We start from the raw sequence: 61,916 nt of genomic DNA, 5'->3' as shown, positions 1-61,916 counted from the left end.
ATGGCAACCCGATTTTTTTTTTTTTTTTTTTTTTTTTTGTGTTTTGGATCACAATGTGGTACTTTTGTTTTCAATAGTGCATTTCAAATACATTTTTTTTTATGGTTGGAGAAGGTAATTGGAGCTGTGAAATCAAACGTGCATGAACTGTTGAATGTAAAACAAATCTGCGTTGTATGTTTGTACCCCAAGCACAATAGCATAAATAAATAAGAAGAAAATGATGAGTGCTTAAACTGAAAACAGTGGGGCTGAGAATGGAGAAGGGATGGGTTCAAGAGACCTAGGAGATGGAACCTAGAGCTATTATCTCTATGGAGCACGTAGATACATCCCATGGCTCTCTCTCTGTCTGTATCTATATAAACTGGAGCATAGTGGAGGAGGATTCCAGGTGATAAAATGCAGAATGACTGGGAGGTTTCTGATTTCAGTGACTTGGTAGATACATGGCGATGCCATAGGAACCATAGAAAATAATCATGGATGCTCCTTTGCTAAGTGTTAGGTCACCATTTGAAGAAGCCACCATGGCCCAGAAAGACAGCTTGTTGTCTTTTAGGCTAAGAACACAGTTTTGGCATAGATTCTTGCACAGGATTGTTCTGATCCCTATTTATTTAAGAGACTCCCAGGTATTTATGGCTCTCACTTTCTTTGACTATTTAATGACAAGTTAAAGTAGCAGTACGGTGTTGTGGTTACATGTATGGGTTCTGGAGCCAGTCTGCCTGGACAGCAACCCTGGCCTCATCTTGCAGTGCCCTGGGCTACATAACTGATAGACATGCTTCCTCCCTGACTCTCTCCCATCTATAAAATGGCCATAACAATTAGACCTGCCTCCTAGGTGTGTTGTGAGAATTAAATGAGTTAATTGATATTAATTCACTTAGAATGCAGCCTGCCTGGCAGGCAGTATCAGGCAGTTATCTGCTAGTATCATGCCAAGGAGACCTCCATGGGACACATCCTCGAAGAGTCCCTGATGCTGCTCGATGACACCTTTCCCCACTGTAAACACGCAGAGCCCTAGCTTTGTGCCAGGCACTGAGACATGAGTATGTGTGTGTATTACCTCATTCAGTTTTCACAACAGAGTTGTGACAACTCTGTTGCCAGAACTGTGATCTCAGAGTTACAGATAAGGACATAGAGACTAGAGATATTAAGCAACTTGCCTGAGATTACAGCTAACAGGTAGAAACAACAGGGATTTCGATTATTGAGGACTTGAAACAAAAGATCCAATTTGGCAGGTTGCAAAAATATGCTGACAGTATGATCTGGCAAAGACTATTTTAAATGGCAATTTCCTAAACTTTTAACTGAACTATAGAAGCTGCTTAGAAGAGATTGCATGTTGAGTGCCCACCTTACATATTTCCACATCATCACATTCATGCCTTGCAGGAACTTGGTAAATAGCAAGCACCTTCTTTCATTTTACCTTTCAAACAGGTTCCTGCACAAACTGCTGATGGTTCACATGACTGTGTTGCCATCTTTCATGAAGCTTTCTCAGATGCACAATTGGTTCCATGTAAGTACGAAGTATTACTAATCCCACTGTCCTTTTTAATTGCAAGCTGGTCCACTCAAGGAGACTTTAAATCCACTGCCATTGAGTTGATTCTGACTCATAGCAGCCCCCATAGGGTTTTCAAGGCTGTACATCTTTACAGAAGTGGATGGTGTCATCTTCCTCCCATGGAGCAGCTGGTCGGCTTACACTACCAGCCTTCTGGTTAGTAGCCAAATGCCTTACCCATGATGCCACTGGAGTTTAGGAGCAAGTTATGATGTAGGGTGTTTTTCCGAGTGCTGAAGTCTGAGTACTTTACACCATCCCAGGCCATTGGATATAATCTCAGAGAAGACTCATAGTTCTTAGGACCAATTTCAACTAAAAAGCCTTCCACTGACAGCTTTTCAAGATTGAGGAAGTTGAATTGTCTAAGCTTTGAGTTTGCTGCTGAAAACAAACGCATATTCCCACTCTAAGACCTTTCTTGGAGAAAGAGATCTGGCTGTCATCCAAGTCAGATGGGCCACTTTAGCTCAGCTAGATATTTGAAAATCTACACTTTAAAAGCAGATAAAATAGATGAACTGGGCCAATCTAGCAACACACTCTTGCTTTGTTAAAAAGACTCACTCCAGAGATGCTTTTTATTGACAACTTCTTTTGTGCCTTTAAGATGAGGAGCCGTAGGTGAATACTCAACTACTCACCACAAAATTGGCTGTTGGAGCCCATCCAGAGATGTCTTGGAAGACAGGCATAACCTTGAGAATATGATGGGGCACAGTTCTACTCTGTGCACATGGGGTCACCATGAGTAGGAATCAATTCATCGGAAACTAACAACAACCACCTCTAGGATTATTTACAAAATCCAGTTTAAACAAAACTTGTCAAGGGTTCATATTTTGCGTGAAACATTGTTAGTCAGTGTTATTTTAAAATCCTTGATTAACATAGCTTAGGTGCAGATCTCAAAAAAATTAAATTAAAATAAAAACCCCACGTCCACATTGGGGAAAAAAAAAGTGCTCTTTTGAAACTATAGGAATTACAAGCAAATGAGAACTTCATGAAATGATTGGTTTGGGAAGGAATGCATTTGCATGGACTCAGGTGTGGTTCCAATATTTCTTTCCCTAAAACCAAACTCACTGCTGTCGAGTTGATTTCGATTCACAGCGACCGCTCCTTGGGTTTCTGAGGCGGTATCACTATGAAGTAGATTACCTAGTCTTCCTTCCAAAGAGTGGCTGGTGGGTTTGAACCACTGCTAGCCTTCTGGTTAGCAGTCAAATGCCTTAGGCACTACACCACCAGAACTCCCAACCTTGATAAATGCATGATGTAGTCTCATGAATCCAAAGGAACTTGGCGGGTTCATAGGAAAGACTCAGAAAGCTGATAGAGCCATGACAGAAGTGTAGCCTTGTCTCATTGGACTGCTAACCAGAAGGCTGGCGGTTCAAATCCAACAACCACTCCTCAGAAGGAAGGTTGGGCAATCTACTTCTGTAGTGATACTGCCTCGGAAACCCAAGGAGGGATCTGAATTGATGGCAGTGAGTTTGGTTTTGCTTTTGGTTGCTCTGTGCTGGATAATTTGCCAAGTGCTTTACTTACATCATCTCATTTCATCCTTGCATGAAATGTGTGCAGCTAGAATTATCTGTCTTCATTTTGCCCATAAGAAAACAGAGGTGCTAAAAGGCGAAGTCAATCGTCCAGTGACACAATTAATCAATAATTTTTGACTCAAATGTGTATTTGCTCGGTGTCATACGTCATGCTTTGAAGTATTACACTTGATGCTTGACCTCTACTGATCCCCCAGGCCGGGTAGGTGAGTCATTTGAAATCAGTATCTCTCTGTTCCCCAGCAGGTATAATGGGGGCAATAGTATTTCTCAGGATTGTGACAAAGGCCAAGACAGGTTCTGGATGAAAAGGTGCTTTTTGAGGACCTTGTTTGATATTGCGGAAAGAGTGACCAGACAAGCGTGCTACCTGCTGTGAAAGATTAGAGGAAGTACACCACCTTGTATTGTGCTTACGTGTGCACACACCTCACCTTCTTTCATGAGGTCAGGAACACATCTCGTTACTTTGATATACTTCACAGCATCTAGCAGGTTAATGGGTGCTTAGTAAGTAGTTATTGAATGAATGAATAACAGTGTTCATAGCTAATATTTATTGAGCTCTGAGGCATTGTTCTAAACATCCTACGTGGAATACATTGTTACAACAGCCTTTATGGTAGATTCAAAATCTTCCTACTTTACAGGTAAGGAAAATAAGGTAACAAGATGTTATGGTGGTTCAGGGGCAGAGTTCTCACCTACCATGTGGGAGGCCCAGGTTTGATTCCACCACCCATCCGTCAGTAGAGGCCTGTGTGTTGTTATCATGCTGAACCAGTTTCAGCAGAGCTTGCAAACTCTGTGCGACAGACTGGGAAGAATGGCCTGACTACCTACTTCTGCAAAGCCACTGGAAAAAAACCTATGAATCACAATGATCCACAACTGATCTTGGGGATGACGTAGGACCAGACAGACATTGCTTTGTTCATTTGTGCAGGGGGTCACGGTGGATCAGGGATTGACTTGATGGCAGCTAACAATAGCAACAATAAGGATACATGATTAGAAAGTGGGAGAGTTAATGAAACGGGTTAAGAGCCTAGATCTTCTGGCTCAGAAGCTTCAGTCAACCACCATGCCTTACTAAACAGAAAAGTCACTGCTGCCAAGTTGGAGCAAACTCATAGCGACCCCTCCTTGGGTTTCCTAGGCACTCTGGAAGCAAGTTGCCCAATCTTCCTTCCAAGTAGTGGCTTCTGGGCTTGAACCATCAGCCTTCTGAAGCCAAATGCCTTAGGTGCTACACTACCAGAGCTCCTCATGTTGTTGTTTGCCGTCGAGTCGGCCCCGACTCATAGTGACCCCTCCTTGGGTTTCTGAGGCGGTATCACTATGGAAGTAAATTGCCCAACGTTATTACTATATAAATTCCTGCCCCATCATCTCTCCCACTCTCATTGCACTGCCTAAGCCCTCCGCTTCTTTGTTTTTCTCCATAGCACTTATTATAACTTCATAACTGGCATACTTTATACTTGCTTGATGATGGTTATTTTCCTTCTTTTTTTTTTTTTTTTAAGCTCCTTTTTTGGTTTGTCCCTCCCCTGCTACTAAAATGTAAATTTCTAAAGGGCAGGGATTTCTGTTCTTTTTGCACTGTTGTCTCTCTGGCAGAGTTATTTCCTGGCGTGTCTATGAATGATTGATTAATGTGGGAAAATGCCTGACACATTGTTGTTGTCAGGTGATATCAAGTTGGTTCTGAATCATAATGACCCTACGTACAGCAGAAACACTGCCTGGTCCTATGCCATCCTCAAAATTGTTGTTGCTACGTTTGAGCCCACTGTTGCAGCCAACTTGTCAATCCATCTCATTGAGGACCTTCCTCTTTTTCACTGACCCTCTACTTTACCAACCACGATATCCTTCCCCAGGGACTGGTCCCTCCTGAAAACAGGTCCTAAGTATGTGAGACAGTCTGTCTAGCCTTGCTTCAAGAAGCATTCTGGTTGTACTTCTTCAAAGAGAGATTTGTTCATTCTTCTGATGTTCCATGGTATATTCAATATACCATGCCTGACACATAGTAGGCATCGGTGGATATTCACTGAGTGAGAGAATGATGGAATCACGGGCATATCAATAAGCCCATGTGACCTGATAGCTGCTCAGAATCCATCTTGCTACAATCCTGCTGCAGTGGGGATTCTGAATCCAATTTAGTAGGATGATGAGTATATAAAACAAATTGTTCTGGTATAAAGAGTGAATGAGAAGTCAAGAAGTATGGATCTGAGAGGAGGAAAGACATAGGGTAGTAGCTGGAAGGAATATCAGTGATAGGGGCCTGTATCTGGGGGTGGGAAAGTTTGCAAAACTAAGAGGAAGGAGCAAGTGGAAAGAACAATCTGAGTGGTGGTGACTGATGGCTTAACAAAGGGGAAGAGTTTTGGTTAAGAGCTCCAGTGGCGGGGCCAGCCTTGCAAATGTGGAGGGCTGCTGCTGCTTCTGAAACATGGTGATAGGGGGTGACGTTGGGTAATTATGCAGAGAGATATGAAGAAAAGAGACATTGTGAGAGTGCCTATTGTGTGACCTATTGCCCAGGATAATAGCTTGGTGAAGGTGTCTACAGATGGTGTAGAAGAAAATTCTGATTAAAAAAACCCATGATGTCAGACAGAGTGATGGTTTGCCACGACTGAAACAAGGATGTGGGGACTGAACTTTACCTCAATGAAGACATTCATTTCTTATAGGCAATCAGTAACAACGACAGAAAATCAAGACTGGGCTATAATTAGTGTGAAATTGCTCTCTGTGAAACTGTTCGTAACAAAAGATTGTGGATGAGGAAGTAGCTCTGGTTTAGGCTGTTTTCAAGGACTACTTTAATAGGAACAAAGTGATTGCTTCATGCCTTGATGTTCCTATGGGATCCACTAAAAATTCATGCCAGTAGATATAGCCTTTCCTCCCTAAGTCACGTGGTCAGCAAGTTTCTCAGACCAGGAAGACAATTGTGATTCCTGGTTACCTGTTGTAATCAATTCCTTCCCTTACTAAGATCTCTGGCTACACTGTTCTAATGGATGTGAGACCTGCTTCTAATTTATTCCATGCCACGTGCTTATGCTCCTTTCTCAATATTCTCTAAGACATTAATCTTCCCTCCTTCTTCTCTTACTTTTATTTCTGTTTCCCAGAAATCCTCCTCAGGAAATCACTCCCTACTAGGTACCTATTGCTGAATAAGTCAACACTTAGTGACTTGAAACAATAAACATTTATTATCTCACAGTTTCTGCCTGTTAGGAGTTTGGGAGCATCTTATCTGAAGCCTAACTCAGAGTCTCTCACAAGGCTGCACTTAACGTCTTGTCTGGGGCTGCGGTCTTACCTGCAGGGTCTATTTGGAGGAGATCCACTACCCAGCTCTGCTTCTTCATAGAGAAGCCCATAGTATGGCAGCAGGCTTTCCTCAGGTAGAATCAAGCAAGAAGGAAGTCAGTCTTTTGTCATTTCACTTTTGCCACATTCTGTTTGTTAGAAGCAAATCACTGGATCTAGCTTACACTCGGAAGGGATTGCACAAAAGCATGAATACCAGGTGTTGGGGATCATTGGGGGCCATCTTAGAAGCTGCCTACCAAGTGTATTCACCTTGATTGGTTCTTTTCCTGTTCTAAATATTTATGTTCTGGCAAGCAGTGAGTAAAGGATAAAACCATTTGCTGTAGCATCTATTCTGAGTCATGGTGCCTCAACGTGTGTCACAGTCGAACCCGGCTCTGCAGGGTTTTCAATGGCTGATTTTTCAGAAGTGGGTCACCAGGCCTTTCTTGTGAGGGGACCAGGAGTGGACTGAAATCTCTAGCCTTTCAGTCAGCAGCCAAGCTTGATAACTGTTTCCACCACTTATGGACCCCATCATCTTATAGCAGGGGTTCTTAATTTGAGGACACCTAACAGGTCTATGGGAGCTCTGGTAGTGTAGTGGCTAAGGCACTTGACTGCTAACCAGAAGGCTGGCGGTTCAAACCCACCAGCCACTCCTCAGAAGGAAGATGGGGCAATCTACTTCAGTAGTGATACTGCCTCGGAAACCCAAGGAGGGGTCGCTATGAGTTGTGTCTGACTTGACGGCAAATAACAACAACAACAACAACAACAGGTCTATGAACTTGGCAAAAAAATGGCATCTTTACTAACTTTTCATTGCAATTTAGCCCTTCCTGCTGCTATAATTGTAGGCAACAAACCATAGGAGTATTGCAATACCTGTGACTTTGTCACCAACAGAAACCACAGGCATTTTCATATCACATTACAGTGACTCCAGATATTTCAAAATATTATTTGTGTTCATAACTACTCACCACTACTTCAAAAGTATGGTCATTTTCAGACTTGTTGCTAGATCTCATTATTTGATATGCTAGTAAAAAAGCACTATTATCACTTTATCAAAATACATTTTGAATATTTTAATAATTTTATTGCACTGTATTTATTTTTTTTATAATCTTATGAATTTTATTTTGAGAAAGATACATAGACTTCATCAGATAGTTAAAAATGTCTATGGCACAAAGTAAGTCAGGAGCCCCTGTTGTTTTAAAGCTTTGTAGAATTCCTGGCTAGAGTCACCTTAAGAAGAGAAGATGCAGCAATAAGGCATTGTCTTTGTTAGCTGGGGCTACTCTAACAGAAATACCTCAAGTGAGTGGCTGCAAAAGGCAGAAATTTATTTGCACCCAGTTAAGGAAGCTAGAAAGTAGCTCTGGTGATACAGTGGTTGAGGCATTTGGTTGCTAACCAAAAGATCAGTGGTTCAAACCCAGTACCCACTCTATGGAAGAAGGATGGGGCAAGGCAGGCTGCTTCTATAAAGATTTACAGCCCTGGAAACCCAATGAGGGCTGCTATGAATTGGAATCGACTCAATAGCAGTTAGTTTGATGTTTTTGGAAGGAGGCTACACATCGAGATTCAGGGCCTTGGCTCTGCGGGAAGTCTCTCTCTCTGTTGGCTACGGGGAAAATCCTTGTCTCAGCTTCTCCGGCCCTGGCATTCCTTGTTTCCTTCTCAATCTCACATGACATCTAGCTTCCTTCATTTATGCTTGCTTCTGTGGCTAATCTGTCCTTTTTACGAAACAGAAGTGATTAGATTTAGGACTTACCCTACACTGATACGGCTGCATCAACATAACACAGAGAATCCTATGCCCAGATGAGTTTACAGGTATATATCACTTAAGGTCCATTCTGGACATGCCTGACTGCATGTATGTCTGTGGTCCCCAAGTTATAGCAGAGTTCAGAAATCCTCAGTGGACAATGGGATATAGCGGATTTTGCTAAGTTCAGAAATCTGATCTGTCTCTCACTAGCTGCTTGGGTTTGTATACGTCTGGCCCTGGGGCAGCAGGGAGAGTAGGTGCTGGCATCCATCCACGACTGCTTGCCCCATCGTGCTTGTCTGGGCCAGAGACTACTTGCCACTGGAGCCACCGAGTGGGATGCCCTGTGAAGCCACTACCCCCACTAAGCGCCAGTGCCCGTCCGGAAAGACTACCGGGAGAGGAGGTAAAAGATGAGTGGATGGGGTTGGAAGAGTTTAAAGCCCATTAGGGGTATGGGGAAGGCAGGCAGGAAGAGAAGGAAGGTGCAGGGGGCAGGGGCCAGGCATGGCTCTCAAAGACCCGGCAGTGACCACCCAGGACCAGCAGTTTTGGAATCAAAGTTTTCACGCAATCCCTCAGCACAGAGCCAGTATAGGTCCCGGCTGACTGGTGACTCGCCTGCATGCTTGTCTCCTGGATATAACATGCTATTTGCACGTCAAAATCTCATAACACAGAACGTATTGTGGACATTGGTGATGCATACCTGTGCATTCACAGGTATGTTGTTGGTGTGAGTCATTGAGTTTATTCCAACTCATAGCGACCATATAGGACAGAGCAGAACTTCCCCATAAAGTTTCCAATGCTGCAATCTTTACAGGAGCGGACTTCCACATCTTTCGCTTGTGGAGCTGTTGGTAGGTTTGATCAGTCGACCACTTGGTTAGTAGCTGACCCCTTTAACCTCTCCACCTGTGGGCTCCTTATCCACAGGTATAAGGGTCAGAATTTCACCACACAGTTTAGGGGGCACATGTCAGTTCATAGCAGGCTGTTTTCAGCATTTCATTTCTTGCTTGCTCATCCCCAGTGGAAGATGTGAGGATATAACTCAACTCTGGAAGCATCTGACCTTCTGCACTCATTTCAGGCTCAATAAACCGCGGGAGGTCGTCAGTTTCTCTGTCTGACTTGATCACTTCCACATTGAGCAGGCCCCACTAGACGTTAATGGCTGAAACTTCTCTGCAAGGCTTAGCTGATGACAGATTTCCCTCTCTTCTTTCCTTGCAAGCTGGCGCCTAGATGACTTTCCACATCAGTGAAATAGCTTTAAACCCGACATTCTGGGCTTGGGACCTTTTCTCATTTAATCAGCACCAATTCCGTCCTCTGTCTTTGAATCTCCTACATCCAGGGCACAGGGCTGCTATCAGTCCACTCACCCCTAACTCTACCTCTTGCCCTCCCAGTATTCCTTCCTCTGTCGGCGGTCTCTCCAGCTGTGGCAGGTGATGATGCCAGGAGACTGGAGACTTCCAGCATCCAAGCTTTGCAGACCCTGCCAAGGCCAGCTATCAGCTTTCACCATTTGACAGAAAGAGAATGGAAACGAAAGCCAGCCAGCAGCAAAGGCATGCTGAGTGGAAGTCTCTGATCTTGTCATTCTTTGACCACAAAACTCTCTGGCCCAGAACTCTCTTCTGCTAAGAATACCCTGAAGACAAAACTTTTCAGTCTCTGAGAACATTTTACTGCATGAACCTCCGCTTTCTAGTTGGAGTGAAATAAGAGTAAGAACGAACATTTTACAGTTTGTGAAATGCTTTCCTGAAATTCATTATTTTTCAAATTGTAACGAAAATATACACAACCAAACAAATGTCAGTTCAACAACTTCTTCTTTTATTCTACATATATTCTTCTTCAATTATTCTGCATATAATTGACATTGATTCCATTCTTCAAGTGGTGTAACAGTTCTTTTTAATTCTTTTAAATTTATGTTATAATTTGGGTGAAAGTTTACAGAACAAATTCATTTTCCATACAGCAGTTCATACACATTTTTTTCATGACATTGATTGCAATTCCCCATAATGTAACAGCTATCTCCTCACTTCCTCCCTGTAGTTATGTTTTCCCTGTGTCCTTCTTTCCTATGCATTCCTGGCCCCTGAACTATTTCCCTATGCAAACACTGCCCTTCTGTTCTCCCATGATTGATAGTTCTAAGGAGTGTATTTACCTGATGTAAATGTTCACACTATATTCCTATTATTTGGCTGGAAGCCACAGGAGTGAGTTCAATTCCAGAGCTGAAGGGTAACTAGAGGCCATAGTTCCAGGGATGTCACCAAACTCTATCAGACCAGTAAACCTGGTCTTTTTTTTTTTTTAAATGATTTTGAGTTTTGTTCCACATTGTTGTCCTACTCTATCAAGGATCTCCTGCATTGATCCCTTTCCAGGTGGTTGACAGTGGTAGCCAGGCACCATCTAGTTCTTCTGGTCTCATGGTCATATAGGCTGAGGTTTACATGGTCCCCTAGTCCGTTGGACTAACTGTTTCCATGCACTTTTGTTTTCTTCATTCTTCTTTGCTCTGGATGAGGAGAGTCTCATTTGTTGCATCTAGATGGCCACTTGTAAACTTGTAAGACCCCACATGCTACTCACCAAAGTAGAAAATAGAATAATGTTTTTGTGTAGTATATTATGCTAATTGAGCTTGATGTCCCCTGTGACCATGGTCCCAAGCCCACAGGTCCAACTATTCATTCCATCAGGGTGGTTGACTATACCTAAGAAATTATCATAACTTTGCCCCTGTTAGTTCTAGTTATATGGCCATTCTTACAGCACATACAAATACGTATGTAGAAATATCGTCTGCCAAGCTTATATACAGTCATGGGTATATTCCCTTTTGCCTAGACATACCTGATCATTCAAGGAGCTCTGGTAGCATAGTGGCTAAGGCACTTGCCTGCTAACCAGAAGGCTGGCGGTTCAAACCCACCAGCCACTCCTCGGAAGGAAGGTTGGGCAATCCTACTTCCGTAGTGATACTGCCTCGGAAACCCAAGGAGGGGTCGCTATGAGTCGGAGCCGACTCGATGGCACATAACAACAACAACAACAACCTGATCATTCAGCCTGTCTACCCATCTATTTACTCCTAGATTAATGTTTGTTACCACTGATAACGCAGTATTGTATATGTAAAGGGTTTTCTTTGTTGTCTGAACCTCTTGTTGTGCAACCATTCTTGCTGCCCTTTTCCAAAGTATTCTACCACTGTTAGCATAAATCCAATGTTCTTTAAGCAAAACCGTCCCCTTCTCTCCTCCCTCCCACCCCTAGTGACCACCACTGATAAGCTTTAGTTTCTCTATAACTTCATATAAAGTGGGATCACACAATACTGTCCTCTTGTGACTGGTTTCTTCTGCTCAGGGTCAAGTTTTCAGGTGTTATGCATGTTGTTACATGCAACAGGATTTCTCTTTATAGCTAAGCACCGATGTACTATATGGACATACCACATTTCGTTTGTCCATTGTCTGTTGATGGACACTTTGATTGCTTCCACGTTGTGTCTCTTGTGAAAAGTGCTCCAATGATCACTGGTGTACAGGTTGGCACTGACTTTTAAAAAGATGACTTTTCTCTACTCGGGATGATGATCACATGGTTTTTCTTCTTTATATTGTTTGAATTATATAAAGCATTTTGCTTTCCCTCTTAAACTTTGCCTGTATTCCTGAAATAAATCAACCTTTGCCCCAGTGCTATATTATATTATTACATTGAGATTTAATTTATTAACACTTATTTAGAATTTTTGCATTGAACTTTATAAATGAGGTTGGTTTAGGACTTTACTTTTTCCTCCGGTCTTGTTTGGTTTTGTTAGGAGAAATCAAGCACAGAGTCCTGACACTATTTAGGTTTATTTCAAGACATTTTATTGTTTGTTATTGTTCTTGTTATGTGCCGTCGAGTCGTACCCTACTCATAGCGACCCCTCCTTGGATTTCCGAGGCAGTATCACTACGGAAATAGTATCATTTAGGATCAAAGAATGGCTGAATTTTTTTAAATATATGTCTGTGCTCTGAAGTGGTTTAAATAATAAAGAAGTTATAAATTATTAGAAGCTTGATAAAATTTGATCATAAAATGAACTGAGCATGGAGTTTTGAGGTAAGTAGCTATTTGCTACTTGTTCAATGTCTTCTATTGTTACTAACATACTAATTTTTATTGTGTCAGGAGCTAATATGTCTACTATTGTCTATTTTATCTAAATTTTCAAACATATTGCATGAACTGCTTTCTGAGTTATGATATCCTTTATTCCTCAGAGCAATCCTGGTCAACACATTTTTAGCTCCTGTTTGACAAGTGAGATATCTGAGCTCAGAAAGGTTCAAGACGAGCTTTATGAAAATACCAGAACTGGGAGCCAACCTAGTACTTGTGACTCCAGAAGCAATGCCATTTCCACTGCCCTGTACTTCCTGCTCTGGTGGTGTAGTGCTTAAGGCATTTGACTGCTAACCAGAAGTCTGGCAGTTCAAACTCAGCAGCCACTCCTCAAAAGGAAGATGGGGCAATCAACTTCCATAGTGATACCACCTTAGAAACCCAGGGAGGGGTCGACTAGACGGCAACGAGTTTGGTTTGGGTTTTTGGTTTGCGCTTCCTGTAGCAGCCCTGGTGGAGCAGTACTTAAGAGCTTGATTGCTAACTAAAAGGGGCAGTTCAAACTCAACAGCCACTCTGTGGGAGAACTATGCAACAGTCTGCTTCTGTAAAGATTACAGCCTTGGAAACCTTAGGGAGCAATTCCACACAGTCTGTAGGATCATTACGGGATGGAATTATGAGATGGAATTGACCTGATGGCAGTGGGTTTGGTTTGGGTTTTGTACTTCCTGCCATGAAGAAAGGTAAGCATGTAAACATCTGAAACTGGTGGCTCTGGGCTGTTTTTGGTCTGCAGCTGGGTTTTGTTTTGTTTTTTTGTTCTCAAGCAAAGTTTTTTTTTTTTAAATCACTATTGTTGTTGTTGTTGTTATGTGCCGTCAAGTCAAACCTGACTCATAGCGACCCCTCCTTGGGTTTCCGAGGCAGTATCACTATGGAAGTAGGATTGCCCAACCTTCCTTCCGAGGAGTGGCTGGTGGGTTTGAACCGCCAGCCGTCATTAGTTCCCAACATTTAAACAATGGAAAATTTCACATCAAAATCTAGGTCTGGTTTTTTTTTTTCTCTTTTGGATGAATTCTAAGACGTGGGTGGTGCAAAGTTAACCTGCTCCGTGCTAACCAGAAGGATACAGGTTTCAGTGTACTCAGAGGTGTCTTGGAAGAAAGTCCTGGCTATCTCTTCCAAAAAACCTGCCATTGAAATTCCTTTGGAGCACAGTTCTACTCTGACACCCATGGGGTAACTGTGAGTTAGAATCAACTCAGAGGTGCCTTGGAAGAAAGTCCTGGCTATCTCTTCCAAAAAACCAGCCACTGAAATTCCTTTGGAGCACAGTTCTACTCTGACACCCATGGGGTAACTGTGAGTTGGAATCAACTTGATAGCACTTTTTTTTTTTTTTTTTTAATGTATAGGGCATACATTACCATAAGGCAACAATTAGATAGAGTTGAGTGGTGATGGGCATCAATTTTCTAGATTGCTGCAGACTCCACTACTCTCTATTGCTCTTCAACATTAAGACTGAGCACCAGTTTTCATTTGTCATTATTTTTGTGCTGTCATTTTTCTTATAGCAGACTCCAGAGAGGAAAGAAAAAAACCATTCTTGAACTCAGTTCTCTCTCAAAAATGGAGAAAATGAAATATGGACCTAGAAAGCCTTACATTTATTATTAGCTTGCTTTCTCTGGGTCCTGTTAGGAATTTGAATTTGTGATTCCTGGGAAAGACAATTGTCCCCATATCTGGCTGCCCATTGGAATCCTTTTGGAAGCTTTTAAAAGAATAAATGTCTTGGGACTGCATCAGACTCACTGAGTTAGAATGTTCAGGAGTGGGACCCAAAAATCTGTACTTTCAAGATTATTTATCACTATTATTCAGTCAGCATTTTTGAGAACTCTCTTTCCTTTTCTGCCTCAAGCTTCTTCATCTGAAAAATAAAAATAAAGGAAGAGGTAGCCCATTGCCATTGAGTCAATTCCAACTCATGATGACGCCACATGTCACAGAGAACTGCTCCATAGGGGTTCTTGGCTTTAATCTTTTTTTTTATATATATATAATTTTTATTGTGATTTGGGTGAAAGTTTACAGAGCAAATGCATTTTCCATACAGCAGCTCACATATACTTTGTCTCATGACAGTGATTGCAGCTTCCCATAATGCAACACCAGCTCCCCCCGATAGTTACCTCTTCCCTGTGTCCTTCTATTCCACACTTGGCTTTAATCTTAATGGAAGCGGGTCACCAGAACTTTCTACTGTGGTACCTCTGAGTGGATTAGTACTCAAATACAGACCGTTTGTACCACTCAGGCAAAATCAGGCCATGGATACTAGTTTCATGATTCTAGACATTGTTCTTATATATGGACTCAATTTCATAGAACTGACTTATTTTTCTTCTAAGAAATTTTTCTTTTTAAAAATGTGATCATGATGGCCTAGGTTGGGATAATTTTTTTTTTTTTTTTTTTTTAGCCTCAAAGCAAACATGAAAAATTGGGACTAGCTCGAACTTGACTTGCTACCACTTTTCTTACATTAAAGAGGAGTTGGTTATAATATCCAACACTGTGTCCTTGGAGCTAAGTATTGAAGGGACTCAGGACTACAATTCCTTTCAGGCTTTATAGGATCATAATATTGGGTCAGGCATGCTCCCACACACTTTTCATACATTATCTCCTTTAATTTTCACAACAACCCTCTGTAGTAGGTATTTATTTCTGTACTTTACATATGGGAAATTGAAGCTCCAATATGTTGAGTCACTTTGTTTATTCATCTAGCTACTGTTTACGGGGCAGCTATCATGGGCCAGTTGATAGAGCACATAAGTGATGGAGCTGGGGTTTGAATCTGATTTTCTGATTCTCAAACCCATGTTTTTCGCCAACTCTATGGGACCTTTCTGCTTTCCAGGGCTTGCTCCCATCTCTCTTTTGGTTCCCAAGTTGGCTGTCTTTCCAACTTTGGTTCTCATAATATTTCTTTCTTAATATTGATCTCATTATTTTATTCAACAAATATCTTGTCCAGTGCAGGCTTCCTCATTAATTATCATTTATTATGGGGTGGGGTAGAAGGGGAGAGTAGGACTCAAGGCACCCATCACTCTGGATGATGGGAGCATCTGCCAGAAACAGTCACGAGGAGGCTGATGGGCTAGGACAGGTGTGCTGGACATATATCTATCATGTCAGCGTTTACCTCCTGAAGGCAAGTTAGGTGGGACCATCATACAATAAATATGGCAGTAATTAGTCATGAAATAATTGCATGTATCTTGGAAACAAACTCTACTGAGTGAACAAACAAAGGTAGGAAATACTAGACTATAACATTCCATTTTTGCAGTTACTTTCAAAGCATTTTCATATATATAATTATACTTTGTGCACAAACGAATCCAGGAGCATAAGCAGAGATTCTGTACTTACAGTGGGTGAGACGTTGTTGATAATTACCACAAATCATGCTCTTCTTAGCCTCCAAGAGCCCCTTGACTCCCTGATTAAAGCACTATAAACAAACTACATAGATAACAGCACAAATACTGAAAATAAGTTGAGCAGATGAGTTATATATATGAGTCATAGATGAGGTGGCTGCTGGGTAGGAGAAAGGTGTTGTGTTTGAAAATGAAAATTTGGCCTGCTCTTGATTGGTGGATGAGTATGAGGATTCTGAGATTATCATAGATGTGGTGAAACAAATGTAAAAGTTGGAGACAGGAAAACGCAAAGCAGTGGAGAAAACAAGACTGGCAGCTTGAAAAGGTATTTAGTTATTTGCCAAAGGGAAGAGAAAGCTGGAACATAATTGCCCTAGATTATACTTTACAATATGATCCTTCGGAGAAAGCTGCATATAATGTAGCTTCTGCGTATGAGGATAAACTGGTATCATTTTAATGGGTTTCTGATAGAATTCCAAAATGTAAAAGTAACAGGGCTGTGCTTCTATCAAGTAATTCTACTCACCGTCCATTTTTCATTTTAATGTGCTTTAGAGTACCTTGCTCATCACTCTTTCTCTTTTTTTTTTCTCATGATCATGCTGAGTGTATTTCTCCAAAAGACAACCACTAACAACCCCAAAGCCATTGTTCTGAGTTCTTACTCCTGTGAGTGCTGCAGGCAATACTCTTCTTAGGATTCTATGTCATCTTTCTTATCCTTTCATTTACTTTCTTGGCTGCCCAAAGTTTCCCATTTTTCTCTTCTGTCAGACCATTCTGAGTGGTAATTTTTCATCCTGTCTATTTCCTTATCCCAGTGGCCCATTCATTTTCTTCAGGCTCCTTTTCCTTCCTCCTCCAGGCTCCCTTCATGACAGCCCTTTCTCTAGTGAACTTTTGAAGCATTCAGTAGTTGACAGCTGATGATGGTGATTGGGCTAGAATGAGAAGATGAGTTGATTTAATAGATATTACAGGGTTTTAGATCACTCAGGGCTCTTAGTTGCAAAAGATGGAAACTCAACTCAAATTAGCTGAAGGAAAAGAGAATGTATGTGCTCACTTACCAGAGAAGGCTATTGGGGTGAAGCAGAATGAGGGCAATTGCTGTCACAACCAGGACCTCACAACCACAATGCAATGCCACTGGGACACTCTGTCACCTTTTTTTTTTTTTTTCTGGTTTGTTTCATTCGGCAGACAGATTTTTGTTCTATGTTCTTATAAATATGGTTACTGACATAGAGCTCCAGATTCATATCCTCCGGTTGCATCACTGGGGGATATGGGAGGTATGGACTGCACAAGGTGACACTGTCAGAGGGGTGACACTAAAATGACTGTCTATGAAATTTTTGTGCAGTGTTTCATCAGAAACTTACTATTTAAAAAATTTTTTATTGTGACATGTGTGAAAGCTTACAGAGCAAATTCCTTTTCCATACAGTAGTTCACACACATTTTGTCTCATGACATTGACTGCAGTTCCCCACCAGGTAACAGCTCTCCTCCCACTTCCTCTCCATAGTTACCTCTGCCTGTGTCCTTCCCTCCCATGCACTGCCACCCCCCACCAGCTGTCTCCCTGTGCAAACACTCCCCTTCTGTTCTCCCATGATTGATTGCTCTAGGAAGTGCATCTACCTGGTGTAAATGTTCATTCCATATGCTTGTCTATAGTTTGACTGGAAGCCACATGAGTGCTTTCAGTTCTAGACCTGAAGGGTAACTAGGGACCATAGTCTCAGGGGTCTCACCAGGCTCCATCAGACCAGCAAACCTTGTCTTTTTTCATGATTTTGAGTTTTGTTCTACATTGTTTTCCCACTCTATCCACTATCTCCTGCACCAATCCCCTTCTGAGAGGTTGTCAGTGGTAGCTGGGCACGATCTAGTTCTGATCGCATGGTCATGTAGGCTGAGGATTGCATGGTCTGCTAGTCCCTTGGACATTGTTTCCACGAGTCTTTGGTTTTCTTCATTCTTCTTTGCTCTGGATGAGGAGAGGCCCGTTGTTGCATATAGATGGCCACTTGCAAGCTTTTAAGACTCCAGTTGCTACTCACCAAAGTAGGATGTAGAACAATGTTTTTGTGTAGTATGTTATGCCAATTGAGCTTTATAACCCCTGCAACCATGGTCCTGAGCCCACAGGTCCAACTGCTCTCTCCCTTAGGGTAGCTGGCTGTGGCCAAGAAGTCACCACAACCCTCTTTTTTTTTTTTTTTTCATTGTTCTCCCACTCTATTCAGGATCTCCCATGTAAATCCCCCTCTTAGTGGTTGACAGTGTTAGCAGAGCACTATCTAGTTCTGGTTTCATAGTCATACAGGCTGAGGATTACAGGGTGTACCAGTTGCTTGGACTAACTGTTTCCATGGTCTTTGGTTTTCTTTATTCTTCTCTGTTCTGGACAAGAAGAGACATGTTGTTGCATCTAGATGGCCGCTTGCAAGCTTTTAAGATCCCAGTAGCTACTTGCCAAAGTAGGATGTAGAACAATGTCTTTGTGTAGTGTTATGCCAATTGAGCTTGATGTCTCCTTTTGGGGCATTCTTTTTGTGTGTGTGTGTGTGATTTGGGTGAAGATTTATAGAGCAAATTCACTTTCCATACAGAACTTCACATATACTTTGTCTCATGACATTGACCACAGTTTACCACAATGCAACAGCTCCCCTCCCACTTCCTCCCCATAGTTACCTCTTCCCAGTGTCCATCCCTTCATGCATTCCTGCCCCCCTGTGCATAAGCAGCCCTTCTTTCTCCCATGATTGTTCTCTCCAAGGAGTGTATCTACCTCAGGTAAATGTTCAACTCATATGCCTGTCTTTTGCTTGGCTGGAAGCCACAAGCGTGGGTTCAATTCCAAACCTGACGGGCAGCTAGGGGCCATAGTCTCAGTGGTTCCACTAGGCTCTATCAGACCAGCAAAACTGGGTCTCCCTCCCCCCATTTTTTTTTCCTGCAATATGATTTTGAGTTTTGTCCACATTGTTCTCCCTCTCTATCCAGGATCTCCTACATAGATCCCCTTCCAAGTAACGACCTTGTCTCTTGTCAGCTCTACTGGACATTCTTACAGTATATACAAATATACTTGTAGAAACATCATCTGCCAACCCTATACATGGTCTTAGGCACACTCTAAATGATCAGAAATTTACTATTTTTTATTAAAAACATCCCTGTAGTTAGCTATTAACAACAAAAACATTTTTTGTAAGCCCAGCTTACGTGTATCAGTATACTTACAAGGCTAAAAGTCTATGCTAATTTGCTTTCTGAACCTTGGCTAAGGCACTTGACTGCTAACCAGAAGACTGTGGTTCAAACCCACCAGCCACTCCTCAGAAGAAAGATGGGGCAATCTACTTCCGTAGTGATACTGCCTCAGAAACCCAAGGAGGGGTCTCTATGAGTTGGGTCCAACTCAATAACAACAACAATACACTCTGGTAGCATAGTGTCTAAGGCACTTGACTGCTAACCAGAAGGCTGGCGGTTCAAACCTACCAGCCACTCCTCAGAAGGAAGGTTGGGAAATCCACTTCTGTAGTGACACTGCCTCAGAAACCCAAGGAGGGGTCACTATGAGTCGGGTCCAACTCGATGGCACATAACAACAATAACAGTACACTTTGGTCAGAGCTATCATTATTACCCAATTACACTACATTTCAAATCACATGGTTTTGTTTGTATGTGCTATTGTAATTTAAAAGAGCACTTTTAATTTTGGTAGTGGTTTATGTCACTACTATTGTCATTACATTCATTGATATACAGCAATTATAATTTATGAGTAACATTAGTACGGAAAACATTACTAAAGATTCTATATGGTCTGGCATGGGAGAATGTCCATTGGGGGGGGTGACACCATGAGTTACTGCACTAGGTGACGTCAACCTTAGTGACACCACTGATATCCTCCAGAAGAGAGAAGGCTTCTAACCCTGAAGGCTTCTGATTGGTTCTTCTTGATCATCTGTCCTCTCCATGGACCAACCTCTAAGTCTTAACTAGACCTGAATCATGAGGGTGGGTTGGGAAGGACTAGGATATGGCACTATGATTGACAACTCCACCAAAATCATGGAATAGGAGGAGAGTGCTTTGCCAAAAATAAATAAACAAATAAATAAAGATGCTAAGGCAACAAAAGCAGCATATTAACACTGCAAAATAAAAAATATTTTTTACATCATTTTTTCCTGCAAAAGTTCATAAGGTAGAAGTTCCTGCCTCCCATGTTTCCCTGAATTATAATTTTAAAAAATATTTTGAAGAGAATTATAAAGAGGACCCCCAACTCGGTTTTCTTAATTAACAACATGGTGTTATATTATTATTCAATGTCCACAATAACCCTCCTCCCTGAATCCACACTGCTTGATTCTGGGCATGGCAATGTGAGTTGTTTTGGCCAATGAAACAATAACAAACATGAGGCAAAGCAGAGTCTTGAAACATACTTGTACTTTGGGGCTTACACTCATGTGCTGCTCTTGAGAATTCTGTTTAGCTTGGGTAACCTACTAGATTAGGAATGGTACATGACCTAGTTACATCCATTGTCCCTGCCAACAGCCAACCAAATGCCAGGCATCTGAGTGAGGCTGACCACAGATACAGGAGTGAGAGCAGATGACACCACTTGGAGCACAGAGGAGCCATCCTGCTGAGTCAAATGCACATTGCCGTTTGCTGTTTTATGCCACTAGGTTTTGTGATGATTGTTACACAGCTAAAGCTAGCTGATACAAACACTATGTGCTCTCAGCCTGACATGAGAGATTCTTTTAGCTCTTCAATAGTGGCCAGTCCAGACTCTTCATTGGATGTCTTCTTACTAGTTCCCCTCCACCTGAGCAAGGGAGTTTGCATTTATTTCTGACATCCCCTTTGGTTATGGCACACAGTTCTTAAATTTCCTTTTACCTCATTTCTCCCAAAAGTCAAGAAAAAAACTATCTATTTATGGCATTTTACACCTGGAAGGAAGCTAATGGTGAGAAGAGAATTCTTAAAGGTACTATTAAACTGAGTAGGAAATGCATTTAGAATTTCTTCTTGTTATGTTGTTGTTATGTACCGTCAAGTCAGATCCGAGTCATAGTGACCCCTCCTTGGGTTTCCGAGGCAGTATCACTACGGAAGTAGATTGCCCCATCTTCCTTCCGAGGAGTGGCTGGTGGGTTTGAACCGCCAGCCTTCTGGTTAGCAGTCAAGTGCCTTAGGCACTGTGCTACCAGAGCTTCTTAGTGGGAATAAATTTTCAGGTAAGTCCTATATATTTAAGTTTGATGCTTTTTAATTTTTTTTTCCTTTTTACATTTTGTTTTCAATTTTTGTTTAGTTTTCTTCTTGTTTAGAGTAGGACAGACAGTGATCTGAGGATGGGCCATAGGGATCACCAACATTTAATAGGTGGAGACAGGAGAGAGGATAGAGAGGTAAGAGGAGAATAAGGAGAGGGTGGAGTCACAGAAGCCAAGAGCTTAAAAAAGGAGAGTAGTTCAATAGATCTAATGCAGACAAGAATTCTGGTGAGGTAAGGATGAAAATATTCACTGGCTGTGACACTTAGGAAGTCAGGAATGACCCAGGCATAGTGATGTCCATACTGAAGAAGAGAGGAATCTGACTGCAGTCACCTGTGGACAGAAAGGCATGTGAGAAAGCCAAAGACAATGTGCACAGATGCCTCATTCCAGAGGCGTATGACAGAGATTGCATGGCACTTAGGGAGGGCACAGTGTAACGGCAGGCAGGATTGAGAGTTGAGCATTTTTATAGCCTGGAAAAGGAGCTCTGCTGGCACAACAGTTAAGCACTTGGCTGCTAACTGAAGTTTAGTAGTTCAAACCCACTCATTGGCTCTGCAGCAGAAAGACCTGGAGATCAGCTCCATAAACATGCACATTTACTATAAAGATTGTTGTTACTGTTAGGTGCAGCTGAGTTGGTTTCAACTCATAGTGACCCTACGTACAACAGAATGAAGTGCTGCCTGGTGATCCTATGACATCCTCTCAACTACTGCTCTGTTTGAGTTCATGTTTGTAGTCACTGTGTCAATCCATCTCATTGAGGGTCGTCTTCTTTTTCGCTGACTCTCTACTTTGCCAAGCATGATGTCCTTCTCCGAGGACTGGTTCCTTCTGATAACATGTCAAAAATAAGTGAGATGAAATCTCACCAGCCTCCCTTCTAAGGAGTACTGTGTCTTCTTTGTTCACTCCAAGACAGACTTGTTTGCTCTGGAAGTCCATGGGATAGTCAATATTCTTTGCCAACACAGTAGTTCCAAGGCATCAACTCTTCTTTGGTCTTCCTTATTCATTGTCCAGCTTTCACATTCGTATGAGGTGATTGAAAATACCATGGATTGAGTAAGGCTCACCTTAGTCCTCAAAGTGACATCTTTGCTTTTGAACACTTGAAAGATGCCTTTTCCGGCAGATTTGTCCAATGCACTATGTCATTTGATTTCTTGACTGTTGCTTCCATGGACATTGATTGTGTATCCAAGTAAAATGAAATCCTTGGCAACTTATGTCTTTTTTCCCTTTATCATGTTGTTGCTTATTGGTTCAGTGGTGAGAATTTTTGTTTTCTTTATGTTGAGGTGTAATCCATACTGAAGGCTATAGTCAATTGAGGTATTTTAACAAATGAATACATCTCTGTATCTCTCTTTCTCTACTTCTATTTCTAGCTCTATCACTTTATCTCTATTTGTATCTCTGTTGCCTCCTTTCTTCTAGCCTACATTTCTGTGCCGTCAACTTGATTTCAACTCATAGCGACCCCATGTGACAGAGTAGAACTGCCTCCATAGGGTTTTCTAGGCTGTAATCTTTACACTTTCTTATGTTGTGGTGTCCACCACTCATCTGTCAGTTTGTCATACTGTGGTGGCTTGTGTGTTGCTCTGAGGCTGGAGCTATGCCACCAGTATTTCAAATCCCAGCAGGGTCACCCATGGTGGACAGGTTTCAGTGGAGCTTCCAGACTAAGATAGACTTGGAAGAAGGAAAGGACCATCCACTTCTCAAAGAATTGCCAGGGAAAACATGATAAATAGCATTGAAACATTGTCTTATATTCTTCTGGTTACCTAGTGCCGCTCTGACAAGAAATATAGCACACATGGGATGGCCTTAAAAAACAGGAGTTTATCCTTACAATTTGGAGGCTTTAAGTCCAAGTTCAAAGTGCCAGGCCCTAGGGGCTGGGTGAAAGCCCCTCAACCTTGGGGTCCAGCTCTACCTCCTGCTCCCAGCCCACTGGAGCTAAAGGCATTTCTTCACTCAGACAGCTGCTGGCTGCTGAGGCTGAGAAGCCCCAAGGTTGACAAGTAAAAAGGCACAGTCCCGATGTTACCAAACCACACGGCAAGCCATTAACTTAAGTCCATTCTAAGTTCCAAGATCAGCAGAACATAGCAGGCTGCTGAGCAATGACATGGCTACATGCAGGGTCCAAGCGTGCCATAGGCTAGAGACTATTCCCAAGGCTTCTCCTTAAATACAGGAAGCAGACCACATCCCAAAGGCAGCTAGCTACTCAGCAGCTTGCGATAGATCCCACCACGGAGCTGATTGCCAGTCTCCTCATGGGGATTAACTACCACCAGCTGTCCAGCCACTCAACCAGGCCCAGCCAAGCTGACACACAAACCGAACTGCCACATATATATTACTAGAAGACATTACGAATAGCCTTGAAACATTATTTCATATAGTGCTGGAAGATGAGTGGAGGTGGGTGGACACTCAAAATACTACTGGAGAAGTGCTGCCTCCTCAAAATGGAGTTGACCTTAATGATGTAGTTGGAGTAAAGCTTTTGGGACCTCCATCTGCTGATGGGGCATGACTCAAAATGGAAGAAACAGCTGCAAACATTGATTAATAATCAGAATGTGGAATGTGTGAAGTAGGAACGTAGGAAAATTGGAAGTCGTCAAAATGAAATGGAATGCATAAAGATCAATATCCTAGGCATTAGTGAGCTGAAATGGACTGGTTTGGGCCATTTTGAATCAGAAAATTGTATGATCTACTATACTGGGAATGACACATTAAAGAATAGCTTGGTATTCATCATCAAAAAGAATGTTTCAAGATCCACCCTGAAGCATAATCCTGTCAGTGATAGGATAATATCCATACACCTACAAGGAAGACCAATTAATAGTCTCTAGCCTATGGTATGCTTGGACCCTGCATGTAGCCATGTCATTGCTCAGCAGCCTGCTATGTTCTGCTGATCTTGGAACTTAGAATGGACTTAAGTTAATGGCCTGCCATGTGGTTTGGTAACATCGGGACTGTGCCTTTTTACATGTCAACCTTGGGGCTTCTCAGCCTCAGCAGCCAGCAGCTGTCTGAGTGAAGAAATGCCTCTAGCTCCAGTGGTCTGGGAGCAGGAGGTAGAGCTGGACCCCAAGGTTGAGGGGCTTTCACCCAGCCCCTAGGGCCTGGCACTTTGAACTTGGACTTAAAGCCTCCCAATTGTAAGAATAAACTCCTGTTTTTTAAGGCCATCCCATGTGTGCTATATTTCTTGTCAGAGCGGCACTAGGTAACCAGAAGAATATAAGACAATATTATTCAAATTTATGCACCAACCACAAAAGCCAAAGAAGGAAATTGAATATTTTTACCTTTTGCAGTCTGGAATTGAACAAACATGCCTTTAAGTTGTATTTATTATTACTGGTAATTGAATTGTGAATGTTAGAAACAAAGAAGAATCACTGGTAGTTGGAAAATAGGGCCTTGGTGACAGTAATGACAGATAGAATTTTGTAACACCAATGACTTATTCATTGCAAATACCTTTTTTCAACAATACAAATGGTGCCTATACACTTGGATTTCACCAGAGAGAATACTGACTACAGGAATCAAACTGATTACATCTGTGGAAAGAGGCAATGGAAAGGCTCAATAGCTTCAGCCAAAACAAGGCCAGGAGTTGACTGTAGAACAGACCATCAGCTGCTCATATGCAAGTTCAAAGCTGAAGCTGAAGATAATGTAAACAAGTCCACAAGAACAAATACATGACCTTGATTATATCCCACTTGCATTTAGAGATCATCTGAAGAATAAATTTGATGCCTTGAATACCTAATCCACTGAAACTAGAGGAATTGTGGGATGACATCAAGAACATTATACATGTCCTCAGCTTATATGACTGAGACCAGAAGACCTACAATGTGCCTGACTACCATGGTCAACCACTCCGAGGAGGATCTAAGTAGGATATCCTAGATAGAGGGGTAGAACAATGTGGAACAAAAGTCAAAAGCAGTTGAAAAAAAAAAAAGGGGGGGGACCAGGTTTGCTGGTCTGTCAGAATCTGATGAAACCACTGAGACTATGCCCTTAACTGCCCTTCAGGCCTGGAATTGAAATCCACTCCTGTGGCTTCCAGCCAAACAAAAGAGAGGCATATGAGGTCAACATTTACACTAGGTAGATACACTCCTTGGAGAGAACAATCATGGGAGAATAGAAGGGCTGGGTATGCACAGGGAGACAGCTCAGGGGGCAGGAGTCCGTGGAGGGAAGGACACAGGGAAGAGGTAACTATGGGGAGGAAGAGGGAGGGGAGCTGTTGCATTGTGGTAAATTGTAGTCATCGTTATGAGATAAAGTGTATGTGAACTGCTGTATGGAAAGTGAATTTGCTCTGTAAACTTTCACCCAAATCACAATTAAAAAAAAAAAAAAATCATACATGAAGAAAGCAAAAGGACTTTAGAAACACAGGAAAGGAAGAAAAGACCAAAGTGGATGTCCGAAGAGACTTGGAAACTTGCTCTTGAATGAAGAATAGCTAAAGCAAATGGAAGAAATGACAAGATAAAGGAACTGAAGATTTCAAAAAGCTGCTCTAGAAAAAGAAGACAAAATCATTTATGATAATGAAATGTTCAAAAATATTTAGAAAATCAAAAGGGAAGAACATGCATGGCATGTCTCAAGCAGAAAGAACTGAAGAAAAAATTTAAGCCTCAAGTTGCAATATTGAAAGACTCTATAGGAAAAATATTGAGTGATGCAGGAAACATCAAAAGAAGATGGAAGGAATACTCAGAGTCACTGTACAAAAAATAATTGATCAATGTTCAATTATTTCAGCAGTTGGCATATGATCAAAAACCAATGGTACTGAAGGAGGAAGTTGAAGCTGCACTGAAGGAATGGTGAAAAATAAGGCTCCAGGAATTGATGGTACACCCATTGAGATGTTTCAACAAGCAGATGCTGTGCTTGAGGCACTCACTTATCTACGCCCAGTAACTTGGAAGACAAGCTACGTGGTCAACTGACTAGATCCATATTTGTACCCATTCCAAGGAAAGATGATCCAATAAAATGTGGAAATTATTGAACAATATCATTAATATCACACACAAGTAAAATTTTACTGAAGATTTTAAAATGCTTGCAGCCGTATATTGATAGGGAACATCCAGAAATGCAAGCTGGATTCAGAAGATGACGTGGAACAAGGGATATTATTGCTGATGTCAGATGGCTCTTGGCTGAAAGCAAAGAATGCCAGAAAGAAGTTTACTTTGTTTTATTGACTATGCAAAAGCTATCAGCTGTATAGATCATAACAAATTATGGAACACCCTTCTCTCCTATCCTCTGTAATCTATCTGTTGAATAAAATCACATGTATTCTTCAAGGCCTACTTCAAATCTGTGCCTTGAAACCTCAAGTTATAATTGCAGAGATTATATACTATTAGCACCTAGCACAGTGCCCAGTGATTAATGTTTGCCATGGTAAAAATCCTCCTGTGTTTTCATGAATTTTATTCTTTAGGTATGTTTATGGAGGTCATCAGCTGTGACCAAATCCCAAGAAGTTTGTGGAAAGTCCTTTCTTCCCCAGTCTCATCGAGAAAAGCTTGTAAATGCTGAAATTCCGTGAAACTTTTAAGTTAACAAAAATTGCAATAGGTCCCTCAAGTAATCAACCTTGACCATGTGATAATCCTCTTATCTTGTTAAAAATGACTTTCAAATTAAGTCCTCATGTTATCTTCATTTAATACAGTGACTATTCTCAAGAAAGTCATGCTATTATTTTAAATACATTTGTGGAGTTTTCCAGATTGCAAAATACGTGTACAAATCACCTCGTTTAACGCCATCATGATCCCAGGGCTTGGAAATGCAAAGGATAACTTTCATATGCCATTTATATTGTCAAGCAAATCTGGGAGTCTTTTTCAGCAGACAATCTAAACAAATTCTGGTGGCTTAGGGAGAAAATTTAGGTTTTTACCTATAGCTATTACCCTCCAAACAGCATGAGGAAAACGACACTCTTATTCTCTAGAAAGCAAGATTGCTTATCAAGAATTATGATGGGGATTTGCAATCCCAAATGAATATTCTCCTGTACTTTCCAGTTATTTAAATGCTGAGGGGCTCCATTCCAAACTGGTTAATGTTATCACTTGAATCTGGGGCCTTCCACCATGTTGTTGTCATAACAATCTCTGGGGCAATTGATGCTAGTTCTCTCTCTAGTGCTGCTATTAAGAGAAATACTAGAAGTTAGTTTTAACAAACCAATTTATTTTCTCAGTTAAGAGGCTGTAAGTCTGAGATCAGGGTGCAAGCTTTCTGTTGACTCTGGGGAAGGTCTTTGTCTCGTTTCTGTTCCTTGGCTTCTTGGTGATCTTCACATGGCATGGCTTCTATCTTCCCCCAACTGTTTGCTTGCTTAAGTTCTCTCTCAAGAGACTGACTTAAAACATATCCCACACTACCTCAATAACGTAACAAAGAAAACCCATTCCCAAATAGGATTATAACCACTACAGGGGTTAGGATTTACACCACTTATTTTTTTTGGGACACAATTCAATCCTTAACAGGATTTTACTACAGGAAACTCATCTTCTATCTTGTTTTCTGTATGTAGAGACAGTCTGCTTGATGGCCCAGGAATGGCAGGGTAGTTAATGTCCCATGTGGCAAAACTTTGATCACTGGAAGATATAAGCTGGCAATTATTCTCCCAACCTTGTTAGTTTTTCTACTTTCCTTGTGTATAAGGCAGTATAGCAAGCTTTTAAAAACCACAAGTTTGTACTCCACTGTTAAAGACCACTATCCACAGACCTTGGCTCTGTAATATTTTATTTGCATCTTCCACTATCAGTGATGTCGGGGGTACAACGTGTTTAGTCCCAACTCAGAGTCACACATTGGGTTATGGTCCTGGGACTACAGGTAAATCAAGTAGGTAAGAAGAATCAACACGTAGGTTTACAGTATGTTGTGCTAAGTTTTTCATAAAAGTATGAATGTTTGGAAAGAGAGAAGATAGGGTAAATAGAAGGCTAGTGGTTCAAACCCACCAGCCACTCCTCGGAAGGAGGACAGGGCAATCCACTAGATACAATGCCTCGGAATCCCCAAGAGGGGTTGCTTTGAGTCAGATCAACTCTATAGCAGTGAGCTTGCTTGAGCTTGAGGGGAAATGAAAGCGCTTACTTCTTTGGAGAAGCTGTTTCAATTCTCTTAACTTACAGAGGTCACTGGAGTCGATGAGTGACGCAAATAGATCTAGACAACGTACAGCAGCTGCTTCCTCACCTAGCTTGTTCAGAGACACAAGGGCATAAACCCACAGGCATGTCATAGTTTGTGTATACTTCAGTTCAGGGGTATAGATCTATGCCCCAAGACTTTCTCAGCATGAGCCATTTGTTGGTTTTATTGTAATCTTAAGAGATTCTAACACATAACAAAGATGAGATATTTATCAAAGTTCCAGAGTCACGTGATCTTCAGTCAACAAAGAAAATGTCATACACTAATCTTCAATTTTTTAGTCAAAGATCTCTTGAAAAATTCACTCTGTGTATGAAAAATTATTCTAGGTAAGAAGAGCAAAAAGATGAACCGTCTGTTAACTTCCTCAGTCAGCATTTTACTGGGTATGTTATATAACCAATACTCCAAAATTTACAGCTTGTAACACAACTTTTATTAGAAAAGTTATACATAACATAGCATCAACTATTTTCAAGAACAATATTAAACCCGATAAACAATAAAAACCAGGCTAACAATGCGTAACAAGAAACTAATGACCTTTCTATAATCAAACATTTAATTATCTACAGTGTCTTTTTACAAAGGGAAAAACCATGGTTTTACAGGCACATCATACTGAAAATAAAGCTGCAAGAGCAATTTTATACAATTACCATTCTCAAGAAACCAAATCATTAAAACAGTAATCACGAGTTCACAAATTTAAAACATTTCACATAATTTTACATTATTGGGTATACCCTTAAGTCTGAGTTTCAAGTGATTTTATTCCCACAAAAGTGCCAACACTTACGCTAGAACTTTCAGTGTGAGTAATTTTGTCCTAAAAAGTTAAGACATGTTTTGATAATCACAATAGTCACATAATTTCTGACGCTATCTGGTTTGTTAATAATAAAATCTTTATTTGGACGTGTGTTTCTTCACTTAAATTACAGGAAACCGGATAAAGGATTTCTGTTTCAAAGCTATAAAATAAAGTTCCAAATACAGGAGTGTGCAGCATTGGCGAAAGAGATCAGTACTAACACTTATAATAAATATAAGAGAAGCCATTAGTTTTTACAGCATTGTATGCTTAAAGCCTAAGTCAACTAGTGTATCATTTCCCATCAATCTGCACTTTTAATAGGCACGACAATTTCTATTCTCATGATTTGAATATTCAGACAAATATATCCAAAATCTTTTAAAAACTTTGATTTACAGCTCCTAGAACATTATAAAAATTTTTAATAGTCTTTCTACTTAAAAAATGTCTACTTCTGTTCATTTTGGGGCCTCATTAAAAACAACAGATATCAGGACAGCACAACAGGAGGACTCAATGGAATGATTTACAAAACACAACACTTTTATACCAAGTAATACCTATCATTTTGCAGCGGAAGGCAATCAGTACAGCATAATCTCACATTCACCCTTGCTCATTATGGAATTATACCTTAAAACACTGTCTCAAGAGGTCAACCTCTTGTTTTCTTAGGTACCATCACTAAGCACGGTTGTTAACAGAAAGACTGTCCATGTTACTGATGGGTAAAGACAATTTCTTTTGTCAAAGACTCACACCACAGTTTCTAATCAAATTGTCAGGCATTTTCCCAGACAAGTTTACAATGCAGTAATGGAAAATAAAGGTAAAAATCATGAGTTTCGACTGCTACTCGACATTATTACATGCACCAATATTGCACACATCTGTTCTGAACTGTGAAAATAATCTTCTGGGCCTCTGGGCTGCTTGTTTTCTCCATCAGAACACAAACACAATCCGTAAGTAGTTTCCCTTAAAGATGAATTAATAAATTTAAAATACTGGGGAGAAAAATGAAGAAAGTAAAAGGCAGAGACTTTGTACAGACAAAAATCTGCATTTTCTGAAAGGGTTTTGTGTGCCCTACACATGGGGGCAATTTGTACACACTAGTGAAATGAACACTGGCTATAATGCTGTGAAGCTGCTCAAATGATATGGAATCTTGGTCCAGGGGTGGCGATGATGTCACTGTATGGTTCTTCCTGCGTCAGCTCAATAGCTTGCTGCTTTTTAAGAACCAAGAAGCTGTAGAATTTTGCTGCAGCTTGCTTTCTGTTCGTGTTTCGACATAACTCAAGCAAACTGATAGATTCAGCTCCAGTTTTGGCAAGAGCTCGCTGGGGGAGAAAAAAGGATGGATTAAATGAAAGTAACTTGTACAATAACATAGTTTTAAAGGGATGCCAATTTTGGTTACTGGAAAATGTGCACTATATTCTGCTGGAGGCTAGAACTGGACTTTCAAAAATTACAACCATCCCAATTTCAAGGTAGAAGATTCTTTTCTTGATTTAACAAATCAAAATATATGAATGACTATAAAATGAAAATACACTAAATTTTATATTTTCACAGACTCAACACGGAGTCTACATTTTCCTGTACCATCCTACTATTAAAAAATGAAACAACTGTTTTTATTCTGCACCTGAGGCAGTGTGCTATGCTGAGGGACTGGACAGAAACTGATTGCCACATTCATCATGAAGGTAAAGGGCTAAAGCATGGAGATCAAAGGAGAGCCACCAGGTGGTCTAAACTGTTAACGCGCTTGGATGCTAACTGAAAGGCTGGAGGATCAAGTCTACTAAGACCAAAAAAACCAACTCACTGCCATCAAGTTCATTCAACTCAGAGAGACCCCTCCTTGGGTTTCTGAGGCAGGATCACTAAGGAAGTACGGAAGTAGATTGCCCAACCTTCCTTCCGAGGAGTGGCTGGTGAGTTTGAACCACCAGCCTTCTGGTTAGCAGTCAAATGCCTTAGGCACTACACCACCGGAGCTCCCAGTCTACTAAAAGGTGCCTCAAAAGAAATGCCTGCTGATTCACTTCTGAAAAATCAGCCACTGACTACCCTGTACAGCACGATTCTACCTGGATATATATGGGATCATCATGGGTTGAAAGGGACTCGACAGCAAATGGTTCTTGGTTTAAGATCAAAGGAAGAAATTTAGAGAAATAAAGCAGTTCCAATGTACATTATTAACCCGAGTCATTTCTTTGGGTAACTAATGTTCTACATTAGTAAAGCCAGCACTTACAGTTTTTTAAAATTTCAATTAAAAAAACACAACAACTGTCCCTTGAATCCATTTTAGGAAGCCTTGAGTAACTTGCATGGTATTTTATAGATGCTCAAGATACCTCATCTCCATCTGACATACTAAGGCCTAGGAATAAGTGACAAAATTTCTCAGCCAAAAACAGAATACAGACAACTACACAGAACTCCACAAAGCATCACTACAGTTTTGCTTTTCGAGATCGTCATGGGAACGTGTTTAGGACTAATGTGTGCCTAACTCAAGCCATGGTATTTCTAATCATCTCATATGCATGCAAAAGCTACATACTGATTAGGAAGGCTGAAGAAGAATAAGAATTGATGCCTCTGAATTACAGTGTTAACAAAGAATACTGACTCTACCATAGATACAAGAATAAACCAATCTGTCTTGGAAGAACAGCCAGAATGCTCCTGAGAAGCAATTATGGCAAGACTTCATCTCACATACTTTGGACATGTTACCAAGAGGGAAAGTCCTGGAAAAGGCCACCATGCTTGGTAGAGGGGTCAGTGAAAAAGAAGACAACTGAGATGTACTGACATAGTGGCTGCCAACAAGGAGCTCAAAGACAGCAACAACTGTGAAGATGCGCAGAACTGGGCAGTGGTTCATTCTGTGGTACAAAGGGTGGCTATGGGTCAGAGCTGACTTGATGACACTCAACTAAAACATGGGAAAGTATTTATTTACCTTATTTTTATGCAAACAAAATACACATTATACATTTTTCTGAAAACCACACCACACCTCTTATGTTAGTTTCCTATGCACACTATATGCATCTGTGTTATTTATGTGGGTGGTGTTGTATTTGAGAAAAACACCACTCATGGCAAAACAGTGTAGGTGTTTAAATCATTTTTTAAATAACGTTGTTTGGAAGAAGACAGATTTTTACAAACATGTGTTCTGGTTTAACTTTGTTTCCTCTGAAGTGAGCACCGCCAGCTTCTTTCAGAAAGCATTTTCCCCAAGGCTACCCAGCATACCTGAAGACCATGGAGCATCTGCTGAGTTCTTTTGTTCCATCTTCTTTCTTCTTGATCCTGATCACCTCCCGAAGCATCTTCATCCTGGGGAAAAATGACAAAAGAACAACAACAAAAAACAGCTGACAAGAAATGATTCTGCTGCAAAACAAAATACGTCTGTATTTCCTGGATGCTCTTAATTTTGTGTTCTGGCTGACAGAAAACTGTATCTGAATCTGCTAAAAAAGCACTTAGCATCCAGTATGAATTCTGAAGTTTGTTTTTCTTAAAGTATGAAAGTCCTTTTCACCTTCAAGCAAACATGTGGCTGACTATATGAGTCTGTATTGCTCTACAAGAATGTGGTATATGTAACATGGTCCACAGCCTGTTGGTGATCTATTGGTCACTGGCCCCCAATAAGATAAGGAATTTGTGCCAGAATATATACAGTATGTCACAACACAATTTCAACTAACCCTGTTTTCTGGTAGCATGATTTTCTTAGATTTTATATTCTGGCAGAAGCTCCTAATCTCATCACAGACCACAGCCCAGAGAAAAGCAATGCTGAGTAAGTAGTACTGGTTGATGTATTTTATTTATTTTTTAAAAGGGCTATAACCCGTAAGTATTTCACTTCAGACATCCAGTTATAGACCTACCATCTGGAGACCTGATTCCTAAATGACATTTTGAACTCTGGGGCTAGCAGAGAACAGCAGGTGAAATGTACCCAGGCTGTCTCAGAACAACATACCATACACCAAAGAGCCAGGATTCAGCAGTATCACATGGAACAAGGAAGCATATCAATCAATTTTTAATTCAATTTTGATTCAATGCTAAGTCTGGTATAATGGTATAATCTAGTATACCTAATGGCTTTGGGGTTAAATTTTGGTTTGAAAACAATGTAGTATTCTTACTTAAGACACAACTAACTAGTTGTGAAATCTACCTGGCTTGCACAATGATAAATTTGAAATTAGATGTTAATGAAAATGTAATCGATCTGTAACTTTTAGTTTTAGGACAAATTATAAAGTTTTAGTGCAACCTCAAAGATACCTTATTTTAAACTTAAAAGTTTAAATAAAGTATCCATTTGTTAACAATATCAAATAGAAAGATCAATAGGTTTCATTCTAAGTCTTGTACAATAATTACCTCAAAGATCCAGAAATATGGGAAATAATTACTTCAAAGACCCAGAAATATGGGAGAGAAATACCCCGAAGAGCCAAAATATGGCCCAGGAAAAAGAAATTCCCGAAGCACCTCTATTTTGTTCTTTTTTTTAAAAAATGAAAGTCACTCAAACCTTCCCTCAGCCTATTTTAGCCAAGTCATGCCCCACCCCAATCTAATTAAAACAAAAACCACACAAATAGAAAATGTTTAGTTATCTGATTTCCAGGCCACAGACAGAGAAGAGGTTATACAAAGGCAGAGGCTAATAGCAGTAAGAATTAACCACTGACCACAACATAATAAAAAGCTGCTACTAGCAATTTAAAAGTCCAGTAGGAAATCAGAAGGGGCAGTTCCAAAAGGGAGCCAGTGAGTTATAGCACAGCATAAAATCTGATGTTCTTAATGGTGATCTAAGTTTAAGTATGTTTGCACTCAAACTTTTCCCATCACTCTGATGATTAATATCAATTAATTTCAGTATGAAAAAATAAAAGAGGTGGCTGAAGATCTGTGTTAAATCCGGAATGGGAAATGACTTTACAAAGCTTCCCTACCTCCTCCTCTTCATCATCTTCTTTCTCCTTCTCTTTCTCCTTCTCTTTTTCGGGCAGGAGCTCTAGCTCTGGGATCAGCTGACAGAGACTGGGAGGTTCTTCTGGGGGAAGCTCGACAGGAGGCACTTCTATTTGCTCCACCTGCTGAGGCTGAAAGCAGTCAACACGAAGCAATTACAACAGGTTACCAGTTAAAAAAAAAAAACCCAAACTAACTGCCAACGAGTCGATTCAGACTCACAGAGACCCCCTTTGGGTTTCCGAGGCAGTACATCTTTATGGAAGTAGACTGCCCAGTCTTCCTTCTGAGGAGTGGCTACTGGGTTTGCAATATGCATATATGCAGTTGCTGTTTGCAAGATGCATATATGCAATACTGGGGTTATATTTCCACACTTTCCCCACAAACTGTTTCTTCTTTTATTGTAACGCTGCATTAAAGTAGTTTATAAAAAACTTCTATTATCCCAAAACAAAAGTATGGCAGCAAATAATAGGAATGAGATGACTCCCGTTTTCTCTCTTATAGTTCCATCACTTCAGGTTTTTAAATATAAATAGTTAGAATATTAAAATACAAGTCTTCAACAAACCAGAAAAGTGACAAGGGAAGAATTCCCAGATGAGAGCAGTGTCACCCACCCACTTTCTACTCCCATTGCTGAGCTCAGACAGAAGAATGCTCTGACAACTCTAACACCAGTGGGCACCGAGGACTAGTCCTTAAAACTGTCAGAGCATTCTCCTGCCAATAGCAATTAGTGGAGGCAGAACCAGCAGCCCGAGGTTATGAAAAAGTCTTCCTTTGTTCAAATTTATTAATTCTATAGCTTATAAGGGTGGGAAGCCTGATACCAGATCTCATTTCCTTTATACTTATTGAGCTTTCCTATCCTAAGTAAACTTAATGACAGACAAAGACTGAATGAAAAAATGAAGTGTTTTTTTCCTGCTGACAAGTATATTCCGACTACTTAATAACGTAGCCTAAAACTGTTTAGTAATAGAAACACTCAGGAATGTTTGCTAAAGAATAAAGCAGAGATAAATTCAGAATCGTGTATCCTAATTTAGCCAAGTATGCTCAATCTGGGCCACTAAAGCCAGAGCCTATCTGATATGAAGAGTTGGAAAGATGCAGGTGTCTCCCCAAACACCTCCCCCACTTAGAGAAGATCATGTTCACATCCTCAGCTGCCACTCTTCCTCTCTGGACCCATTCCGTGATATGCTGTTTTCTGCCAACGACCAAGGTACTTCAAAAGAGCTCCTCTGCTACCAAGAACCAAAAATGATTCTCTGAACACTACCAGTATGTGGTGTTGTTGCTGTTATGTGCCGTCAAGTTGGACCAGACTCACAGCTACCTCTCCTTGGGTTTCCAAGGCAGCATCACTACGGAAGTTGATTGCCCGACCTTCCTTCTGAGGAGTGACTGGTGGGTTTGAACCAGCAGCCTTCTGGTTAGCAGTCAGTGCCTTAGGCACGGACAGATATGCTTACTGGCATCACAGGCTCTGGGTCCACTTGTCCGGCCTTCCGTTTAACTCCCTGAGGTGGTGGTGGTGGCATGGCTGACTCATCCAAGTTTGTTCTGCTAGTTTCCATTACTGACTCCTGGAGGCGGCTTGGCTCTTCCAAAATGGGCTCATCTGCAATTGGTCATATGAAGAGGAGACTAAAGCCATTGAGTATAAGTAACATTTCAGAATCACTTAGTTTTGAAACTAGTACACTAAGATATAAGTATCTCTCCCCATGAAGGTCAGATCAAACTGTACTTCAACAAAGACTACTACTCAATTTATAACAATATACTTAAAGATGCCCCCTCCACCCACAATTAAACTCACTGTTATTGAGTCAATTCTGACTCATAGTGACCCTACAGCACAGAGAAGTGCTCCACAGGATTTCTAAGGCTGTAAATGTTCACAGAAGCAGAATGCCACATCTTTCTTTTGTGGAGCAGGTAGTGGTTAGCAGCCAAACAGTGAATCACTGCACCACCAGAGCTCATCAAAGGTGGGAAGGGGCCTTAAAAAGACCAGTCTCACTTCTAGTCTAATTCAGGACAATCTTTTGGCAGACTATCACCCAGCCAGATACCTTCTGAGAACAGAAAGCTTTAAATTTAACAAGCATCTTCTTTTTCAAAAAATTAAGAACACTACCTTACTCCTGATTTGTTTTACTCTGGCAGTGTACAAGGTAAATTTTAAGCCAAACACTCCTTTAAGCTGATTCAAGTAACTATTCCAATAGAACAAACCAATAACATCACGCTGCTGCTGCTGCTGCTGCTGGTCCTCTCTGGGAACCTCTGGATTTTCAAATTCTTTGAGGAATTCATCCAAATTATCAGCTTCTCCTCCTTTCCTCCTTTTTCGAAGGTCTTCTGGTACAAGTGGTGTAAGACAGCGTGTAAAAAGCTATTAAAAAGATAAAAATTTTAACTAAAAAAAATTACACTAACTGAAGACCCACCATTTCTATAAGCATGCTTTTACATAAAGGTGTAAATATGAGTTAGCATGTTTTACTTAATGTTATACTCACGCTTCATTCCATCTTAAAGTGATTTTAAATATGGTTTTAAAATTATAGCTGCAGAAATTTTAGACAAGTTGAAAATAAAGAAATGAAAAATTTTTATTGTCTCATATCTCAGAGAAAACCCTAAGATTTCTAGTTTATTTATTTATCTGTAGTTTATTTTCATATTAACACAATTAAATCTCAACACAATTGGAATCACATAAAACAGCTTTACAGCATGCTTTATTCCCTTGTAATTGTGGGATAGTTTTAATTATCATTTTTAATGGCTGTGTAATATTCCATCGAGTAAAAAAAAAATATATAAAAAACACAATTCCTTCATTTTTCATTTTATTTTTAGTTTCATTTATTTTCGGTTTCTCCCTTTTCCCTCCTGCTATAAACAGTTGGGTATGACTTGACAGTACGATAGCACGTAACAACAACATAAACAACATTGTAGCAAACATCTTCACATAAAATAGCTCTTCCCCAATTTTTAATTACTTTCTTAGAAAAACTCCTTAATAGTAAGACTATTCAGTTAAAGAATATGAATACTTTAGGGACCTACTTCCAAATGATTACAAGTCACAGTGTTTCCAACAAAGAGCAGTTTAACCTAACTTGCTGCTGTGGATTACATTACATTCAGAATATAAGAAAGACTATCTCCTATGTCAGCTGCAAATAGAGGAACATCCTCACAGCACTGCTTCACTCATCAGACACGTGTAAACCTTATTTTGACAGTTTGGAAGCAAAAGAGAGCAGAAATGCCTGCAAGTGAAAAACTACTCTTGTCAAATCAGTGTTCTTTATTGTGTGGAAAAAAACAGAACTGCCATTTTACTTGGAAAACAACACATAAAAGATTGTAGATTTGAAGCACAGTACACACTAAAGCAACAGAACTAATGGCTTATTGTAAAAGATCAAGGATAGAGAACTATTACTGATAACTTCAGTCGTTATTATGGGAGACAATGAATTCTCTATCTTTTAGAAATGAAGGTGTCACGTATCACTAGGAAAATGGATATTCTTGACAAGAATACAGCAGCTATTGAATGATAAGGTTATGTTCAATATATATTGTAATTTAAGGGAGAAAAAAAGGGAACTTGTCATAGATGGAAAAATACTTAATAAAATGGTATTCAAGTAAAGGTTTCAGAACTTTATTTAAAAAAATAAATAAAAATTTCATGAAATGGTAAAAATGCTGCAAGAATGTATTACCTTCAGTAGTCTATTATTCCATAAAGGCTGGGCAGGTAAAGAGAAAAGTTTCTCCACTCCTCCTGTCTCTTTCCACATCATCAATTTCTTGGTGGGTGGTGCCAGATCCAAAGTAGTCACGATATCAGAATAATCACTAAGTTGGGCTCTAATGGTTTTGCTATCCAATTCCTTGACACTGTCAACAATTAGCTTTCTCTTCCTCTTGGCTTTTGTTTCTTTGACTGAAATGATAAAAGAAAAGTGTCATTCTCCTGAGAGGCCAGCATGAAATATACATCAACTATATACTTGGTTTTGAAGGAGTGCTGGTGGCACAGTGGGTTTGGGTTTTTTTTTTTTCCAAAAAATACTTGGTTCTCAGTTTATCTCCTGCCTTCCAGACTCTAGTAGAAAAGTTAGGCCTCATAAAGCTAAGAATTTATTTTATGTTTTCTAAGTACCTACACTAGGAACTGATACACAGTAGATACTCAATGAAAATATCCTGAATGAATGTTTGAAGACTTTTCACACAAAATTAGTACAAAAATGCAGAACACATTTTGTCCATGTAGCTTTATATTGCAAACATTAAATATATTTGATTCAGATTTGGGCTCAAATCTTAGGTTCTGTCATTTATTCACTGATTGAACATGAAGCAAAGTTAACTTCACCTTGCTTAACTCTCCATGTTCTCTCCTCCAGCTACTGCATTTCAATCCCTGAAAGTACAAGTTCAAGATCTTATAAGGACTAACAAGGCCTACCTTATTTTAAACACTGCAGTTCATTTTATCTTCTTCCTTACCTCTTTTGTAGTTCTCATTTGCTACTATTTAACATAAAACACCCACTGCCATCCAGACTGATCCGACTCAGCAACCCCTCCTTGGGTTTCCCAGGCGGTATCACTACGGAAGTAGATTGCCCAACCTTCCTTCTGAGGAGTGGCTGGTGGGTTTGAACTGCCAGGCTTCTGCTTAGCAGTCAAATGCCTTAGGCACTACACCACCAGAGATCCCTACTATTTAATATAGTACATACATATTTTAATTATTTATTATCCATGTCTTCTAATTAGTATTTAAGTTCCATGAGGTTAGAGATTTGTTCATTACTGAAACTAATTTTAGAACCTTTGATAGCCCCAGGTTAAAAATAAAATAATAATAATAAAAAAAAGGCATTTTAAGGTTTTCCCAGCCCAAGTGTCCATGAACTGGTCTGTCAGTATGTCATACTGTGGTGGCTTGTGCGTTGCTGTGAGGCTGGAGGCTATGCCACCAGTATTTCAAAAACCAGCAGGGTCACCCATGGTGGACAGGTTTCAATGGAGCTTCCAGACTAAGACAGACTTGGAAGAAGGAAGGGGGTCCCCCACTTCTCAAAGAATTGGCCAGTGAGAACCTTATGAATAGCAGTGAAACACTGTCTGATACAGTACTAGAAAACAGAACCAGGCAGTGTTTTGTTCTGTTGTACACAGGATCACTAGGAGTCAGACACGACTTGATGGCACGTAACAACAGCCCAAGTGTACAGACTGTAGAATTCTGGAAGATAACTGACTAGTCAAATCTTATCCTTTACTGTAAAACATCCCTAAATATCTTCTAATTGTTATACTAGGGAGCTAATATTTTGAGGACTACAAAACACTAAGCTATAAAATAGCAAAACGACTCTTCTTTACTTTTATATATCACATCAACTTGTAAAGATATTCCACATGCTACCCAAATTATAATGGAATAAAGTTCCTACGACAGATGACTGTGACAAAGCAGAAAATTGCTTAGTTTTCTAAAATGGGAGTAGCATATTAGTGGACATCTAAGAGCCAAAGCAGGATCTTATGTTTCAAGCTCTATAAATTAAAAGATTTGTTTGCTCACCTGTGATATCAATAGGTTCCAAAGCAAATGCTTCTTCCTCATTTGGAACAAGTGTCGTTTGATCAGTCATAGTTGGCATTGGTTCAACAGGATCCACTGAATCAGGACTATCAGGCCCACCCACTATAAAAACAGAAATATGGTTACAAAATGCTTGGCAAAAAACATCCTACAGCTGGGAAGCAGGAATCCACAAAATCGAAACAAACCCCATTGGTATCAAGAAAGAGCACTTTCCAGTTATGTATAAACCCCTCCAAAGTTGAAAGCAATCGGCCAAAAAAAAGGGGAAGGGGACAGGGTTTATCCAACACAGGAAAGAGTAAAAATTAGTAATCAATCTTAAGCACAGCTTTTAAGGATATAGTTACTGAAAGTCAGGACCTTTTGTCCTCTATATTAAATATGTTTGGACACCATACATTCATCCCATCACTGAACATTAAACACTTACTTGATACATTATCATCCTCATCCATATCATCATGTGTGGGCTGCTCGGGCAACATCACCCCTGTCTCAGAGAGAGCAGGGGGATCGTCAAAGATACCACCATCATTATTACTAATAAGTTTGTCATCTGAAACAGGGAAAGTATTTCAGTTATTGTCTGAAAAACAAGAGCTTAAAAAAAAAACAGTCAATCACTGGAATAAAATTATGTTAAAATGGATTTAATTTAAATCTGTATTCAGTTTAAATCAGTTTGTCTACAAAGTAATTTGTAAAAAGTATGAAATATGGAGATATGAAAAATATTTCTCACCAACATTTGTATTTTCTAGTTACTATTTTTAAAACATTATTTTCTTAGCATGGATAGCAAACACATGTAGAGCTATTTAAGAACATTTAAAACTCTGAGACTAGAACATTTAAACCAAATCAGATATTATGAAAACATTTTTAGGCTATACTTTTACAAAAATTTTTGCTTGAACCAACTGGTCTTGATCCACATGTTACCTAGGTATCTGAAGAAGACCCAGAACTACCAACTGCTCCTGAACATCACAAGTGAATAAAGAAATCACATCTACTCACTTACTATTTCATTATTTGACATTTCACATACACAATAGTAAAAAATCTAATACCTGACTATTTTGTGCATGAAAGATGCACACCTGGCAGTGATGAATGTCAAAGTGTGAGGTGAGAGATTGCTGGATGTGATAGTCAAGGTTGTGTGTTAACCTGGCTGGGATATAACTCTTTGTGGTCTGGCAGTTGTGTAATGATCTACTCACCCTCAACTGGTGTTTGGAACCTAACTAACCATGTCGGTACATAAGGAGTGGGTGTATGTTAGAATGATCGATCGCCTTGTTACCTACCTAATATACCACCATCATTTCCCTCTCCAAAATTGTCATCCTTGTATTGGTCTTCATATTCTAAATGGTTAATTTTCTCATTCAGATTGCTGGTGCTTTGCTCTGGCTCAAGCAAGAGGTTAGAAGCACTAGTGCTTACTAACATGTCGTCATCCTCAAAAGCACTGCCTTCTCTCATTATCTCACGATCGTCCATTCCAAAGTCACCTGAACAAATTTTATTATTAGTTGAAAAAGGTTAGAAACATCATAGTTACAAAAGAAAACAGCTCATTTTTATTAAATTATGATGTCACATTTCCTTACTGAAGTCTTACTTATCCTTGAATATAAAAACATTTCGTTTAAACACTAAACCTTTACCATTTAAATTTCATAAACTTGACGCTTAATTTCAAATAGGTGTCTCTGGGGCATGACCAGCAACTTAATCTTATATCCAAATTTAGGTTATCCAAAGTATGTTAGGTAAAGCTAAGTATTTATGTATGATAGATTCCATTAATATTCAAGGAATTACACTTCCTTGCTACAGTGTTTTCATTAAGAAAACAATTTGTCTGCTACCAGTTTCCAATATCCAAGTTTCTGTATAGCAGGAAGAGAACACAACTGATCCAAAATGATGAGTGTAAAAGTGAGCCTCATCTCAATGTTGGGCTTTTAAGACCAATCAATACACAGTTCTACTATCAGGATGTATGGGGAGCAGGAGGTGGCAAAGAATGAGCTCTAAATTTGGAGTGGAAACAGAAATCATACTTAATATACTTATTGGTGGCAGAACAAATTCTTTCCTTGATGGAAATTCACGAGATGTTAACATGAATGTAATACATTCTGTTAACATGAATGTAATACATTCTGTTAACATGAATGTAATACATCTGGTTTTCTTTCTGAATTTGCCAGTGGTGCCACAATGTAATTATAATGTTGTAGCTAATGGCTAGCAATTTATTTTCTATTACCAAAATCATTTTCTTGTAGAATACTGATGTTCCCAACTTCTTCTCTCATGGTTATCTCTTCCACTCTACTCTGATTCAGGCTGAACTGCTGGGCCACATCAATGTCACTTTAAGAAAAAGTTCAAAATACATTTTAAATGCAAGTCTCAAGTCTCACCGTAATGTAATTCTAAGCAAAAACTACTCCAATTCCCTTTATGAAGAAAAAAGAAAATATACATACAATCTTTCAAGGTTTCTTACATTTAATACTAAATAAATTTCAATACGATCCAAGTGAATTATGATTTGGAAATTAATTTAATTTGTAATTTAGTATAACTAACATACCACCAATGACCAGCAATCAAAATATAATATGCTGCAATTACCACATCTGGGGCTAAATAATAATAATAATATGAATTTTCATCAGTACCCTTCAGCTTACAGGTTGTGTGAACTCTGCAAAGTTACCTAGCTTTTCTGAGACTCTCAGTTTCTTCTTAATAAAATCAACCTTTCATATTGTTTAAAAATACTGAATAAATAACAAAAAATCAGTGTTACATGCCAACTTGGAATATCATTGGCCAAATATAGAATATAATACTTCAAAACAAATGATCAGCTTTGTTCCGTAAATGAATGGCAAGGAAAAAAACATTATGAGGGATGAAGGGCTACTATAAATTATTAAGAGAGATGACTGAGACATATCAACCAAATACAGTGTTGGCCCTTTTGTGCAGACCCTGATTCAAACATACCACGTGGCAACTGGGTACTTACTGGATATTATATTGAGGGACTATTGTTTTTTAAAGATGTGATTATTATGGCTATGCTTTAAAAATTCCTATCTCTAAAGACACACACTGCAGTATTTACATACGAAATAAAATATCTGTTATTTGCTTTAAAATCATCTGGTGGGAGTGGGTTGAACTGAGGAACACAAATAAAATAAAAGTGGCCATATGCTGATATTTACAATAGATAGATGATGGGTATATAAGGTTCATTGTATTAATCTCTACATTTTAGGTATGTTTTAAATTTTCCATGATAAAAATTTAAAATAAAATACAAAAAACGAGTAAAGTATGTAGATAGTTCCTAGCATTCACACACCCAAAATCAAAACAGGTCATAAATTTACTGTTAATTAGGCATCAACAGATTATTTCAAAAAGCAGAGAAATATACCATAAAATAAACAGCACGGTGTGAACAAGGTAATAGTTTGGTATAGAATGTTTCTTGGTTGTCAACTGTACTACTCAGCTACTATAGAAAACTACAGTCATGTTTCCTGTCGTGGTGTAATAGCTGGGATTTAAGGACATAAGAGGGTAACATCATACCACATTACTCTTGCTAGAAAGCCCTCTCAGTACAACCTTCTCCTCTTAAAGGTGTGCTATAGCAATGACCCTTTCTTGCTCTTCATAGAAAGTTACCTCATGTTTATTTATAAAAAGAACAAAAATTGTGGTTCTGATTATAGCTTGGTCAAGGTTGCCAGACTTTAAGTATACAGTATCACATACGTGTATGTCTTTTAAAAAAAAAAAACTTGAACAAAAGTTCAAGTTTACAGGTATCATTATATAAAGCACACACATGGACAACTGTTTAGTTTATATAAGCTTTGGTCTAAGTAAATAAAAATTCTCCTATCTCAGTTGTGTTAAAGTTGACATCCTCTACATGAGTTTTTTTAAAGAAACACTATCCAGGTTATACATTTCACATGGTAAACTAACCTAAATAAAAGGATATACATTTAAGTTACACGTTAACGTTAATTCAGTGCTATACATTTGAGAGCCAATAATGTTTTCTGTAAACCAAGCTAACAATTAAAAAACAGACACACAAACAACAAAAACACTACACGTACTCTAAGTCAGGCAGTGGCTGATCAAAGTCATGGAATTCTTCAGGTAAGGTAATGGCATTGTAAGCTGCTTCTCGGTTTTCCTCAGGCAGGTCAACAACACCTGAAAAAGAAATGCTAAGCTGAAAGGTCTATCAACACGACAGATTATTATTTAGGGATCAAAAGGAGGCAAGGTCAGTAGAATTTCCTAAGATTATATTCTACAAGAGTTGATAACATATGCAAAGTACCTGGAAGCACAAGGACTTCCATGTTCCCGCAATGAGCTGTACTACTAGCCAATACCCAAACACATCAAAGCACTAATAATTATATATTAAGCTGATAAAAAGGTCCATGACAACAAATAAGTAACAGTTTCCTAAATAAGCATGGAATTTATGAGGGGAGGAGTGACAGCATAGGAGGTATGCTCCAAAGGGTAAGGCATTGATTATTTTAGAGTGGGGCATTATGTGATTTTAATTTTTCATTATATTTTCTCCTGTATTTTTAAGTGTCTAAATATATGTTGCTTTTAAAAGAAAGACAAAAGCAAACAAAAAAATAAGTTATTTAAAATGCACTTAGTGGCCACTTATGTCAGAAATCATTCAAGTACTCTAGGATAGAGTACTTTGCCCAGACATTTTATTTCTAAACCTCAAAATTTTGACTGTTCAGATGTTAAACTGAAGTACTAGGATAGCAGAATAATAGAAGCTATTGTATAGGACATCTCTCCTATACATTTATTTTAATTAAATAAAATTCTACCACAGCTTTTAGAAATTATAGAATGATGTATGAATTCAGGTAAAGACCCTAGTAATTATTTACTCAGATGTATGTCTGGTTGCCAGAGTTTAGTTTTGGAATTAGTTTTAGACCTAACAAAACAACAAAAAATTACAGAGAACATTTAATGAAAAGTAACTATAATCTAGGTTAAAAGTTAAATTTGATCTTAAGAGTACACTAAAATTATTCAGGAAAAAAAAATTAAAGTTTTAAGTTTTTTTTCCTGAGTATTATAAAAATCATGTAACAATTAGTTTCCAATACTGCAGCCTCTAGTGACTCAGTTCTATGCAAGGTGCTGAAGAGTTCAAAGAAAAAGGCAACTCTAGAGGAAGAACATAAAGGACTGGTGTTCCTCAGAGGCACAGGCAGAACAAACAGTAAGGTGGGCTCTTCCCTTGAACCACTGCCTCTCTGAGTCTTCAGCAGGATCCTTGTATTGCAAACAAAACACACTGTTCTACAATACATGTTTAGCAGTTTTCCATATCAAACAAGAGAAATGTCAGAGTAAAAAAAGTTGAACAATACCTGGCCGGAAAGCCATCTTTATTTTAATAAATGCCTCATTACAGTCTGCAAGGAGGTACTTGGCTTTCCTGTGATAGATTCGAACTACTCCCAGTAAGAGGTGTCCTGAGGTTCGGAGCGCCATCTTCACCTATGAATAAAACACTACTATGAATCTAATCTATGAAGTTAATTTTGTAAGTTTAGAGCTAATAGTACTCCAAAGCCTATCTTTCATGCAATTTATAGGCAATTATGATGTTACTGCTTTATGCCTTTTGTGATTTATTTAGAAGCAACATCATCTATAATTTCTTATTACTTTTAACTGTAAATTCCCTGAGTATCCCCAAATGACAGACTGGACAATAACCTATGAATTAACAGGGACTTGAAATAGCTCCGAAGGAAGTATGAAAGTGTCCCACAGACTGTTTCATTAGCACACTACAGGGTGTTGTGGCCTACCAGAAGACATACCCTCCTCCTAGCTGGCTAAATAAACTTTGATTTTGTTTGGAAAATGAGTATCTGCAGACTCGAAGGATGATTATCTCACTCCTTTCTGCTAATGTCTGTTCTTCAATAAACCAGTTCTGCCAACAATAAAGTCTGTCAGAGAGATTCTAAGAAAGACTTCCCCAATAAAAGAAGAATGTTCCTTCCTCCTTCCTTCCCCTTTTCCTGCTTTCTAAGTGTGTAGAGCTTGGAGGTGGTTGCAATCACTAGGTAACCCTGAGGCTGAAACTCTGAGGTCAAGAAGCCCACATACCAAGGCTAAGTCCCTGGGTGTCCTGGAGCTGCTGAACCAATCAAGAACTTCCCTTCCGACTTGTAGCTAAGTAATCCTGCTGCATACACCTTACTGTTTGACCCACTTTTCACTGACCTTCTATCACTTAACTGGAAAGCACAGTAACTCATAAAGGTAATTGTGCATTTTTTTTCACCAGGAAACAGATTCCTCAGCCAATTTCTTTTTTCAAGGCAGATCTTGACCAATGCTTATGTGGACTCCAGGGTATGAGGTGAAAAGTTGGGAAAAGAATTACAAGTAAGCACCTGATCTAAACAGAGTGATTCAAAATTCCCTGGGCAATAACAGGAATATTTATTGAGGGAACAAGACAACATGAAGTCAAGCTTCCCTAGATAGTTTTCCAAATCATACCATGAAAGTTACCTAACTCTAACATAGCAAAATTGGTTAAACATTTGTTTAAAGTTTAAATTATAATGAATACATTGTTACTTGTAAAATACAATGTTACATATTTAAGTTACAGGTATATTCTAATTAATGAACTCTAGGATCCTATTCATGACTAGGTGCTTCAAACATTTATGACCATTTTACATGACTTACAGCATAAATACAGTATTTACTGTTAAATATTCTTAGATAACTGAAATTATAATAAATATGTATACATCTGATGGTAAATCCCTGATACGAAAAGTAATTCACAATTAAAATATCGTTCCTATGGAAAAACAGACTCTACTGTTATGATGTAGTTTTAGGAGAGAAATCTTTCTGGCTAAGTTTGGTTCAGAGTTTAGGCTAGGAGCAGGTAAAATGAGGTATGAAACTCTGGCTGTTGAGCTAACTCACGCGAAGAGTCAGGTATGGATGGTAAAGAGAAGTTATACATTCTGGGAATGTTCTGCAGAAGGTGTCACTGGCTATTTCAACAAGGAGAGAAGAGGAGGAGGAGGAAGGAGAGGGAAGAAACAGGGAAAAGGAGAAGGAAAAAAAAAAAAAAAAACAACTCAGTGCCCTTGAGTCACATCGACTCATAGCAACTCCTCCTTGGGTTTCTGAGATGGTATCACTATGGAAGTAAATTAGATTGCCCAACCTTCCTTCCGAGAGTGGCTGGTGGGCTTGAACTGTCAGCCTCACGGTTAGCAGTCAAGTGCCTTAGGCACTCCACCATCAGAGCTCCTTACAAGTCTGATACTTGTTCTAAATGACTAAATAAATCAACATTTTCCCACCAAAAAAAATAACTGTACATCAAAGACAAACATTAGAAATTCACTCTGTGTAAATATCTTTACATTCTGTTACTACAACGACAACAAAAATCCAAAACAAAACCTATCAAACAAAAACCAATTTAGGAAGGTCTTTTAAAAATTTACAGAATTCTTATACGTACACAATCACACGCTACAGATATTTTACCTTCTTCCTGAACCTTAGGCCTTGTTTAGTGCACATCTTATACATTCCTAAGCGTAAGTCCCTTAAGATCAGACTGTCTCGTTATACTGTAGGGTCCCTAAGAGTACAAAGTACTCTGCACATACTATGAAAAAATCTGTTACCCTCTCAAGCTGAAGTTCCCTCAATATTTGTTTATGGACGTTAAAGATTAGCCACATGTACCAGTTTCAAGAAGAGTCCAGCTTCTCCCCTTTCCATTCAGTTGTCTTAGTTTTAACTTTTAACTAAAAAGTTAGCATATCTGATAAAAGTGTATGTGTGGGAACCCTACATTCTCACACAATTCTACCAGCACTGCAAACTGGTACATGCTCTTCAGAAAGCAAATTGTAAATACAAATGAGAAATCTTAAATATTAGGCGTATCACTTGGCCCAGCAATTATATTCTCATGCACCAATTTTAAGATTTAAGGATGTAATCAAAGAGTTAGCAAGAAATATGTTCACTTCTCCACCTATCTTTTCCGAACATTTCTCTACTACATCTCCAGCTTAATTTCTCGAAGATCCCCTCACTCTCCCAGCAATACACAACTACTCATTTAAAACAACAGTAACAACATTATGCCAGTACAATCCTAATTGGCAGCTTCTCAGAAGAGAAGTTCCCAATGCTAGGAACCCATTGTGAACTGGAAGTCGTTAACAATAGGACAATTTACGTGTATGTTAGTACGCACACATAACAGAGTCCAAAAAGGACCTTTAAAACATGTAATTTTATATGCGCGCCCACACATAAAATATATATTTAAGGATTTTCCCCTCATTTTGGCATTTGTCCTTCATACTTTTTTAAAGTCAAAGTGTCTGTTTTCCAGTGAAATGGTAATTAAGACTCTCTGTTTTAAAGCCTTTTCTTGGTAAAATAAAAACTATCTATACCACTCACTCAAGTGGAGTAAGTGGTATAGATTTAAAAAAATCCCAATAAACCAAACTCACTGCCGTCAAGTCGCATCCAACTCAGAGAGACCCCTCCTTGGGTTTCCGAGGCTGTATCACTACAGAAGTAGATTGCCCAATCTTCCTTCTGGGGAGTGGCTGGTGGGTTTGCACTGCCAGCCTTCTGATTAGCAGTCAAATGCCTTAGGCACTACGCCACCAGAGCTCCCAAGTGGTATAAATAGTATTTGCCAAGTAGGTAAGATAGTTAACCTGACCCCTCAACCACTTTATTACTGGGTCCTGGGAGGTGTGCCGCTCCCTTGAGTAAACAATCTGGCCTTTGGTGCTGGTTTCTGAGAGGCTGACCACATCTGAGGCCAAAGAGTTAGAGCTGACCAGATTCAAGACAGACCACCTGGAGTCAGAAGCGGACTAAACCTTAGAAGGCATAATATAATTTATCATGGCTTCATGGTGAGGCCAATAAAAGGCCTTGGAAAAGAAAAGGCTCACTGAAGCTTCCTAGGTGGAGAGAGCTAACACCTGTTCTTAAGCATGTCCCTGGGTGTGTGGAAGGTCTTTGCATAGGCCCATCCTAGACCTAGCCCTGTTTGCCTGTATCCTTTTTCTTCCCAAGATAGCCCTTTTCTTGCACTTTGTGAGTCATTTCAAGGAATTATTGGACCTAAGAAACAGGAGGGGCCATAGAGCAGCTAAGGTCTGGACTGACCATGGAAGGAGGCTGAACTCCACATAGGATGCAGCTGGTGTGTAGAGGGGAATTTGTTATTAGTACACAATTGAGCATCAGAGGTAGATGACCTTAGTCTTCATTGGACTGGTTTGACACTGACTTACAATCCCTTATTTTGAAAATGTTGTAGATTCCTAAATCAAGAACATTATCAAGAATGTGCGTGTGCGCACACACAGAGACCACACACACACACACACACACACGTCTCTCAAGTATTAAAACATCTAGAAAGTCAAATAAAAAATATTAGGGTACCACCCCATGTCATACATACCCACCATTAAAACAGGTTAATGAAAATATCTGCAGTCACAGAATTTGTAGAGGAAAGAGATTATCAAACTGTGACCGTATCACATCACACCCAGAGTGATAAAGATTTAAAATACCAACAGGAAATATGCCTGCAATAAATATAAGTGCCTACTTAAAAAGCTGTTTTACAGATTCATATTTCACAGATCAGTGGACAATTGGCAAATGATAAAAATACTGGCATCAAACATACCTTGGGTGAAATGATACTCTCCACACTGCTCTCTAAATTACACTCGAATACATGGGCTTTGGTTAGCTTCTTATCCCAATGGGCCGCTAGCCAAATTTTGGCCAGAGGCCCTCTTTTACTCAGGACAAAATGTGCGTAGAACATTGTTCTGGTTGACTACAAGACAGGAGGAAACCTGATGGGGAGAGAAAGTTAATGTAAGTACCATATGAGAGTAAATGTATTTATTGAGACAGGTACAAAATCTATACGAGTATAATAAAGCATTTTAAAAAAGAACTCATGGCTTTCATTCTGAGGGCAAATAAAGACTCCAAAATATTAAGAGCTGAAGAGAAAAGGGGCAGTTAAGGGTCAAATCACATTCACGCCCTGTTGTCATCTTACTCAAAATAGAGGTCCTACTTTTTTAAAAAAATAAAAATCATCATCAGAAAACTCTTGCTTCTTGAGGCTCCACCACATGTTTCATTCCATTCTGAGCCTAATTACTGCCTAAAGGAGGAGTCTGCTTACTGGACAAGTTTCATGGTAAGAAAAGATGTCTAAGAAGAAAACTATTCAGGCCTATTATTCAATATGGAAACTTCCATTTTTAGAACTCCATTCAAAACTGAGATTTTTAAATACTTTCTACAATAATTGCTACTATATGATAAGCACTGTGCTAAGCATTTCATATTCAACCAAGCAAAGGTAAGTAAATGGGTTAGACCCATTTCATAGATGGGTTACTCAGAAAAACTAAGGCTTACAAAGGTGAAGTACTATAATGTACTTGTTTACTTAAAATTTAAATACTAAATCCATGACAATGATTAAAAAAAACCATTGCTGATGCGTCCATTCCAACTCATAATGACCCCATAGGACAAGGCAGAACTGCGTCATAGGATTTCCAAGGCTTCCAAGGCTGTAATCTTTATGGGAGCAGACTGGCACATCTTTAACCTGTGGAGTAGCTGGCAGTTTGAACTGCTGACCTTTTGGTTAGCAGTGGAGTGCTTAAACACTGCATCACCAGGGATACTATATGACACTGATACACTATAAAATTTACTTTATGACTAAAATTGTCTCAGCAAAAATATAAGCATATTATTTACATTTCATTTTTCTTTCAGCAAATCAATGTATGGATACATATAGAAAAAAATGCAGCTTGAAGTCCAGTTTGGAGAAAATACATTAACTGCAGAAATTATTATTTCTTTTAGTATTATTTAACTTCCCTCTTTCATAAAGTAAAACAAATCCATTTTGCCAGCTGAATTTTTTTCTAAAACTTCTATGATTAGAGTAGACATGAGACAATGCTTAAACCACAACACATGAAAAGAACGCAATTTTTAAAAAATCTTTTTCATTTTGAAATAATTGCAGCCACAGGCAGTTGCAACAATCGTACAGAGAACTCCCCTGTAACCTTCCCTTCATCCAGTTTTTCCCCAAGGTGACATCTTACACAATTATAGTATATCAAAGCAGAAAACTGACAATGGTAATGAGTGTGTAGTTCCATGCTAATCTATCACGTATAGATTTGAGTAACCACCACTAAGATCAAAATATAGAACTTTTTCATCACAAGGATCTCTCCCCCCATCCCTTTAAAGTCACATCCACCCCTTGTTCTTTACCATCCCCTCCTAAGCCCTCACAGCCAACACTCTGTTCTTCGTATTTAATTTTCTCATTTCAAGAATGCTACATAAGTGGAATTATACAGTATGTGACTTTTGGAATGGCTATTTGCAGTCAGCAGAACGTCTTTGAGATCCATCCAAACTGATCCGTGTATCAACAGTTCGTTCCTTTTATTGCTGAATAGTGTATTTCATGGTACAGATATACCAAAATGTTTAGTCTTTTACCCACCGAAGGACACTTGGTTGTTTTCATTTTGGGTTATTACAAATAAAGCTACTATGAATACCTTTATTTATTTTATAGACTCCTGGTGAATATGTATTTTCATTTCTCTGGGACAAATGCCCAGAAGTGTAACTGCTAGGTCATGTAGTAAGTGTCTATTTAGCTTGAAAAGAAACTTAACTTAAATCCTATCAAAATCCTAGGAAATTTTTGATAAATAAATATGGACAAGATTATTCTAAAATTTATACGGAAAGGCAAAAAACTAGGAAAAGCTAAACCTTATTTTGATGGAAAAAAAAGTGAGAGAATTTTGTTAGTCATACCTGCAAATGACTTTCGACAAAACTACAAAGGCAATTCAAAGGGACAAGAATCATCTTTTCAATAAATGGTTCTGCTGTTGTTGCTGTTGTTATGTGCCGTCGAGTCGGCCCCAACTCATAGCGACCCCTCCTTGGGTTTCCGAGGCAGTATCACTATGGAAGTAGGATTGCCCAACCTTCCTTCCGAGGAGTGGCTGGTGGGTTTGAACCGCCAGCCTTCTGGTTAGCAGTGAAGCGCCTTAGGCACTATGCTACCAGAGCTCCCATAAATGGTTCTAGAGCAAATAAATATCCACAGACCAAAAAACCCCCTCAATCTAAACCTCATACCATGGTTAACTGAAAATAGACAACTGACTTACATGTAAAACTGTAACATTGTTAGGAGAAACAAACAACAACAGAAACACTGGAGTAATTCTTTAGATCAAAAGCATGGTGACAAATTCTTAGACCCACGAAAAGTAGCATCCCTCAAAGAAAAAAATCGAATACACTAGCCTTTGTCAAATTAAAAACTTTCACTCTGCTAAAGATCCTTGAGAAAATGAAATGACAAGCTACAGACTGGGAAGAAATACATGAAATCAGGTATCTGACAAGGACTTAGATCTAGAATATATAAAGCTCTCAAAATTTAAGAGTGAAAAAGTTAAATTCAATTAGAAAATCAGCAAAAGACAAAGGAAAAAAAAATATCACAGAAGAAGATACAGTGATGGTCAACAGGAACATGAAAAGATGCTCAATATCATTAGTCATGAGAGAAATGCAAATTAAGACCACAATGAGCTATCACCACACACCTATTAAAACGATAAACTAAACTAAACTCGGTGCTGTCGCTTCTGATCCACAGTGACCCTACAGGAGAGAATAAAACTGCCTCATAGGGTTTCCAAAGCTGTAATCTTTACAGAGGGAGCTCTGGTAGCGTAGTGCCTAAGGCACTTGCCTGCTAACCAGAAGGCTGGTGGTTCAAACCCACCAGCCACTCCTTGGAAGGAAGGCTGGGCAATCTACTCCAGTTGTGATACCACCTGGGAAACCCAAGGAGGGGTCACTATGAGTCAGCTCTGACTCCATGGCATATAACAACAAAAACAATCTTTACAGAAGCAGACTCCCTCTCATCTTTCTCCAGGGGAGCTGCTGGTGGGTTCAAATCACCAATCTTCTGGTTAGCAGCCATGGATTAACCACTGTACTATCAGGGCACCCTATATACCTATTAATAATGCCGGTGATGATACAGAGAAGCTGATCTCTCATACAATGCTGGTGGGAATGCAAAATTTCTTTTGCATTAGCTTTTATTTTTGCAGCTTCATGGAAAATAAATTAGCACTAATTTTCATATTTTCAGATATTGTCAATTTTTCTAAAACAAGAACATTGTTTATTGTACTTTCAATTAAAAACTATGCCTTTTCTTTCCAATGGTGTATTGAAAAAATGTTACTAGTTAAACATATCACAGATGAGAGATTTCATGCCTGTCAAAAAAATTTTGGGGAACAAGACCTAGTGTTACAAGTGTAATGCAGTCAAGTTGTCTTATCTCCATTTTTCATCACTAATGGTCCTGAAATTAACATTTTTTAATGAAAATGTAAATTTTTCCAAAACAAAACAGACCAGGTGCTGTCCAGTCAACTCAGACTCAAGGCAACCTGTTATCAGAGTAGAACTATGCTCCATAAGGTTTTCAATGGCTGTGATCTTTCACCAGGCCTTTCTATGTAGAAGCCTCTGGGTGGATATGATCCACCAATATTTTGGTCACCAGCCAAGCTTAACCGTTTGGCCCACCCAGGGATTCTCACTTTCAGTGGATCCTAATTCACACTAGGACGATTTTCTCAAAAGAAAAAAACAAAACAGGATACATCAATTGCTCAATCTTCTGGGTGGATATGATCCACCAATATTTTGGTCACCAGCCAAGCTTAACCGTTTGGCCCACCCAGGGATTCTCACTTTCAGTGGATCCTAATTCACACTAGGACGATTTTCTCAAAAGAAAAAAACAAAACAGGATACATCAATTGCTCAATCTTAATTCCTTTCCCCAAATGTGGAGTTACAAGAAGAAATAAAGAATATTGAAGTAGGATAAGAATCACACTGTAGGCTAGAAGTGAAAAACAAATGCTACCTTAAAAGTCCCATTTATGCCACTTGTTGTTGTTATGTGCCATCAAGTCGGCCCTGACTCATAGCGACCCCTCCTTGGGTTTCCAAGGCAGTATCACTACGGAAGTAGGATTGCCCAACCTTCCTTCCGAGGAGTGGCTGGTGGGCTTGAACCGCCAGCCTTCTGGTTAGCAGTCAAGTGCTTTAGCCACTATGCTACCAGAGCTCCTTTATGCCACTTAGCAGTGTTTTATAAATCAAGATATGTCTTCCATAATCAAAGGAAGGAGCTCTGGTGGCACAGTGCCTAAGGCATTTGACTGCTAACCAGAAGGCTGGTGGTTCAAACCCACCAGCCACTCCATGGAAGGGAGACTGGGCAATCTACTTCCGTAAAGGTTTACTGCCTCGGAAACCCAGAGGGGGTTGCTATGAGTCGGAATCGACTGATGGTAGTGAGTTTTTGGTTTTATAATCAAACTGAACCCCCTACACTGCAAACCAGTGCTTCTACTTTAAGCCTCAAAAAGTTTGTTACTACAAAACTTAAGCTACTCCTAGGGGAAGATTCTCAACAAGATGGACTGACACAGCAGCTGCAACAATGGGCTCAAGTACAGCAAGCACTGTGAGCATGGCACACAACTGGGCAGAGTTTCCTTCTGTTGTGCGTAGGGTTGCTGTAAGTCAGAGTCAACTTGACAGCACTTAACGACAACACTAACAGTTGGTAGCTGCCCTCAAATCAATTCCTACACATAGGGTTTTCAAGGCTGCAATCTTTCAGAAGTGAATCACAAGGCTTATCTTCTGCTGCACTACTGGGTAGGTTTGAACTGTCAAACTTCCAGCTAGTCATATGTTTAATTAGCTTGAAATTAAACCCTGAAATCTAGTTGTAATGCCATACATGGCAAACTCCAAGTTTCCTGTAAGAAAACATAGTTGTGTGCCATATAAATATAGGAAAAAAATGCCTTACTATTTAGCTCTTAGAATATGGCGAATGGCATGACAATTATTAAACGTGTGCTCAATGAGTAAGTAAATGTGATATCCCCAGTGATCCCATAATTGACAGATGTAAAAAAAAATTCTGGTGATTTTAGAAATGAAAACTACTGGCACTTCTCAACAGGTGCCATAGTTCAAGGCCAGAACTTCAGCTGCTGGTCAGAGCACCATGACTAAAATATCCCAGTTATGTAGAGGCAAAAGATTCCTAAATAGAGGCCTTCTTGGCATGGGGTTAGGGGATAATTAAACAGAGTGGTGCTAAAATTAATCTGGGAAACAATCAACAAGAGGAATTACTCTAACAACTAAAGGAAGACAGAGGAGCAGTGGTAGATCAATTGTTGGCTTATATCTGAAAGCAAAAAATGCAATCAGTTACTTTTTAATCCCAAATTATCCCTAGTAATACTAAACTTCATTCAATCTTAAAAATAGAAAAGAAAGGATGATTAATCTCCGTAAGTTTTGAAGACTCTAAATTCTACCAATTCTTACAAAGATCTTAGCAGAAACTCTGCGCTGGACCAGAGCATAGTTTAGGAAGTTGCTGATTTTGAAATCAATTTTTCTAAAGCAGACTTTCCCCCCACCCCCAAGAGACCCTAAGAAAATAATTTAAGTCTGATAGGAAATGTCAGAAAAACTGATAATTTAGAATACTTCCAGGAATGCAAAAAATGGTAATTTCTTTTAAGATCATTCCAAAGTACGAAAGTCTAATTAAAGCTCATTTCTCTACAGTGAAGTCAGTCATTACTAATAACGTACTCATCTGTCAGAAAAGTATCTTAGCTTCTTAGTGGTGCTGTAACACAAATACCCTAAGTTGAGTGGCTTTAACAAACAGAAAAGGATTTTCTCGGGTTGTTGTTAGGTGCTGTCAAGTTGGTCCTAACTCAGAGACCCCAGATACAATAGAACAGAACACTGCCCAGTCCTGTGCTAGCATTATGATTGCTGCTATGTCTGAGCCCACTGCTGTAATCACTGTGTCAATATCCTTGTTGAGGTTCTTCCTCTTTCTTGCTAACCCTCTACTTCACCAAGCATGATGTCCTTCTCCAGGGAGTGGTCCCTCCTGACAACATGTCTGAAGCATACATCTGACAAAGACTCACTATCCTCTTTTCTAAGGCGCTTTCTAGGTGTACTTGTCCTAAGACAGATTTGTTAGTTCTGGCAATCCGTGCTATCTATGTTCAATATTATTTACCAACACCGTAATTCAAATGCATCAATTCTTCTTTGCTCTTCCTTACTCACTGTATAGCTTTTCTACACATAAGTTGTTGTTTTGTTGTTATGTGCTGTTGAGTCGGACCCGACTCATAGCGACCCCTCCTTGGGTTTCTGACGCAGTATCACTACGGAAGTAGATCGCCCCATCTTCCTTCTGAGGAGTGGCTGGTGGGTTTGAACCGCCAGCCTTCTGGTTAGCAGTCAAGTGCCATAAGAGGTGACTGAAAATACCAAGGCTTGGGTCAGGCGCACCTTAGTCCTCAAAGTGACATCTCACAGTTTAGAAGGCTAGAAGCTAGAATTCAAGGCACTGGCTCTAGAGAAAGGGTCTCTCTCTCCAGTCTGGGGGAAAATTCTGTCTCAGCTTCCATTCCTTGGTGATCTCCACATGGTATCTATCTTTCCCCCATTTGTGCTTGCTTGTCTCTGGGCATAATCTAATTTGTTCTTTTCATATTTCAAAAGAGATGAGGTTTTAAAGCACATTCCGCACTAATATGGTCTCTTTAACCTAACAAAGAAAATCCTATTTCCTAATGGGATTATATCTCCACAGGTATAGGGGCTAGTATTCCAACATATATATTTTTTTGGGGAAACACACAATAAATCAACAGAAAGAATGGCAGGATAGTGACTGTAGAAGTTGGTATGACCTAAGTGAAGGGCAATTTTCAGTGACTTATGAAAACTGCAAATTCTCATGTTCTCTAACCAGCAATCATATTTCCAGTAATCAATGCCAAAGATATACTTTGTTGTTGTTGTTGTTGTTGTGTGCCGTCGAGTCGGCCCCGACTCATAGCGACCCCTCTTTGGGTTTCCGAGGCAGTATCACTTTGTTGTTGTTGTTGTTGTGTGCCGTCGAGTCGGCCCCGACTCATAGCGACCCCTCTTTGGGTTTCCGAGGCAGTATCACTACGGAAGTAGGATTGCCCAACCTTCCTTCCTTGGAAATGTGTAATATTAAAGATGAAGAAGAAAATATTAAGTATTGAGTGTTTTATATGTTAATCATTCTCAGTCATACAAGGTAAATACTGTAACATTTCACAGATGAGCTAACAGGAAAGTAGTGGATAAGTAACTTGCCAAAGATTACGAGTATTTATGTATGTATTTAATAGAGACACTTTTATTAAGCTTTGGACAGGACAAAGACAATCACCCAGGATGAGGGGAACCATCAATATGTACACCGTAGATACAGAAAGCTGCATGGAGTCCCAGGTCACTAGTGCTCAGTAGAAGTGACACTTAAACTTCAGAGACCACACTTCTAACCACAACACTACGTTGCCTTTCCAGCATGGCTTTTTTAATAGTGAAAGATGAGAAGTAACCTACTTGATCATAAATGACTTTCTAAAAATTGTTATATCCACACAACAAAATCAATGCAGCCTTTAAACTATGACATAAAGTTTGTACTAATATGGAAACTCTCCAAAGTGAGTGCAAAACAATGCGTGTATAATTTTTTTTAAAAAGGGCTTTATAAATACGTATATATTTATATGCATTTGCATCACATACATTATCTGTGGAGTAAACATGAAACTAGTGACACTTGTTACCTCTGAAAAGTGGGTGGGCAGGGAAAGTGAGGCCTACTCTTTCATTCTACAATTTTCTTAATTTTGGGTATACGTTATCTATTCTACGTAAAATCTATTACAACGGGAGTCAAGGCACAATTCAGTTGTTAACTAGCAAGTCAAGCTACCTAACCTATGTAGTTCAGTTTCTCTACAAAAATCCCCGAAGGTTGAACTTAGGTGATTTACTAACTCTGAAAAACATCACTACCTAACTCAGGTAAGACTAAAGCTGTCTCTTGCAGGGGTGAAAGGAGACTCAGGTAAGAGCCCTTCAAACCCCGCCCGCTAGCATCATCCCCTTCATCTGTTTCTAACATTCTCTCACCAAGGGTTTTACAATCAGACGTCCTAGGTTCAATCCAGCTCTCTCCTTACGTGTTTCGTAATAGTGAGTACATTATTTCACATCTGAGTCTTGGCTTTTTCAACTTTAAAATGGGGATAATATTCACAAAGCAAGCTTATGAGAGTTTAAAAAAAAAAAAAAGCATACTCAACACAGAGCCTGGCACATTGAAAATGAAAATAGTAACATCAAGAAAATCTCCCAGCAGCACAAGTTAACAATCAGCACGAGGATGCCTAGCAATTCTGACATGACAACACTTAAGACAAAAAAAGTTTTTTTTCAAGAATAAGAAAATTTCCCTTCTGTATCAAATGATAAAGGATGAAACGTCTCAAAACTTTTAAGTTCTGTTAAATAGGAATTCATCAGTAAAAAAATGCTCAACTTTCAGAATACTTTAAAGCATATGCTGCTCTAAGTGGAAAGCTATACTCTACTTATACGCTGGTTTTAAAACACAAAAAAGATAAAGGTTATTTTGCCAACGTAACTTGCGTATAAAAATTACTATGTCGCTTAGTAATTAAGTGCTGTCACGACCATGATTTAGGGATTTAATCACTGGATACGGCATATGTCCTCATCAATGTCCTTTTAAAAATACTTATGCGTTACCTCTAGCATTAAACAAAGATACTTTGTGACTCTACAACTTAGTGGAAACCACCTCCATCCTGTTCCCAAAATTTTGCAGACTCACACAGAGCCCTGACATTTACAATCATTTTAAGAAAACAGTATTTTTTTTCCCCCCTGAAAATCAATTATTCTCAACAGTATAAGGAGAGCAAACACTAACTTTCGCTTGCAAAGAGAAGCCAATAATAAACACAAGCCTTTACCAGTCTTCAAAACACCAAGCCCGGTTTTGAACGATGAAGCTAGTCTAAAACAAATTAAAAAGATGACCAGACCAACCCTCCAGCGTTTCCGTCTTCCTGGACGAAGGCCGCTAGGTTTGGCAACACAACCTGATAGTGTCACCCCACACTATCACAGCAGATCATTCGCAGGAATAGGACACCAGCATTTGTCAGAAACACACTGCCCCAAAGTGTCTAAACACCTAATAATCACAACCATTAAAAAAGAAATTAAGTCAAGGGGAAAACCAATTATGCTAATTTCTTAAGACTCAGAAGTTCCCTTCATCGCGTATCCTACTAGTCTGTCCAGTATTTAATATTGCAACGTAAAAATTTTCCGGGAGACAAAAAAAAAAAGTCGGGGGCTATGGGAACCGTAGCAGCCCTCGGCAAGGGGCCCGTCACGCCTGCAGCTAAAGGGCCCGCAGCTTGCTGAGCCGGCACCAAGCTCAGTGGACCGCAGCACCCTCCAGGCGGGCATCGCGGCCGCCGGGCACTCCGCCGCCAGCTCCCGCCCGGAATCCCGCGTCTTCCCAGACAGCCATTTTTACCAACAAGTAGGCGGCCCAGTCCCCAGAGCGGGCTCGTTTAAACCTCCGCCTCTCCCTCCCGGTCCGGATTCCCTCCGCCTCTGCGGAGAACGCGGGCACCGGCTGACCGAGTAACCCGCAGAGTTACGGCTTTTGTCGGCTTCGGAACAGACCAGAACCATTTTTTCCCGAACAAGAGATGATGCGGGCCCGGCCTGTGTATGCCCCGGCTGCGGGAGGGACCGGGGCAAAGGAGCTTGGGCTGGCGGCACCACGGCTCCGGGGCTTCGAAGGTAGCGGCGCGGCCCCTAACCGTGGGCGCGCCGGGTGCCGCCTTCTCTCTCACTCTCCCGCCCCCCAAAGTCCAGTTCCCCGACGGCAGGACGGCGGGGCAGCGGTGGGGGGAGGGAGCCGGAGGGAAAGAAAGGGTCTGAGTTTCTTACCTTGCTCTCCGCGGGGAGTAGGGCCGGGTTGGGTGGCCCGGGGAGGGGAAAAGGGTCGGGGGAGGGGGCGGGGAAAGGGGGGAGCCCTTGTGAGGTATAGCTTCGGAGCAGCTCCCGCCGCCGCCACGGCCGCCGCCTCCTTTCCGATTCACTGAAACAAACAAGATGGCTGCCGTTACGCTGCGGCTCTTCCTGCCGCCCAAACCCTCGGTTCAAATCGGCAGGATGTTTACGGTCAAAATGGTACCTGTGCGCCTGCGCAGCCAGTCTAAGCCCTGGAAGGCGGGGCGCAGGCGCAGTGACCACTTCCTTGTCTTTGGAACCCTCCCTTCCCCTCCGCCTCTGCTTGTGGGGCCGAGTACTGAGCAAGCGCAAATGTGATTTTCTCGCCAGAGGGTCTTCAGATGTAGCAAAGCGGTCAAATAATACACGCGCAATGCTTGCCAGGGAAGTGAATAGTTGGATTTGGTTTTATTCTTGTGCTTCTTTTAAGGGAGGAAACTTTGGTTGTACATTTTTATATGCACTTGAGACAAAAATTCATTTTAGTGGTTCTGTAGCTACAAAACTAACATAAAAACTTTAAACTAACTTCATCAACGTAAGTCATTCACTCATTCAGTCAACCTATATCTACAGAAGATCTGTGTGTCACACAGTCTGCTAGCTAGGCTCAAAGATACAACGATGAAGACAACAGAAGTAGTACCTGCCCTCATGAAGCTTGCAAATGGTTAGGAAACGTCTTACCATTTTTACAGGTACTGTCCTTACCAAGTTTGGAGGGAAACCTGGTCCTGGAGAAGGAGATGGAGTGGGAGAGTAAGTGGAGGAAGACTTCCCTCAGGAATTGGTGCTGGAGCTAGGAATGTAAAGGTTGACATGTTAACATGACAGGGGAGCTGGATCAGTGTTGAAAAGAGTTGCAAGGAAAAGGAACAACATTTGCAAAAGTCTTGTGGCAGGGAGCAAGAGAGGGATGTTGTTGGTTGCTGTCTAGTCTGATCCAACTCAAGGCGACCCCATGTTTGCAGGGTAGAACTGCATCCCGTTGGATTTTCAAGAAACAGTCTTTTCTCCTTAGGCATTTTGGGGTTTTGAACAGCCAACCTTTGGCTAGTAGGTCCAGAGCTTAAACGCACCACCCAGGGAATCCTAAGATACATATAAAGGAAAAGAAAGAAAGCCCATGTGGTTGGGCACAAAGGGAGACTTCTGTTTTGGAAAGATTATCTTGGCATATTGGCAGGGTTGCAGTGGATGTGTAGATGCAATTATCCTGGCATTTGACTGCTAATCAGGAGGTTGGCAGTTCAAACCCACCAGCTGCTCTGTGGAAGGAAGATGGGGCAATCTATTTCTGTAAAGATTTACCACCTCAGGAAACCAGTGGGGTCACTGTGAGTCAATATATAGAGAGAGGGAGGGAGAGGGAGGGAGAGAGACAAAGATAGAGAGTGAGGGGGAGAGAGAGAGAGAGAAAGTTGACTTTAGGAAATAAAATCAATAGGGGTTGGTGACCGATTTGTTATGGGAGTATGGGAGAGCCAGTTGTATGTATGATTCCTGGGACTAGGGCTTGCTGAGTTGGATGGACTGTGGTGCCTTCCACTGAGAC

The 61,916-nt window shown here is 39.9% G+C and overlaps 1 protein-coding gene across 1 annotated transcript; it reads right to left on the bottom strand.

Annotated features, from left to right (window-relative positions):
- Nucleotides 1-30,512: 30,512 nt before the first annotated feature.
- RAD21 (RAD21 cohesin complex component) lies at nucleotides 30,513-50,060 on the bottom strand. The gene is made up of 13 exons (XM_007946855.2): nucleotides 49,917-50,060; nucleotides 45,550-45,679; nucleotides 44,239-44,338; nucleotides 42,354-42,460; nucleotides 41,383-41,589; nucleotides 40,500-40,625; nucleotides 40,046-40,168; nucleotides 38,166-38,389; nucleotides 36,655-36,814; nucleotides 35,886-36,034; nucleotides 34,383-34,532; nucleotides 32,650-32,733; nucleotides 30,513-30,704 (listed from the first exon to the last, which is right to left on the bottom strand). Exons 1-13 carry the CDS (start codon nucleotides 50,058-50,060, stop codon nucleotides 30,513-30,515), a joined length of 1,896 nt encoding a protein of 631 aa, XP_007945046.1.
- Between the last annotated feature and the right edge of the window lie 11,856 nt (nucleotides 50,061-61,916).

This window comes from Orycteropus afer, unplaced genomic scaffold (assembly GCF_000298275.1).
Source record: "Orycteropus afer afer isolate SDZICR_OR568_19922 unplaced genomic scaffold, OryAfe1.0 scaffold00173, whole genome shotgun sequence".
NCBI classification, from domain to species: domain Eukaryota; kingdom Metazoa; phylum Chordata; class Mammalia; order Tubulidentata; family Orycteropodidae; genus Orycteropus; species Orycteropus afer.
Note: the sequence above shows the minus strand (reverse complement) of the source record. Positions and strands in the feature narration are given on the sequence as shown.

Coding starts and splice junctions, on each gene's coding strand:
- RAD21 (XM_007946855.2), bottom strand. CDS start 50,060: ATGTTCTACGCACATTTTGTCCTGAGTAAAAGAGGGCCTCTGGCCAAA. Junction 41,590..42,353: donor TCTACAAGAAAATGATTTTG/GTAATAGAAAAT, acceptor AAATTTGTTCAG/GTGACTTTGGAATGGACGAT. Junction 38,390..40,045: donor GGAACCTATTGATATCACAG/GTGAGCAAACAA, acceptor TTATCATTTCAG/TCAAAGAAACAAAAGCCAAG.